We start from the raw sequence: 72,089 nt of genomic DNA on the forward strand, positions 1-72,089 counted from the left end.
CTTGGACCTGTAATACAGATCCTGGGTTAGATTTACGAGGGTTATTACATTATTCCTAATGGCAGCATGAACCTCACTATCCCACCACCAAGTCTCTCTATAAGAATATAATTTTCCTTTTGATTCACCTATGAAATCTTTAGCCACCTTCTTGATACACGTAGCCATTGATTCCACATCATATTAGTATCCCCCTCAAAATCCCACTTTCCTTGTTTGACTACTTCATTAGCGAGGGATTTCAAGCACTCTCTTTTCAAGTTCCATCATCTTATCTGGGGATAGTTAACCTTGCACCTTTTATGAGTTTTTCGGGTTAGACACATATCCAAGACAACAAGTCTATGTTGTGCCTTTAAGCTTTCCCCTGGTATCACCTTGCAATCCTTGCACAACAATTTATCAGTCCTTCTAGTTAGGAAGAAATCTATTTGGTTTCTATGATGTCCACTTTTGAAGGTAATTAAATGCCACTTTTGAAGGTAATTAAATGCTCATCTCTCTTTTTGAGGTAAGTATTTACAATAGAAAGATAAAAAACAACAACAAAATCTAAATTTGAAATCCCTTCCTCATTCCTCTCTCCAAAACCATATCCTTCATGTATACTTTCATAGCCTCTTTGATCTTTTCCAATATGTCCATTTAGATCACTTCCTATGATAATATTTCCTTCTTGAAGAATTTCTTGCATTAATCCATCCATATTTTTCCAAAATTATAAATTTAGATTTTTATCCAATCCTACTTGAAGTGGATATGCACAAATTATATCTCCGGTCTCTTTCTCCATTACAAGCGTGATAGCAATAATCCAATCACCCACTCTTTTAACATCCACCACATAATTCTTAAAATCTTTATCCGCTATTATACTTACCCCATTTTTATTAGTTTTATCCTCAGTATACCAGAGTTTAAAGTCATTCAACTCTTTAGCTTTTTTACCCTTTGATATGGAGAAAATATAATCAAACCAGGTTCAACCTTGGTTCGACCCTCGACCCCGGTCGGAACGGAAGGAATCGACTCGCTTTCGAGCGGGCCAGGCTCAAAAGGTAGCTTGCTGAGGAAGTAAACTAACTCAGTCACATGCATGCCCTAATCCGTTATGATCGGAATGGACTCATCGTCAAAGAGACGAGTAGCAGCCTTTACGGCTGATGCTTATCGCTATTATATTGAAAACTACCATATAACAATCGTATTATCAAAGGAGTTATCTAATAGCCCAACCTAGTATGGATCTATCACTTAACGGATCTATTCATTAAGATCTGACGGCTATCCAAAGAAGGCTCAAATACATCCAACGAATGAGATTCGAAGGTACACACTATATAAGACATCACCTGCCCACAAGGTAGAGGAATCATACAATCTGAATCGTATTCTCATCATTCATTCCTTAGCTCTGTGCTCAAGCAGAGCCGTTTGTGATTAAGTTCATCAACTGACTTAGCCTTCGGAGGTGGACTCCCGATCCCAGCGGTCGGGCCACATCTGATGTTCGTTTTTGCAGGTCATATGCAGTAGATCTAAGGGCTGAGCAGATTTTGGATGCATCATTTGGCGCCGTCTGTGGGAATCGCTTCAGAAAGCCATGGTTACTAGATCATTGACAGTGGCAGCAGTAGCGGTTGCTGCGGCCCAGCGAGATGCTGGCGTTCAAATTCCTGGAGTAAATAATCCAGATATCCTTGAGGGAAGTCGACCCCTTGAAGTGCGGAAAGATGGTGGTCAGGGAGGTAACAATCCTCCAGATCCACTGCAGTATCAACTGGATCAACTGAAACTCCAGTTATTGGAGGTGAATCAGATGCTCCGTGCGTTGACCAGGTAGGTGGTGGTGCCGCAAGCATCTAATCAACATGATGCGGGAAGGCGTGCATTACAGAGGGAGCAAAGACTGATCGATGACCCGAATGTTGGTTAAAATTTCCTGGAAAGCGATTGGAGACGAGAAAGAGAACCTAGGAGAACTGGAGAACTCCCTAGGAGAGATGAGCGGTTTGAAGGACCGCAAGGAAGCACAACCGATTCAAATACGAGGTTGGTTGCAGGAGTACGGACTCACTCACCAACTATCAGGCGTGTAGTTCGGGAGAATGATCGTGTCGTCGGAGATCCATCAGCACATATTGGTCAAGAATTGGCCAATATTAATCAAAAACTCGGACAATTGGCGAGAGGGAGAATAACTGATGATATTTATTCGGTTATTCGAAAAACTCCGTTTGCTGAGGCCATAGCCGGATATCAGTTTCCTCACAATTTCCGTTTGCCAACCTTTTCCACGTTCGATGGCTCGGGAGACCCCATCACTCATATTATTTATTACCAGCAGACTATGGCTGTTGCGGGTAATTCCGATGAAATCCTTTGCAGGGTTTTCGGTTCGTCTTTGACTGGAGCAACACAGAAATGGTTTTCGAATCTCCCGTCGGGAAGGATCATGGATTTTGAAGAATTGGCACGAAAATTCATAGGACGATTCCAGAGTGGAATCCAGATCAAAAAGACCGAGGAGACCTTGTTTACTATAAAACAAGGGAAAAGTGAATCGATTCAGGAATACATGAAAAGATTTAACAGGGTCACAATGGAGATAGAGAATCTAGATGAACAGGTAGCTAAAACTGATTTGTTCACTAGACTCACTAACCGACGACTCTTGGAGTTACTACTTCAGGATATGCCTACCACTTATGCTGAACTGGTGCAAAGGTGTCAGAAGCAGGCAGAGGTGACAGAAATCCTGGATGCATGCCAAATAAAGCCTCTACGAAAGAACAGAAGGCCCCTAAGAACAAGCAAAGGTTGAAGCAGAATGTTCGAGATCGAGTTGGAAAGCCTCGCCAAGTATGGCGGCAGAGATCTCTCGGAAAAAGTGAGTATACTCCATTAAATACTCCTTGGGCTAACATTTTAAATATTATCAAGAGACAGAATATCTTGAAATGGCCTCCAAAACTTCCCACGAAGCTTGGGGAGCAGGATAGAGAAAGGTATTGCCGTTTCCACAAGGATTACGGTCATTATACCAATGATTGCAGACATTTAAAGGCGGATATTGAAAGATTGATATCTCAAGGACACTTGTCCAATTTAGTCAGAGGAAGACGAGCGAAACCGCGAGACACAGGTAACAAGAGGGAACGTTCAATTAGTTCAGAACAACCAACGGAGGCTCCTAAATCTAAGAAAGGTAAGGAAGTGATCGATGCCACTCGGTCACCCATACTAACGATATTTGGAGGTCCCGAACCTGAGTCGCTCCGAAAGCTGAAAGCCAAATCCAAGTATGTTGGAACCGGAGAAACACAGAAGCAGAAAAGGCCGAATGGTGAGGGTTCGATCACCTTCGGCGAGGAAGATGAAAGAGGCGTCTGTTTACCTCATGATGATGCCATAGTCATCAAGGTAGAGATCGCACGCCGAGAAGTGCATAGGGTGTTAGTTGACACTGGGTTTGCTGCAGACCTTTTATCTTTTGCAGCTTATCAAAAGCTTAAAGTGGATGAAGACTTGATGGAGCCATCATCCACACACTTATATGGCTTTGCGGGATCGTCCGCAATAGCAGAAGGATCAGTACAGCTTGATCTGTCAATTGGAAGCTTCCCGAAAGAGGCTACTATTTGGGTAAATTTCTTGGTGGTTCGAGAACTTCCAGCTTATAACATCATTCTCGGAAGGGCATCCTTATCAAAGTTAGGTGCTATAGTTTCACCAAATCACCTAAAAATAAAATTCCCGACAGAAATGGGAATTGGTCAGGTTTCTTCTGACCAAAGAATCTCTCGACAGTGCTATGTAGCATATTTGAAGGATAAGGAGGGCCCGAGGAAGGTAACTGCGTTACCAATAGAAGTACGAGATGATCAGGACGAGGCAGAGATGCAAAGGCCCAAGCCAGTCGAGAAGTTGGAACAAATTCAGCTGTATCCTGATAACGAAAAAAGAATTACTTATATCGGGTCTGAGCAGTTGGAAGAATTCAAGGAGCTGAAGTCTTTTCTTTAGCAAAACAGCAATGTGTTCGCATGGTCTGTAGAGGATATGCCAGGAATTGATCGGCAAGTTGCAGAACATAAACTTTGGATAGATATGAAGGTAAAACCGGTAATTCAAAAGAGGAGAAATTTCTCCATTGAAAAGCATGAAGCCGTTCGGGGTGAGGTTGAAAAATTGAAGAACTCTAGTTTCATTGAACCTATAGAATGCCCAGTCTGGTTGGCCAACGTGGTGATGGTCAAGAATGCAAATGGAAAGTGGAGAATGTGTACAGATTACACAGATCTCAATAAGGCTTGCCCAAAAGATTGTTATCCGTTGCCCAGGATAGATCTGTTGATAGATGCCACAGCAAGATATGAAACATTGAGTTTCATGGATGCGTACTCGGGATACAACCAGATCCTCATGAATAAAGAGAATGAAAAGTTTACTGCTTTCATGACCAATCATGAAAGCTTCTACTACAAAGTCATGTCGTTCGCCTTGAAAAATGTAGGGGCTACTTATCAGAGGGCTATCAACAAAATTTTTAAAGACTTGATCGGGAAAAACATGGAAGCATATGTTGATGATATGCTGGTAAAGAGCACTGCGAGGACAAAACACATTGAGGATTTAGCGGAGGTATTTGCAGTACTGTGGAAATACCAAATGAAGCTGAATCCAGAAAAGTGCGCCTTCGGAGTCTCGTCAGGCAAGTTCCTGGGCTTTATGGTATCACAAAGAGGTATTGAGGCTAATCCGGCATACAAGCTTTGATTGATATGGAAGCGCCCAAGACTGTTCGAGATGTGCATGCTTAACGGGAAGAGTAGCCGCATTGAACCGGTTCATCTCATAATCGGGAGAAAAGTGTCTACCTTTTTTCAAAGCACTCAAATATTTGAGGGGCAGTAAGGAGGCGAAATGGACTGAAGAGTGTCAAAAGGCATTCGAAGATCTGAAAGAAACATTGGGAAGACCACCGCTACTGTCCCGACCAGAAAAGGGAGAAATTTTGCAACTATATTTAGCAACATCCCCCTCGGCAGTAAGCGCAATGCTTGTTCGAGAAAAAGATAAAAAGCAGTGGCCAATTTATTATGTCAGCCACGTATTACTTGACGCGAAAACACGGTATTCCTTGATCGAAAAGCAGGCCTTGCCTCTTATGATAGCAGCCAGAAAGCTACGGCCATACTTTCAGGCTCATCCAATCGAGGTATTTACAACTTTTCCTCTTAGTAAAATTCTTCGTAAACCTGATTTGTCTAGAAGAATGGTAGCTTGGTCGGTTGAGCTCAGCGAATTCCAAGTAAGCTTTAAGCCTCGAACGGCAATTAAAGCCCAAGCATTGGCCGATTTCGTAGTAGAAACAACTGCACTAATAGAAGAGATTGTCAAGCCTAGTATTTCAACCATGTGGGAGGTGTACGTGGATGGCTCAAGCAATAAACAAGGCGCAGGGGTAGGAATTCTTTTGAAAAGCCCGGTAGGTTTTATTATTCGGTATGCATTAAGATTCGCATTCGACGCAAGAAACAATGAAGCAGAGTATGAGGCTCTAATAGCTGGACTTCGCTTGTCAAAAGCATTGGCGATAGCAAAGGAAACTATTTTTAGTGACTCACAGCTTATTGTCAATCAAGTACAAGGGGAGTATGGTGTCAAAGAGCCCCGATTGCAAAAATATCAAGAGATTGTGCAAGCATTACAGAAAGAATTCAGGAATCTGAAAGTATGTCAGATTCCAAGAAAAGAAAATACAATGGCAGATGAGCTATCAAGACTAGCTAATGCCAAGGAAAAGAATTTAGACCCTTCGGTCTATATAGAGGAAGTAACATTCCCAAGTTACCAGGAGAAGGAGGTATCCTATATTGAGGTTGAACGATGCTGGATGGATCCGATCGTGGAATATCTGAGAGATGATAAGTTGCCAGAAGATCCGAAAGAGGCGAGATTAATCAAGGTACGAGCAGCACGATTCATAATGCAGAATGGAAGGCTATTCAGAAGATCCTATGCTGGACCCCTCTTAAGATGCTTGGGTCCCGAAGGATCGAAATTAGCTCTGGCCGAGGTTCATGAAGGAATTTGTGGGGCTCATATGGGCGGTCGGGCCTTGGCACACAAAATTTTAAGGCTCGGTCTGTATTAGCCTAAGCTTCAACAAGCCGCTATGGAATATGTTTGTCGGTGTAGCAATTGTCAAATCCATGCTACGGTATCTAAAAGACCAGCTGAAACCTTGACTTTGATTCTAGACCCCATCCCTTTTGTGATGTGGGGAATCGATATCATGGGAAAATTCACCAAGGCATCCGGCGGAAGAGAATATCTAATAGTAGCGATTGATTACTTCACCAAATGGGTCAAGGCTAGTGCTCTGGCAACCATCACTGAAAGAAATGTGGAGAAGTTTGTGCTCAAGTCTATCATTTATCGGTTCGGGATGCCAAAAACACTTGTGACCGATCATGGCACTCAATTCGATAATCCACAATTTGAACAATTTTGCAGTACATATCTGATCGAGCATCGTATGTCATCAGTGGCATACCCCCAAAGCAACGGCCAAGTAGAGGTTACAAACCAAACATTACTTGAGGAGATAAAGAAGAGACTCGAAGCTGATAAAGCTTTATGGGTTGAAGAATTGCACAACGTTCTGTGGGCCTATCGAACTACGGTTCGAACACCTACAGGAGAAACTCTTTTTAAACAGGCTTATGGATCTGAAGCATTGGCACCTGTTGAGGTAATGGCTGGAACACTACGGGAAAGAGAGTTCAAAGAAAAAGCAAACGAACAAGGACTGCTAGATAGCCTTGACTTATTAGATGAAGTTCGTGCAAAAGCAATAGCACGAACTCAACATTATCAGCAAAGGATAGCATCACATTATAATTCCCGAGTGAAGAGTCGTCGATACATAGCGGGAGACTTGGTTTTAAGGAATACCTTAGCTTCAGACCCACTCCATCAGAGGAAATTGGACCCTTCATGGGAAGGCCCATATATGATTATTAAATCAGTCGGTTCGGGAGCTTATAAGCTGAAGAACATGACAACAAACAAAGAACTGGATCGTTCGTGGAATGCTAGACACTTGAAGAAATATTATCCTTGAGGAGATTATCATTTTCATTCATGATGTAACAGTATTCAACTCAATCAATACAATTCTCAGTTTTCAACATACTATCTTTTGATTGGGGGCAACACACAACAGTCAAGATTAGAACCAACGACAAAATCAAAAGGCATCGCTTTAAAACCCGTGTGGGACCTTCTACAAGGCGTCGGTTTAAAACCCGAGTGAGTTCTTCTCAAACTTATTGAATTTCTCCGGAAATCCTTAAGTAAAGGCATCGGTTTAAAACCTGTGTGGGACCTTCTACAAGGCATTGATTTAAAACCCGAATGAGTCCTTCTCAAACTTATTGAATTTCTCCAGAAATCCTTAAGTAAAGGCATCAATTTAAAACCCATGTGGGACCTTCTACAAGGCATCGGTTTAAAACCTGAGTGAGTCCTTCTCAAACTTATTGAATTTCTCCGGAAATCCTTAAGTAAAGGCATTGGTTTAAAACCTGTGTGGGACCTTCTACAAGGCATCGGTTTAAAACCCGAGTGAGTCCTTCTCAAACTTATTGAATTATACGGAAATCTCTAAGTAAAGGCATTGTTCTACAACAACTAAGACCTATTGCAGCAGAGACTCAAGTGACTGACAAAGTTCAAAGATGAAGTTAATTCTTTATTCTTTTAAATGACCAAAAGGGGCCAACCTTTACATCAAATATACATATAAGATAACAAGTGTTGGGATACAATCTTCATTCAGTCAAGAAGGAAAATCATCATCAGTGATCGTGAAGAACTCCAAAACAGGATCGAAACAGCTTTGTCAAAAGCAACACAGAGTCAAGAAGAACAGAGTCGGGAAGACGTATGATTGGCCGTGGAGACATAGGTCCTCTCATCATTTGGTTCTTTTCCTTGGAGATTGCGAAACATTCTGTAAACTCTAACCTACAAAATCCTCCGCAATTCCATACTCTTTATCCAGTTTTTTCTGAAGAGGCCTGGCCTTTGATCAGACCTGCATTCAAGTCAAGCTCTTCATAGCTGAATCCTTTAAGAGGAGACAAAGGAGGAGAGTCATCAAGATGATGCATTATGTCTGGATCTGGAGGAGGAAAGTCCACCACGTCCTTGGCCCAGGCAGGAAGAGGAAGTCCCAGCTTTGCAAACACTTCGGGATGACAATTGGCGCGATGGGAAGTCATGTTGAAATAAGGATTTCTCCTTAGTATCGATTCCCATACCTCGTTCTCACTGTCCCGATATGCCTACAAGTTATAAGCGTTCAGCATGTCAACAAAAGGCTTACTCTGCAAATATTTGAAGATGCAAGCCCTGCAAACATTAGTCGGAAGGGACTTGGGCAAAAGGGTAACAGCTTGCCTTTGAGGCGTTGATACAGCTCCAGACCCTTTCGCCCCTGCTGAAAGCTTTTCAACTTCCCCCTCCAGCTTTCGGATTTTCTCCCTGGCACCATCCAAATCTGAACAAAGACGCTCGTTTTCGGAATTCTTCACTCAGGTAACCTCCCAAGCATTATTTCCAAGATGAGCAATTTCAGCATCCTTGGCTCTGGATTCTTCCCGAAGCCTGGAAAGCTCATCACTCAGTCTACTAAGTCTAAAGCTGCTTCCACCTGATTGTGGAAATTCCCAGCAAGGCTCCTGTAACAACTCAAGAGTTAGTTAAAGAGCAAAAAATCTTCAAAACAAAAGGTAATGAAGAGAAACTTACATCACCAGGGACTTTATAAATTCCCTATCTGGGACTGTAGAGAAGGCTCTGCTCTCGGCAGGCATCTGGACGAGGTGCACCTTTCTAGTGCCTTATCAAAATCACCTGTCACCAAGTCAGACCTCTTCAGTGACCAGGAAGGTTGGAACACATCATCATTTAACCGAGGGCGCTTCCTAGAAACAGTACCCTTGGCCTCCTCGAAAACCTCCACAGTTGGAGGATTGGAGGAGGATGCCAAACAAGCACTAGAGTTAGGTTCGGGAACCCAAACGGCGACTGCAGGGACCACATCTTCCTTAGAAGCCCGAAGGTCTTCATTATGGAAGAAGACTCTAGCGTAGCGCCAGCAGGGGTTTCAGCAGTGCGAGCAGTGACGGAGGGAGCCACATTCTCCTTGGAAGACCGAACGGTCTCCCTCAGCGAAGGAGACACGGGAGAAACATAAGCGAAAACTGTGGGAATCTGAACTTTAGAAGATTCACCAACAGCAATCTACCCGCGTTTAGAATATTCACCAACAGCAATCACCTCCGAGGGAACAACCTTCGTCAGCACTAGAGCAGTCTTCTTGGAAGATTTCGCCCTAATATTATCCAAGTTAATTCTTGGAGGCACTACAAAGGAAAAGAAAGCATCGTCAGTACGAGAAATCAACCAAAAATACAGCAGAAAAGGGAAAACCCTAGATTTTTGAAGAACAGATGAAGCAGGGAATATCTAGCAAGGAACTTCCATAATGAGTAAACCCCAAGTATAGCTACTGTGGAGATTACTCAGGGAGAAGAAGAAGAAGAAGTTCACGATAAAACCGAATGACAAAGGAGAAAACTCACTTGTTCAGGTTATGATCAAGATATTGTCAGAAGACAAGAGTACAGAGGCAGCAAAGGCAAAACACTACTTTGCAAATTTAGCAGACAAGAACGACTTGCAGATAGCGAGGACAAAGATGAAGCACCCTTGAGGAACTTAAATAGCCTTAGGGAGTGACGCGATGGTTGAAAACCCAAGTTAATCAAGGGTTAGGATGGAAGGGACGTTTCGAATTCCGAAAAATGCAGGATCAGCGGTCAGGAGATAACGACGCTTCAAATTCGAAACTTAAAGGTTGTCCTAAGTTTCCACATGGAGTAACTTGCACCTAATACGAGGATACTGCCAAATACCAACCGTCACACCAGTATTAAATAAGAGAGTATTCCCAATTCCTTGGGAAGAACAATTTGTACGCAAATATGAGGAAACATTAGGGCTTCGTCATAAAGAAGGAGCAGTCGGGGGAGAAATGTGCCAAGAGTCATAAAGGGTTTGGTAAAAACCAAATCAACGCTCCCAAACGTATCCCTCTGATGTCGTGAGCGTCATCTTCAATTAAGGTACAAGTTTATCTACATGATAACTTATCTCATTCTTAAACGTCTTTTACGTAAGGGAACAGAGAAAATTCTCTGAGTACGCTATGAGAAAGTATTATGGCAATCATTGGAAGAGTTCGAGAAGGAGGCAAATGTCTATTTCATTATCAATAGGCCGTGGGGGGCCAACCCTTACAAAAAAAAAAAAAAAAGAAGATAGCTTCTTATTGTTCTTTAACAGTTTCGGCCAAAGGATCCTTGTCTGAGGCAGGCTTTGGAGGATCTTCGGGAAGAGGCGGCGAATCATCAAGATACTTCTCGATATCTGGATCCGCTGGAATAGGATCCACTTCCTCCCAAACCCACTCTAGAAAAGGCAGCTCAAGCTTCTTAAAGATTTCCTTGTGACATATGCTCCGAAAGGGAGTTGTATCAAAGGAAGGGTCAGCTTCCAGAATAGCTTTCCAGACATCATTCTACCCCGCTCGGTAAGCTTGAAGGTTGAATGGAGTCATTAGATCGCTGAAGGCAACACTATTCATATATTTTCGAATGCAGTCTCTCCGAAGATCTTGTGAAAGATGTTTGGGTTTGCTGGGAACTGCCATCTCCTTCAGACGCCTGTTCTCCATGGCTTGAAGCTCGAGTCCTCAAGATTTCTCGATAGCAAGCATTTTCTGCTTCTTAGCCTCGCGTTCAGCAACAGCAGCATGACTGATTGACAAGTCAAGCTCTTTTTTCAAAGAGTTGATGACCTTGTCGTTCTCTTCCTTTGACTCTTTGGCTGCTTTCTTCAGCCGGTCAACCTCATAATTGGCCTTCGCCAAATTCTCTTCACAAGTCTGCAGTAAGGAGCCGCTACGACCAACTCAGCTCAAGGCCTCCATGTGTTGGTAGAAGCTCAACACGGCATTCCCGGGGAAAGCAGCCAATTATCAAAAATCCAAGAAAAGATTACAAAACAAGTAGCAAAAGATCTAGAGAAACGATACCTTGTGGAAAGACGAACTAGAGAATCGTTTTGAAGGGTTTCAAAGGCCTGGCGATCGGCATGCATAAGGCCGAGAGAGCCCACTCGGCAGCCTTCTCATGGTCTTGCGTCACTCGGTCTGTCACCACCAATGACCACTGAGGAATGAAGACCTCCTCAGAATCCTTATTCTTTTGGATTTCTTTGGGGCGGAAGCATCGACCGAGTCATGCTTCCTTTTGGTTCGAGCAGGGGAAGGGACTTCGACCTCTTCCACCATCGGTCTCTTTCCTCTCCCTGAAGCCTCAACCACTGGCTTCAAGTTTCTTATACCCTTATAAGAAGGGTCTGGAGGAGGCATAGAGGCTACCTGTTCTGCAGTCAATGCTCGAGGAGACCGATGCTCTGCAGTCACAACGGCCTTGGCAGCCTTTACCCGAAGGTTGTTTGGATTAATTCTTGGAGGCACTGCAAAGAAGGACAAAGGTCAGAAAATTGAATAAGTTTGCAGTACATTCAAGAAAACGAAACGTGATGGTTAGAAAGTTCACGTTGAGCCAGACCCTAGTATTGAAGAATAGAGGTGTATTCCATCTCATAACCATGTATCTCTTGATACCATGGAATTGACTTGATCTTCCTGACAACAGCTCTGTCTTCCTTGGACAGTTGAGGGACCTGGTTGCCCTAAGAATATGAAGTGTATAGTTTCCAGGTGGTCAGGAAGTTAAGGTCTGATTGAGGCACTTGGCAGAAGAAATACCGCTTGCGCCACCCCTTGTGGTTGGAAGGGCAGGTTCCCCTGGCAAGAATGTTGCCGGACCAGTCAAGCTCAACTTTGTTGCGCTTGGAAAGAACAACCCAACCAGGAGGGTGGGAAAGAGACAGGACATGAAAATGTACAAAAGAGGAAGAGAAGGTGTGATGCCAAGTTCGAAACATAAACCCAGAAAGCCGACAATGAGACGCCAGCTATTGGGAAGGAGAATGCCAGGACAAATCTCCCAGTGATTTAGAATGGCAGAAAACAAGGTATTGAGGAAAGGAAAGCGAACTCCGCTTTCCAAAGTATCTATATACAGGGAAAATTCGCCAGGAAGGATCGAATTAACCCTCTCATTAGGAGTGGGGGCTCTAAGATGGTACAAAGAAGGAAAGTTGAAACGTTCGATGGCCGAAGGAAGGTTCTCCTTGGTAAACGAAGAGGGAAAAGAACCAGGTCCATCAATGGACTTGGTAGGTTGTTTGGACTGCCCAGAGGATTCGGCAGTCGCCTTTGGAGTTCTGGATGGTCCAGACTCAGGAAGCGCAGAAGGAGCCTCAGCACTTTCTTCTGCTCTTTTCTATTGGCTAACTTCTTTGAAGTCACGCCAAAGAGCAGTTAAGGTTTTCTTGTCACTATCCGACTGCTCAGGAGGGACAGAGGGAAAGGCCTCATCACCAGAGTCGCCCTTACCGGCGCTAAGTTCAGGAGGAATTTCTAAAGAAACCCTACCACCTTCCATTATTATAAAGGTTTGGTTGTGGTTTTTAGCAAAAGAGAAAATGGAGATGAAAGTAAAGGTTACAAAGGAGTCAATAGACTTACTGAATCACCGAAGCAGAACGCTTCAAAGTGAGAAGATTGATAGAGCGCGAAGAAGATGACGAAGTTTCAAAATTCCAGATAAAGAGAATGAAACCTACGAAGACAACGAACCACTTTTAAGCAATCGCACGAGTGATCGAGGACATGTACGATCGAAATAGATTCAACATCAACGATCGAGATTTAAAGATGGTTCGAAAGTTTGAACTCACGAATCAAAAACAGGCGTTCAGAAACCGTCGTTTCGATTTTGTGAGCGATGATGGTTTCGGCTGCAGGGGACACGTGGCGTCACCCCCACAAAAAGTGAAAATATTCACGATGCTCGAGGAAAAAGCAATACAGCCGCATTAAATGTGATACGACATTTAATGAGCTGAGGATTATGCAAGACCCTTGTTCGACAGATTACCCAGTTCAAAACCAAGCCCTCGGAATTGCCTGAACGCTTGGTGTGGGGAGCTTGTGATATAGAGAAAATATAATCGAACCGGGTTCAACCTTGGTTCGACCCTCGACCCCGGTCGGGATGGAAGGAATCGACTCGCTTCCAAGCGGGCCGGGCTCAAAAGGTAGCTTGCTGAGGAAGTAAACTAACTCAGTCACAAGCACGCCCTAATCCGTTATGATCGGAATGGACTCATCGTCAAAGAGACGAGTAGCAGCCTTTGCGGCTGATGCTTATCGCTATTATATGGATAACTACCATATAACGATCTTATTATCAAAGGAGTTATCTAATAGCCCAACCTAGTACAGATCTATCACTTAACGGATCTATTCATTAAGATCTGACAGCTATCCGAAGAAGGCTCAAATACATCCAACGAAGGAGATTCGAAGGTACACACTATATAAGACATCACCTACCCACAAGGTAGAGGACACATACAATTTGAATCGTATTCTCATCATTCATTCCTTAGCTCTGTGCTCAAGCAGAGCCGTTTGTGATTAAGTTCATCAACTGACTTAGCCTTCGGAGGTGGACTCCCGATCCCAGCGGTCGGGCCACATCTGACATTCGTTTTTGCAGGTCATATGCAGTAGATCTAAGGGCTGAGCAGATTTTGGACGCATCACCCTTCCATCTAGTTTCTTGAATGCAAGCTATATTAATCCCTATATTAATCATTTTTTTCCTTATAACATCTATCAATTCTAAGCTCTTACTTGTTAAAGATCTTATGTTCCAAGATGCCAGTCTAATCCTAAGTTTTTGGACGAGTTTCTTTACCCGTACTCATCCACGACGCGGGAACCCTTGCCTACTTATCACTACATCTGAGCTCTGATGGTATACATCACTTACAGAGGGATGCCTTAGCTAACCCTTGCCCACTTATCATTACACTCGAGCCATAGTATAGCGCGTCGCTTCTTGGTTGGGGAACATCCTAGCATAATGTTTATCATATAAGGTCGAATCCATGAAAAATGATTTGACTAGATTTTTCCGGTGCTAGCTGTAGACTTGACGTACCCAACCCTTTTCCTTTACTCGGGCTTGAAACCGGAAACAAAAACACTAGCGGAGTTTGAATAAGGATTTCTTTACACCCCCCAAAAAAAAAAAGAAATAGGGATTTCTTTTACGTACGTGGAGAAGAGAGATGGACTCAAAAGAATGCTAGCATTTTCAATAAATAAAAAAACCTAAGCAGATCATGGCGTAAACATCCGAAATCCAATGCATAATTGTCCTTGGATAAGGGCAGACTGAGGTAGAGAACCGAGTCGAAAGTTCATTCGGTCCATATGGAATTTGAGAATGAAATTGTAATATAGTTTGGTCTTTAAGTTGGTGGTGGTCCAACCAAACGGCCCAACCAGGATTTTCTTTTTGCTAATTATTCGGAAAGGGTACGCTGTAAGCTAATGATCCATAGGATTAATGAGGCCACGGTGAACAGAACACGACATGTGGGCCCCATCATCCTCACATTTGAGGAGCCTCTGACCATGATGATGTTTCTCTCTCTCATCACTCACTGATGTTAACACTCTCTCACTATTCTCTCCTTTCTTTTCTAAAATTTTCCGCCATTTCAGACAAAGAAACAGTAGAACGGTGAGATTTCTCGTGATACCTCGTTCACTTTCAACCTTTCTCTCGTGCCCTAATCGTCTGATCTTAATTTCCGTTGTCTTCTCCATTTCTCTCTCTACCCACTAAATCAATTTCGGCTGCAGTTCCTCGCTTTAGAGCCTCAAGAATTTGTTTTTGAGGTTTCTCTTTTCTCAATTCGAAATCGGTGTGGCGGTTGCACTGTCAGTCTTCTTAGGTAAGCTTCTTGCTTTCTCTTCTTTTATTTATGCAGTTCACTGTTTCTGAGGTTTTGGTTATCGATCAATTTGTTACTTACTCATACATAGTCGGCTTCTTGAACTGCTTGAAATCTTTTCTTTTATTTATTAGTATGTTTCTCTGACTTATTTCTTTTTCTTTTTTTATTATTTTTATTTTTTTAAAGTATACTGTTTTGCTCCCTTTCCCTAGTGCCTTTTCAGTTCTTGTTTGAACTAAATTGTTTTGATCCTGGTTCATGCAGTTTATGGTATGGTTATAAGGGCTATGGCCATGCCTATATAATTTTTTTTATGCTTTTTGGAACTTGTAACTTTGGGCACTCTCAACGGATCAATGAAGGAGATGGAGCTTGATAATCTCTCGTTTGAGATTATATATTTTATTGAGCTAAGGAAAATATTTTTGGAGTCGAAACTACAAATGAGTAGATATATTGTTTTTTATTTCTATCAAATTTCAATTTGCTTCACACTCTGCCTTGTTATTTTTATACAAATTCAATTTTTGAGTCGGTTCACTGCAAGTGGCTTATTAAATGGGGTAGGATGGGGAACTCAAATGTCAAGTGCTTTGGGCCGAAGTCTAGCTACGTAATTTAATTTGTTCCTGAATATTGTTGATCATTCCAGGATTTTGATCGTTGATCTTCCACTGAGTATAGCATGTTGAATTAAATTTTTCTTCGTTCCTGGGACTCAATATGATAGAAGAAAATAAGAAAGCAATTGTGTTGTACTTCCTGATATTTCGGCTTCTTTTTCTCCTGACAGCTTCTTCAGAATTGGGTTAGTGTAAAGTTGTGATGCTGTATTCCACCTTTCTTTCATCACTTTATCAGACTGGATTTGGTAGGGTACGGCTGCCAGAATGATGGCCACAGTAACTGGCACCTGTGAGATTGTTGAATCGAAGGAAGAGGACCTAGATTCAGATCAACGATCTAAAGGAACTGACATACAGAGTGGCGACCTGAGAGTCAATGACAAAGCTGGAAAACGTCATATGCCGAAGTATCTGCATAATTCTTCCCTGGAGGATGACCTCAATCAGCTATTTCAGGGGATTGATCTCAGAGCCTCTGGGAGAGCATTGCGTTTATCACATCAAAAAGATAGGGAACTATCACAGAAGAATGCTTTGAAAAAGCCAATTAAAATTGGAGCACCTCAAGCATCAGGAATTGGAATTTCAGAGACTGTGACCTTGAAGCAGGCACTGAGGGGATTGTGCATTTCTCAGAAACTAGAGACGGCTGCAATGAAGCGGTTATCAAGACCATCATCTGGACTTTCAGAAGCTGGAACCATAAAACGGTTGTACAGAGCAGTGGTAGTTGATGCCAGTGAAGGTGATCTTTCATCAAACGGAGTTAAAGGGAGTATGGTAGAAATCTCTCTTGTACCAGAAGATGACTCATTTAATTGCTCTAAGAAAATGCCAGAAATCCTGCAAGTTCACAAGGCAAAAGAATTGAACCAAATTGCTCAGTCTTCCCTTCGATATTCAATTACACCAACAACCAAAGTTCAAGTGCCACCAAAAGATGAGATTATTCCAGAATCAACAGAAACTGGGTCTGAAAAATCGAATAGGTGTCCTGGTTCTGTAGTAAAGCCGAAGCCTGCACCTTCATCATCTGGCTCTAGTACCGGCTGTAAAGTAATAGAAGCAGATGAATCAGTTCCTGCCTCAACAAAAGTTGGAAGCATAACATCAATGCCAGGTCTGGGGCGGAGAGATAAGTTTCAACCAGTACTTTCTTCGGCTACCTCTAGCTCTAGTTCTGGCAGTAAAGTAACCAAATCTGCTAGCACTAATCAGCGCCTAGCCAGACCAGTCTTCAGGAACAAAAACCTTATAAGGAAGAAAGTGAAGCTGGATTCATCTTCTGCCACCAGCACTTCCGGTACGTGCTGTAAAATCGATAATGACCTGGGTGCAAGTACAAGTAAATCAGTTAGCCAAATAGACAACTACACTGGAAGTAATTTGAGGAAGGAACCTGCTTCTCCAGCATCCACCAGTACAAATCTAAGTGTTGAAGTCAGTTCGAACAATGCGGATACCATTGAGAGTAGTCTGAGTTGCACGTTGAATAAATGCAGCAGTAATAGATGTGTTGGTGGAAAAGCTAATGCAACATTGAGACCAAGAGAAAAGGGGGAATGCTCACAAAGCTCTAAAAGTAGCATTGGTGAGTACAGCAGTAGCACTAGTGTTAGCGAGGAGAGCAATTTAAGTGGGTCTAGTTGTTGTGGCAGTAGACCACACATGTCAAAAGACTTGAGATGGGAAGCCATCCACCATGTTCAGATTCAGCATGGAAGCTTAGGGTTCAGACACTTCAAACTGCTTAAGCGTCTTGGTTGTGGGGACATTGGAACAGTTTATCTTGCTGAACTAAGCGGCACTAACTGTGTATTTGCTTTGAAAGTTATGGATAATGAACTTTTGGTGAGCAGAAAGAAGATGCCAAGGGCCCAAACTGAGAGAGAAATATTGCAAGTGCTAGATCATCCTTTTCTGCCTACACTCTATGCTCATTTTACAACTGAGAAACTTTCTTGCTTGGTTATGGAATATTGTCCTGGTGGAGATCTGCACGTCCTCCGGCAGAAGCAACCAGGCAGGAGTTTCCCTGAAGAAGCAGCAAGGTAGCAAATGTTAACTGAAGCTCAACATAAGTTTACTTCTGCATGATTACTGCTTTGGACACATTAAGAACTAATGTGCAAAGTTATGATGCATTTTAGCATGCATTCTCCTTGTCTTATACACTTTTATGTGGTTTGTTGATTATGAATGATATGGTGTTCCTAGATTTTCCTTCTCACGTGGATTAGTTACATGTGCTTCATTGAAAGAAATTATAACCATGAATCAAGAGCTCAAACTGGAGGGCAATCTCACCCTTCAGAAATAGCAACTTGGGCCTAGATCTCACTGAATGTGGTTTTTTTTTCCTTTTCTTTTCTTCTTTTTTTTTTTTTAGGTATCATTCAGGGCTGAAACTTACTGGCCAGCCAATATTAGGCCTTTTGAACACATTGGTGAGGTGACTCCAGAGTTCATGAAAAAAAGCAGAAAATTAGTCTTATTTTAGACCCCAAGTTGGAAATAGTCATGCAAAAGTGGAACCATTACTCATACAAAGGCCTAAACTTGTTCATTTATGTTCAACCAGCTGCTCCAACTAGGAATCCAGTGAGAGATGTAACAGAAATGGAAGATTTGAGCTGGTAGCAGGCTCTGAAGAACGTAGGCAAAACTCTACTGTCTCTGTGATGCAGTCAGGAATGTTTAGGAGGGTCAATTGAGCTTTGAATTACTTAATTTGGCCCATGGGTGGGTTCTATAGACATTGAGGTTCTTGGTTTTGGGTGTATTGATTTAATGGGCCAAAGTGAGGTGGTGCTAGTACACAGGATTAGTAGTTATTTTCAGCAATCTAAGTCTGTGTTTCAGTTAGATTAGAATACTACTTATTAGATTGAATTCTGTTTTGGTTCTGTCGCCTTTTTTAGTCTTTTAGAGTGATAGGAGTCCATTAATGAGTCAAATTAGGACTTATAGAAGCTCCATTTTTATGTAATTGATGCAGGTTGACAACTAGAAACTAGCGGACCTTCAAGGGCTGGTTACAAGTCTTTTTGGGTACGCAATTATTAATGGAAAGTAATAATTAAAGAGGGAATTGCAGCAGCCACTAATCTGATAAACAAGCAAAGTAGACAATATAGCAAAAGTAAAAAGAAAAGAAAAAAACAATAATATTAAAATCAGCCCTAAATAATAAACGTGAAATAAGAATCAAATAGGAAAACATGGGGGGATTGGGATCATGGTATTGCAACCCTAAGTTGAGTGCATGCTTATGACAAGTTCCTAAAGAATGCTTGCTGTCCTAGCCCAATAGCCTACACCCAACAGTAAAATGCAGAAAATAACAATGTAAAGAACCCCAAAGTTAATGTGAATTTACCTACTGCAGAAATAGGAAAACAGGGATATGGATTAATTAACAAAAGAGAACAAAGGAAATAATAATGCCTGCTGCAAAACAGTAGTTAGAATAAAAGAAATAGGGGTAAGGGTTTAAGCTGTGAGAACAATGGAACTAAGAATTAGAAGGTAAACAAGTTTACGGAAAGAAACTGATTGCACCCAGACGAGGTCAAACAGGAAAATTAAAGATAGATAGAAAATTTATGAGAAAAGAAAAGAACTCAGCTGGAGGTTGGGACAGCAGGCTGTCAGAGAGGAGAGAAAGAAGAGGATAAGGAACGGGAAAAGATATTGGCAGGACTGCCATAGGGAAGTACAGGGTAGAAGAAGAAAGAAGAAGAAAGAAGGAGATGGGTGGAAAGAAGTGCTGGATTGAAGAGAGAAGAAGGGTGGGGACCAGAATCAAGCAAGAGAACAGAGGAACAGGGGAACGGCTAGCATAAGGAAGAGAAGACGTCAATGACGCCAGGAGAGAGAAGATATCAGACTGTGTGGAAAACAATTATAATTTTGTTCTATAATAACTTGGTTCTCAATTACAATGCCTTTTATTAAAAAATTTCACCCTAAGCCAACAAATGAAATTCCCAGAGAAAACCTTGGTGACTCACTACCCATATCCAATGCTAGGGGCAATGTCAGGGGCAAAGCTCGAAGCCCCAAAGTATCTTAAGTAAAATTAACCGAAACCCAATTAAATTGAAATAACTGAAAATTTATTCAAATCAGACCAAACTAACCCACAAAAGATTCAGAATTATCAAATTAAATCCAAGAGCAAATTGCGTTGGCACCCCAAACAGAGGCCTTAATGCCTTCATTTTTAGGTTTCAAAAGCATCCATCCCCTTTTCTGTTAAATGGTTAGTATTAGAGACTAAAGTACCATTCCACAAAAGGATCAGAACTAAAACGAAAAGACCATCATACCCATCAGTATCTTCTCTTTCAAGAAGCCTGATTGGAGTTTCCTTGCATTTGGACAAGCGAACCCAAACAGTACTTTTAACCTACAATCAACCTCCTATAGGCTTCCAACCTCAGGAATCTTCATCTTTCTCTCTCTATTTCATCCCCCAAAAAAACTGAAACCAAGGGAGGGAAAAAAGGGGAAAAAAAGAAAAGAAAGGGAGGAATGCGGCGAACATTCCTGATTGTCTCCTCATTTTTCCCTCTCTCTCTACTTCATGCACAACTGATTGAAATTAAGAAGAACAAACAGGGAAGGAAAAAAGAAAAAAACAGAGGATGGCTGCGAAAATAGATTCTCCTTCTCATTGCCCCCCCACTTTACGCACAACAGATTGAATTTAAGAAACAAAAAGAAAAGAAAAGAAAAAAGAAAGGAACAGAGGAGGGCGGCCAATATAACTTGTCATTGGTTTTCCTTTTCTCTCTTTGTGTATACTTGATGCACAAAAGAATAACAAAAAAGATGATATTCTTCCATTGTTCCCCTGGTCACTGGAAAATTTTCAGCTTTTCCTGATAAATGATGGACTTTAAGAATTTCAGGCAGGGTAAGGGTAATATGTTTATCTCATATATAATCTGGGATGATTTTGGTATCAAAATAATTAAAATGGTGATTTAACAGAAAGCACTAACAGACTGGACTGATGTGTCCATTATAAGTCCAACTTTGGGGTGTCTATGCTTATCAAACATAAAAATGCGTGTCAACACATTAAGGCATCTGTTTTGGGGTGTCGGAGCAATTTGTTCTAAATCCAATTAAACCCATAAAAGTGCCTATGGGCAGTGCTTCTCGTCGAACCAAAGGATTTGGCCCAAAACTTGTCACCAACCCATGTAAGTGCTGCCATGGGGCTGATCTCTTCACCAACATAGCTGGTTGACTGGAAAGTGGTGCCTAAGACTGATAATGCATCCCCATCAATTATAGATGATGATTTAATTAATGAATATGACTTTTTTCTATAAGAGTTTTGGTGTTTTTGGCATTGCATACAGTATTGCTATCCCAATTCTGATATCTTCTCTTTTCTCTCCCAAAAGCTCCTTTTAATCTTCTAACCAAGTTCTTCTTCTTCTACTCATAACCTTTTGAGTTGAGACCCTTGAAGACTAAACCTCTTCAATCTAGGGCTACATCACTCATTAAGACATCTCGACTCAATTGAGTTCAAAACTTTCTATATAAGAGGTTGGCTTGAGTTGGATCAAGATCTTAGGTGAAGATGTTGACTCAACCGACTTATTCTCTTTTTTTTTGATTCACTTCGCATCCTATCTTGCTAAACCACAGAAGCAAGATGTCTCACGAGTTCTTACACTATGACTATATTGTTTTGTTGTGACCTGAGTTCTTGTTCTTGACTTCGAAGATGGACCAATACCAACATATTTTGGTGGGCGACCCGAATGGCCCGTTCTTGGAGATCTGTGATGAAAGTGGAAGGCCTATGCCCATCACTGATCTTGGGTTATGTAGGGGGTGCAGAGGCACAGCACCCGTGGTACGGTACGGTACAACCCGACCCGATGGATTGACCTGTTTACCTCATTGGGGTATATATATGTATCTTATGTTTGCCCATGAGATTGTTGAGAGATTTGGGATTTTCGCTTTAGGGATATGCACCTTATATATATGTACCTTATGGATCAACCCATTCTTGTTGATTGGTTGTGAGATCTCGGTTTGTTTTTCTTCCATATAGTGAAAAGTTCTCCCTCTTCGCTTGGGACGTAGACACCACATTGGTGTGTGAACCACATTAATTCTCTGTGTGTTTTTGTTTTGTTTCTATTTTGATTCGCTATTTCTTGGTGTTCGTTTTAACACATACTTGTGATTTAGGTATGTGCTTTCAGTGCTTCACATTGCTCCCAGATATTCTGCTTTTAAGTCAATCATCAACTTAAATTTACCCTTTCAAAATTCTCTGTAGAGTCTGAGGTATTCTTGGTTGGGACCATCCAAGGCATAGTTTGACTGCACGCCTTCTCTTTACACTCATTTATAAGGATGTCAATTGTGACCAAAACTTGAAACTTGAACCGGCAGTGGAGCCAGTCTAATCATCATTAGTCAAAATAGTTCAGTTTTGGGCTCGGATAATGTGGTAAACTTTTAATTGGTTTGGTTCTGATTTCTGAACTAATAAACCATGCATTTCAGACTGATAAGACCGGTAAAACTGATGAATCGATTACCTGATACTGAACTGCATAAACTTTTTAAACTCAGTCATTCCTAGGTCAAGAAACAGTGTTTTTACGTTAAAATGTGATGTTTTGAGACTCCATTTGCTTTTGAGAGTCTTAGAATTGTGAGCTTTCAGAGTAGGAGATTGTGGTTGAAATTGAGAAAGAGAGATGGAAAGGCAAATCTACCAGTCCTTACGTATTCTTTTCATTTGATCATTCATTTTTACGAGTTTGTGGCTGGGGTTGTTCAGAATTTTCATGTTCTTAGCTGTTCAGCGAGGTCTTTTGTCCCCTTCTGCAGAGTTTCTTAGACGTGGCCCCTTGTAGCTTCATTTATTGAGTTGAGATAAGTAAATTGGTTCACTTTTGTTTCTGATGAGGATGAAATAACATCGAACTGGGTTCAACCTTGGTCCGGTCATGGACTCTAGTTGGAGACGGGCTCAACCACAGTTGGGTCAAGAAACTCAGTCGGGACCGCTCCAGAGCTCGGATCGGAAACGTGAGGGCAAAGGAACCTTAGCGGTTATAAGAAACATTATCCCATGAAATTCGGGATTCATGATCGGGCCACAAAAGGAAACTACCAACCACTCCGAAAGAAGGGTAAAAACCCTAGTATTGAACGGCTGCGAAGAAAAGATCTAGAACGAATCCAATGGTCAAGAATAAGAGGTAAACTCTATATAAACTAAAGGTTCATGCACAACTGAGGTATCTGAATCATTTCCCTCCATTATTGTTTTCAATTAAAGCTCCCAGAGCTCTGTGGTGATCCATTATTGATTTAACCTTCGAAGTTGGCTTCTCGACCGCGTGGTCGGCCCACATCTATCCTTGTTTTGCAAACAAGCTTCAAAGAATCCTTAGGCAGAACAATTTTTGGATGCATCATTTGGCGCCGCCTATGGGAAACGCTTCAAAAAGCCATGGTGGATACCAGATCTGCAATTTTGAGGAATCAGAATCAAAATCCCCCCTCCTGGAGGGAACCCTCTTGAGGGAAATCATGTTCGTGATGGAGAAATCTGCGAAGAATAAGAAGTTGCTAGAGAAGTTCACCTGAATGACCCGAATGATGAAGTTCGTATGTTTCCAGTCATTCAGGAGCAGATGAACCATATACAAATCCAATTTTTGAAAATATAGCAAATGCTTCGAATGGTGGCCAGATGCCTAGGAGCTCCAAGACACCCTAATCTCCATGATCAGGAAGAAGCCCAAGGATGAGCGCGAAGGGCTGAGGTAAGAAACTCTCCAGTCAGGGGGTGTTCTCCTCAGAGAAATAGACAGTAGGCCGAAGGCCAGAACTTCAGGCAGGAAAGAAATCAAGGTCCACTAGGAGTTCGAGAAGAGAAATCGGGAGTGAGAAGTGGGAATTGCCCAAAAGAGATGAACAGAACGTTCAAGACTGTGGGTAAGGGACTCGAATTGGAACTCTTACTAGACTCAAACGTGGAGTACACACACATACAACAACATCTCAACGTTCGGGTTGTGACAACGTTCGAATGACTGGTACTTGGGCAGTACAAATCGATCGAGAACTGGCAGACATTAACCAAAAGTTAAGACAACTCATGAGGGGTAGAAGGACCGATGGCATTTATTCAATCATCAGAAAAACCCCGTTCATGGATTCCATTGCCAAGTATGAATTCTCCCTTAACTTCAGGCTCCTAACATTCTCTCCATTTGATTGGTCGGGAGACCAAATATCCCACATGAGTTACTACCAACAAACAATGGCTGTTGCTGGTAACTCTAACGAAATTATGTAGTGTGTTTGGGTCATCACTCACGAGAGCAGCTTATAAGTGGTTCTCAAACTTGCCCTTGGGAAGGATAGCCGATTTTGATGAATTGGCTTGTAAGTTTATTGGTCGGTTCCAAAGTGGGATACAGACTAAGAAGACCGAAGAAACTTTGTTCATTGTAAAACATGTAAAACAGGGGAGGAACGAGTCCATTCGGGATTTCTTGCAAAGATTTAATAAAGCTACTATGGAATTTGAGAATCTGGACGAACAGGTGGCCAAAACAGCCCTTTTCACAAGCCTCTCTAATAGACGACTTATGGAGTTACTGTTGCAGGAGATGCCAACCACTTATCCCGAACTTGTCCAAAGATGCCAGAAGCAAGCAGAAGTACCCGAAATCCTTGACATTCGGCAAGGAGAGGGAAAGGCAGCCACTAAAGAACAGAAGGCTTCAGAAAAAGGTTCGAAGGTGCCGAACAATGATCGAGGAAGAAAAGCATGTTCGGGATGGAGACAACGCTCACCCGATCATGCAGAGTATACACCATTAAATACTCTATGGTCGGAGATCTTAATGCAAATTAAAGATCAGGACATCCTAAGTTGGCTACCCAAAATGATTGCCAAACCTGGAGAAAGAAATATGGAAAAGTACTGCCGTTTCCATAAGGACTATTGACATTACACAAACGAGTGTAGACACTTGAAGGCAGATATTGAAAGACTGATACCCTAGGGACATTTATCCAGCTTTGTGAAAGGCCGAGGCGATGATCAAGATAGAAGAGTCGGTGAAAAGAAAGGGGAGTGCTCGGGAAGCGAGACCTGTCGAGTTGAGGCTCCCCAGTCCAAAAAAGGGAAAGAGATCGTAGGGGCCAGCTGATCCCCGATCCTCACTATATTCGGGGGCCTAGAGTCTGAATCCCTCAGAAAATTGAAAGCAAAGTCTAAGTTCATGGGTTCGGGAGAAGCACTAAAAAGAAAGAGACCGAATGTAGAGGATGAGTATTGTTTTCAATGAAGAGGACAAGAGAGGCGTTTGCACACCTCATGACGATGCGATCCTGATCAAGGTTGAGATCAGCCGTCGAGAGGTACATAGGTTATTAGCGGACACATGATCATCATCAGATCTTCTGTCGTATGTTGCATATCAGAAGTTAAAGATGGAGGAGGATTCGCTAAAGCCATCTTCCACCTACTTGTATGGCTTTGCTGGATCTTCAGCGATAGCAGAGGGGTTAGTACAACTAGACCTGACAGTTGGAAATTTCCCAAAAGAGACTACTATTCTGGTAAACTTCTTAGTTGTTGGGGAACTCCCAACATATAATGTCATTTTCGGGAGGCCATCTCGTACGAAGTTGGGAGCGGTTGTATCAACCGAACATATGGAGATCAAATTCCCAACCGAAAAAGGAGTAGGAGAGGTAACTAATGATCAAAAAACTTCTAGGCAATGTTATGTTTCATATTTGAAAGTAAAGTTGAGCCCAAAAAAGCTTTAGCTCTATTGATTGAAGTTCGGGATGATCGGGACGAAGATGTAATACGAAGACTCGAACCCGTTGAAAAGTTAGAACGAATCCAATTGGATTCCAATGATGAAGGAAGAACGACCTTCATCAGATCAAAGCAAACAAAGGACTTCAAAGAAGAATTGAAGGGCTTTCTTCAGGAGAACAATGATGTGTTCGCATGGTCGGCGGTTGATATGCCTGGCATAGACTGAATGGTGGCAAAACACAGGTTGTGGATAGACCCGAAGGCCAAACCAATAATTCAGAGAAGAAGGAATTTCTCAATTGAAAAGCACGAGGCTATTAGGTGTGAAGTGGAGAAATTAAAGGGTTCGGGATTCATCAAACCAATCGAATGTTCGACTTGGTTAGCCAATGTTGTGATGGTCAAGAAGTCGAACGGGAAATGGTGGATGTGTACCAATCATGGTGGGAGATTTCTTGAGATCTCGAGATATTTTGTTTTTTGAGATAGGAGAGACTAGATGGAGGTCGAGAGCAGAGAATTGGGATATCTCGCTCGAGATCTCGTCATATCTCGCTATATCTTGTCATATCTTGCCATATCTCTCCCTGGATCTCGCCGGAACTCTTAATTTTTGCCTTTTTTTGTGTGGATTTGACTGAATTTTCATTTGCAACTACTCTTAGCACATCTACAACATCGAAGGAAGATCAATCATTCTCGACTTGTCTTATAAACTTATAATTTAATGACTTATATAAAACTTCTAATGGTTGTATAATTTTATTATTCTATTCTTGAAAATTGAGATTGTGATACTCATATTGATGGAATTTTGATAATATTAAGGTTGCTTGATGCATTTGATACACTTACTTTTTATTTGTATGCCTTAAAGGTTCTATATTACATGTTGTATAACCTTACATTTCCTAATCCTACAACATTTCAGTTTCACACTATGGGTAGACTTAGAAATCATACATAGGGTTGTTTTCTGACAAATCCAAGGCCACCAATGTGTTCAAAATGCCTTAAATAGTTTAAATACCGTGTTTCAACCCAACTGGGACCCAAAATCCTCCGTGATGGGCTACCGAGTTGATGCCAAAAAATTGTATATCTTGATCGAGATCTCGCCGAGATGGTCGAGATCTCGGTTTTTTAGGAGGCGAGATCTCGCTCAAGAGCAAGATCTTCTACCATGGTACCAATTACATAGACCTCAACAAAGCATGCCCGAAGGACTGCTATCCTTCACCTCGAATAGATCTTCTAATCGATGCAACGGCTGGATATGAAACTTTGAGTTTTATAGACGCATATTCGGGATACTATCAGATCCTAATGAATGTTGAGGATGAAAAGTTTACTGCATTCATGAACAATCGTGAAAGTTTCTATTACAGGGTCATGCCGTTCGGGTTAAAGAATGCGGGAGCCACTTATCAAAGGCCAGTGAACAAAATTTTCAAAGATTTGGTCGGGAAGAACATGGAAGCTTTTGTTGACGACATGCTTGTGAAGAGCCTTCAGCGTTTGAGACACATAACAGACTTGACATAAGTTTTTCGTTTTTTTTGTTTCAAGGATGTACTAGATGAGGCTCAATCCCGAGAAGTGCGCCTTCGGGGTATCTTCTGGTAAGTTCTTGGGATTGATGGTTTTCCAGCGTGAAACCCAAGCACCAATAAAAATACAAGCCTTGATTGACATGGAACCTCCAAAGACTGTTCATTGCACAAACGGGTAGAGTAGCAGCTTTGAACCGATTTATAGCACAATCGGGAGAAAAATGTTTGCCCTTCTTCAAAGCTTTAAAAGATCTGAAAGGAAGCAAGGAGGCACGATGGACCGAAGAGTGTCAGAAAGCGTTCGAAAACTTGAAGATGATGCTTGACAAACTACCTTTGTTATCTTGACCAGAGAAAGGTGAGACTTTGCAAATTTACTTGGTAACTTCGTCCTTGGCTATAAGTGCTGTTCTTGTTAAGGGAAAAGGCAAAAAGCAGTGGCCAATCTATTATGTAAGTCATGTGCTGAAATGAGGTTCTTAGAGATTGAGAAGCAAACGTTGGCCCTGATGATGGCAGCAAGGAAATTGAGACCCTATTTTCAGGCATACTTGATCGAGGTATTAACCACTTTTCCTTTTTGAAAAAAGTACTGTATAAGCCAAGATTTGTCGTGAAAAATGGTGGCATGGTCGATAGAACTTGGAGAATTTCATGTGGATTTCAGACCTCGAACAACTATAAAGGCTCAGGCCTTGGCTGACTTTATGGTGGAGACTACAACTCCCGCAGAAGAAATAACTGAACATATTATCTCGACCATGTGGAATATCTATGTTGTTGGTTCGAGCAACAAGCAAGGGGCATAAGGAGGAGTCTTATTAAAGAGTCCCGAGGGCTTTATCATTGCATATGCATTGAGATCTATGTTCGAAGCAAGCAACAATGAGGCCGAATATGAAGCTTTCTTAGCTGGCCTTCGGTTAGCAAAAGCTTTGGCTATATCTTAGATAACTGTTTATAGTGATTCTCAGCTCATCATAAATCAAGTACAGGGAGAGTTGGGGATGAAGGAGCTTAGACTACAAAAATATCAAGAAATGATACAAACTTTGAGAAAAGAGTTACTTTAGAGAAGTCCAAGTCTGTCAGATCCGGAGGAAGGAAAATGCTATGGCAGACGAGCTCTCAAGGCTAGCAAATGCGAAGGAGAAGACTCTTGAGCCTTTGGTATACATTGAGGAATTAAGTTTCCCAAGCACCAAAGGAAAGGAAGTATCTTGTATTGAGGACGGACAATGCTGGATGGACCCAATCGTTGAATACATTCGGGACAACAAATTGCTAGGAGATTCAAAGGAAGCTAGAGTTATTCGTGTTCGAGCAGCAAGGTTCACAATACAAAATGGCAGGTTATACCGAAGATCCTATGCCGGACCACTGCTCAGGTGTTTGGGACCTGAGGGATTGAAGAGTGCATTGGTAGAAGTACACGAAGGAATCTGTGGAGCTCACATGGGTGGTCGGGCACTAGCACATAAAATTCTAAGGCTCGGGATATACTAGCCGAAGGTGCAAGAAGATGCTTTAGAGTATGTATGTTACTGTAAGAATTGTCAAATCCATTTGATAGTGTCGAAGAAACCAGCAACAACCCTGACGTCAATCCTTGACCCAATCCCATTTGCAATGTGGGGGATTGATATCATGGGGAATTCACCAAGGCAAACGGCGGTGGGAATATTTGATCGTAGCAATTGATTACTTCACTAATGGGTTGAAGCAATCCCACTGGCAACAATAATTGAAAAGGTGGAGAAGTTCGGGTTGGAGTCAATCATCCATAGATTCGGCATCCCGAAGATTCTGGTCACTGATCATGGAACACAATTTGACAACCCTCAATTCACACAGTTCTGCGGGACCTATATGATCGAGCACCAGATGTCTTCGGTGGCATACCCTCAAAGCAACGGCCAAGTAGAGGTAACAAACTGAACCCTGCTTGATGGAATGAAGAAGAGATTAGAATCTAATAAAGCTTTATGGGTTGAGGAACTCCAGAACGTTCTTTGGGCTTACCGAACTACAATTCGAACACCCACGGGAGAAACTTCGTTCAAATTGGCTTACGAATTAGAGGCTTTGGCTCCAGTAGAGATAATGGCGGGGACCCTCAGAGAACGAGAGTTCGAAGAAAAAAAAATGATCAAGGATTATTAGACAACCTAGATTTATTAGACGAAGTCCAAACGAGAGCCATCACCCGAACTCAACATTACCAAAGGAGCATAGCATCCCACTACAATACCCAAGTAAAGCACCGGCAATTTCGTTCGGGAGACTTAGTCCTCAGAAACACTTTAGCATATGATTCGTGTCATCAAAGAAAATTGGACCCTTCGTGAGAAGGACTGTACATGATCGTGAAACCAGTAGGTTCGGGGGCTTATAAATTAAATAACCTAACAACTGATCGTAAGATTGACCGATCATGGAATGCGAGGCATCTTAAAAAGTTTTATCCTTTGCTGTTATTTTATTTTTGAGATGTAGTCCGACTCAAATTTTCAAATTTTTAGTGCAATTTATGTTTCAGACACCAAACCCTCTTTTGAATGGGGGCATAGAAGGCTATAATAGTAGTTATTTTAGTGCAGTTAATTCAAAAGGCTTCGGTGTTAACCAATTGAGTCCTTCGAAGTAGAGGCTTCGGTTTAACTCGAATGAGACCTCCTAACACTTAGAAGAATTCTAAGGAATTCTTTAAGTAGAGGCTTCGGTTTAACCCGAATAAGACCTCTTAACACTTAGAAGAATTCAGGAATTCTCTAAGTAGAGGCTTCTATTTAACCCGAATGAGACCTCCTAACACTTGAAAGAATTCTCAGAATTCTCTAAGTAGAGGCTTCGGTTTAACCCGAATGACACCTCTCAAGACCTGAGAATTCTCTAAGTAGAGGCTTCAGTTTAACCTGGATGAGACCTCCTAACACTTAGAAGAATTCTCAGGAATTCTTTAAGTAGAGGCTTCGGCTTAACCCGAATAAGACCTCCTAACACTTAGAAGAATTCTCAGGAATTATCTAAGTAGAGGCTTCGATTTTACCCGAATAAGACCTCCCACACATGGAAGAATCCCAAAAATTTTCTATGTACAGGTTTCATGCACGCCCGAACGATGTTTACAAAATCTTTGAAGTATTCAAAGTAGAGACTGTAGGAGATTTATTAAAGTACGAACAAGAACAATGGATCTCAAGAAGTTTTCATTAAAATATCAATGGTCAGAGGGGGCCAACCCTTACAAAAAGAAAAAGAAAAAGAGAAAAAGCAGGAAAAATCATTGAACTTGTGGAGGATTTTCTGCTAGAGGAGCTTGCTGGAACGAAGGGAGATCATGATCAGGTAATTGGTTCTGGTTCGGAAGTTGTAGTTCAGGATCAGCGTTGTCTTGAACTACTTCACCTTCTGGAGACAGGGAGGAGAATCACTTAGGTAGAACTCCAAGTTTGGGTCTGCAGCTGGAGGGTTTTCTTTTCCCTTGGCCCAATCAGGAATGGGCAACTTGAGAGCCTCAAACACCTCCAAGTGATACCTTTTGATAACGGCTGGTGTCAAATGAAGGATCAACTTTCAGAATTGACTTCCACACATCATTCTGCCCGTCCCTGTATGCATGAGTATTGAAGGGAACCAGAAGATCATTGAAGGGCTTGCTGTTCAGATATTTCTGAATGCAAGCCTTTCTTGCCTCCATAGAGATGTGTTCGGGACCGGATGGTGCTGCCCGAGCTTGAAGCTCATACTTCTCTTTCACGAGGCTCTCAACCTTAGCCTCAGATTCTCTCACCATACCTTGGAGTTTCTTGACCTCTTGATCAAGATCTCCAATTCTCCTGACCGCAACTTCCAAGTCCTTGGTAGTCTTCTCCAACTTCAGATTCTCCTCTTTCAGTTGAGAGATTTCGGTCCCTTTCTCCTTCACCTCACCTTCCTGACGCTTAGCTCGGACGCTGAGACACCCAATACGAAGAATAGCTTCTGTTTGCCTGTGGAAGCTATAGGCAATCACCCTGCAAAGAGAAGGAGGAATTAGTGTTCGGTAATGAAAAGCTTTGGACACTTGTCAAAATTTTTGCTACAACAATGTAAGATAAACCACTTACTTGACAGAGGAGTTGACGAACTCCTCATCGGTGGCAGCATCAAGGATCTTGCTCTCAGCAGGCATTTGGCGAAGGTCCCCCATTCTATCGCTCGATTAGTGTCCAAAGAAACGTGGTCGTTCTCCGTTAAGTGCCATCGGGGAATGTATACATTCCTCGTTTGTCTGGCTCTCTTTGAAGCCGCATCGTCCTGGAGGTCGTGCCTCCTCTTTGTCAGGATCACCTCGTCTTGAGTGGATTCTCCGACATCCATTGGGGCCTTTCCTCGTTTGGTGGCCCCATGTAACATCTTCAAAATCCCCTTCGGGGCGTGCATGGAGGTCTTCGGGGGTGCAGCGGTGGTACCTTCAAGCTCTTTTCTCTTGGCCCTTGGAGTTCTGTCCTCAGCGGCTTCCAAACCCTTGGAAGCCATAGCTTTAATAGCCTTAGGATTGTATCTGGGAGGCACTGAAAGAAAAAGAAAAAGAAGTCAGTACACAATACAAACTAAAGTACGAAAAGGAAAAAAGAAAAGACTACATTGAGTTCGGGAGTTCACGGGGGCTAAACCCCACATTAAGAGAACAACATCGTACTCCATTGCCCAACCATGGATCTCCTGACTCGCCTTCATAGATTTTATCTTCTTAACGACGCTTTCTTCGTCGGGAGACAATGGTAGAGCACCATTCACCTTGGTGTAGGAATCATGCCGATTCCAAGCGATCGGGAAGTTGAGTTCGGATGGTGGTGCTCGGCAGAAGAAATACCGATGACACCACCCTTTATGATTAGATGGGCAGGTACCCTCAGCTAGGATACCGCTCGACCATTTCAGCTCAGTTTTAGAGCGTTTGGAAAGATAAACCCAACCGAGAGGGTTGGATTTATTGAGGTATAAAAATGAGAAAAGATTGGAAGAGAATGATGGATTTCAAGGTCAAGGCAAAGCCCGAGGAAGTCGACAATATGACGCCAGTTGTTTGGGAGAAGCATTCCTGGGCAAATCTCCCAGTGATTCAAAATTTCTAAAAATAAGGGGTAGAAGAAAGGAAATTTGATGCCACTTTTTAGGGTGTTAAGATACAAAGAGAACTCTTCAGGAGGGTTAGAGTTAGCCCTCTCATTTGGTTTGGGAACTCGAAGAAGATAAGAAAAAGGCACAGAATAGTAATCGGAAGCAGAGGTCGATTCGTCATTGTTAAGGTGAGAAACAAAAAAACCAGGACCTTGTATAGGTCTCTTGGATGATCGGGAGCTTCCTACAAGGGATTGTTTTGGGGCTTTCTGTTTTTGAAGAACGAAAGGAGAAGCAATCTTTCATTTCTCCATCTCATTCCTAGGCTGATTCCTAGGGTTTAATTGAATGGAGGCTAACTAGCGGTCGGTTATCCTCTCACCCTAGTCGCCGGATAGTTCAACTGAAGTAGAGGGGGTTGGCATGTTGCCAGAATCTTCTCCTCTAGCAACATGGTGAGCAGAATCATCCTCAAATGTTCTGCCACTACCCATTGCAAAAGAAGAGGTTGTCTATAGGTGTTTATGAAGACAAAAGGCAAAAATCCTGAAGGCTAAGACCCCAAACCCGAAAAAGAATAGAGAAGAACAACGAGGAAATGGTTGAAGAACTTACTTGCTTATGTTGGAAAGAGATGAAGCTTGAAGACTAGAAGGTTTGAAAAATGGCAGAACTTGCAAGAAAACTTCAACAGCAGGAGGATGCGCAAGAAAATCTTCAAGTACAGACAAGTTCGCAAATGAAGAAGTAAAAATTGAAGTATAGACTCGAAGGGATTTAAATAGATTAGAGGAAATGGCGTGTACGGTCAGGATTTATTTGGATCAGTGGTCATGTTCGAGTGACGTTTCAGGGTTTAATCCAACGAACAGATCAATATTCATCGACGGCTAACAATTACTGACAGTTCAAGCATGAAGGTAATAATGAATATGGCTGATAGAGGCTACGTGGCATGACTGGCACAGGCTACAAGGAGTGTGGGTGGCTCGAGAGATGTACCATTGCGCATACCAGCTTAATAAATGCGACGTTTGGAGATCGAAGAGGACGTCTGGCCTTTTGTCCACTGGGTTTTAATGATCGAGATCAGTTAGAATCAAACCAAGCCCTTGGTCGTTCAATCCCGATCACTTGGCCTGGGGGGCTCATGATGAGGATGAAATAATGTCGAACCGGGTTCAAACTTGGTCGGGTCATAGACTTCGGTTGGAGACGGGCTCAACCATGGTCGGGTCAAGAAACCCGGTTGGGACCGGTCCAAAGCTCGAATTAGTAATGTGAGGGCAAAGGAACCTTAGCAGTTATAAGAAACGTGATCCCATGAAATTTGGGATTCATGATTGGGCCAAGAAAGGAAACTACCAACCACTCTGAAAGAAGGGTAAAAACCCTAGTATGGAACGGCTGCGAAGAAAAGATCTAGAACGAATCCAATGGTCAAGAATAAGAGGTAAACCCTATATAAACTAAAGGTTCATGAACAACTGAGGTATTTGAATCGTTTCCCTCCATTATCGTTTTCAAATAAAGCTCTGCAACTAGCCAGAGCTCTGTGTTGATCCATTATTGATTTAACCTTAGGAGGTGGCTTCCCAACCGCGTGGTCGGCCCACATCTAACCATGTTTTGCAGGCAAGCTTCAAGGAATCCTTAGGTGGAACAATTTTTGGACGCATCAGTTTCCTAATTGGTCTAGGCATAATTGGTTCAAGCTAAATCAATTGGTCCCAAGTTTTTAAACCAAAAAATGGGGTTTCAGTAACTGGTTTGTTATGGGTTCCTAACAATACTGAAACTGATTTGGTTGAACTATTCCAAAACCTGTGTATTACTATAGTTTATATTGTGTTTAATCTGCATGGTTATCAATTTATGTGCTGCTGCGTACCCTGTTTTAGTGGCTTTTCTTAGGTTACTGCCTCTACTAGAATATGCTTAACCAGTCTCATAGGATTCCTAATCCCTAGGGTTCTCGCTGCATAGAGCTGCTGCCACAGACACTAGGTTTCACATCCACTCTTTCTTCTTCTTCACAAAAAATAAGCGTCTGAAGGAAGGATTAACAAATGAAGCCATAACCAAAACAACATTACAAGCAGCAATTGGTGAACCCTGTAGCCATTCCTTCAAAGACCTGAGCTTGAGCCACCAAGCGAGACAGTGATGGATGGAGACATAATTGAAGTCGCAGAAGATGACTTCAAAGTAGGTACACTACAAAACCGTCTGTATAATTCGGAGTTTTTAGTCAGTCCTTGTACAGGCTGAATTATTGGACCTAGTAGTTGTATAGTTTAGTAGTATAGGGCTGGGAATACAAGTCCAATTAGGAAACCCAGCCCCTAGGTTGTATAAATAAACCCCTCCACTCATGGGGAGAGGCAGTCCTGAATATTTAATGATAAGGCTTCCCATTCAAGCACTTTGTGTGTGTTTTAGTATTTGTTCTGTCAATTAGTTTGAGGATCCAAGTAGTAGAAGTTTTGGCTGTCAATAAGTTTGAATATCCAAACCCTAGGAAGATTCTAAGTGAAGTCCAGTTCAGATCCTTGACAGTGTCTGTAGGAGACAGCCTTGAACCTCTGTGTCTTCAACAGCATTCCAGCTCCATAAAGGCTCCATTCAGGGTCCCAAGCAGGTATATTACTAGTAGCCCTCCTTAAACCCACTGGGCCCACCCTTACAGCTTTAATTTTCGGTTCTGACCCTAGAGATATGGGTTGAACTCCCTCTTTCCCATCTAAACCCAATTCTGATTACGACTCCTGAACCAGTACCCTATTTAACACTATATTTTAAGTTTTAACCAACAATGCACTATCATTTCTCTCACCTTTGATCAACCAAGGCCTAGATCTGTCCATTCTTGCTTTTATCACCCTATTTTCCCTTCAAAATCAAGAAACCTAAAATATATCCCAATTCTCCCATCCAAAATCAATGACACCTAAAGAGATTATTCTACTGAGTGAAGTCTAAATTGCTTTCAACTTTTATCTAATTCCTTTGAGATTTTATTCCATGTCTCAAATCTATCCCATCTCAACCGACCCAGCACACCAAAAGTTAAGCACTACTATCCCATTAAACAAACCAAACCCAACCCAGGAATTAGAAGACATTTATTAGGAACCAATTGAAGAACCCGTATGCTCTAATGAAAACCTAGGTTTGGACCTGGAATACAGATCTAGCCATAGAGATCTTGGGAACTACAGCCTTTTTCGAGTAAGGCTGAATCAGAGGGTCTCACTTTCAAAATCATGGAACTTTGTAGGAGAGGGGTGGTAGCTTACTTTTTATTATCCACAATTTCACTTTGCCCTTGTTGTCTCTTTCTTTTCTTTCTAACCCCTGGTTCTACTTCAGATGGGTCTCTCACATTTCACCGTCTCACAATTATTTTCCATAAGACAGATACTCATATATAGTTGCTGGAATTGTCTTCAAATTCAAGGATCTGAAAAAAGAAAAAAAGAAAAAAATTCAAGTTGCTGCTCTTCTAACATTAACAAGTTGAATCAATCCCCAGCTAGCCTCCCCACACTCACCTGATATAACCCTATCATCAAACCTTACGTCTTACCAATCATAGCTCTAGTTTTCAACTTTCCTCTTTATGTTTCCTTAGACATAATTTCAATTTCGTCTTTTCTCCCACTGGGGTTTTGTCTGAGATGAAAAGGCTGCCTTTTCTTTTAAGGTTTTTCATTTCTGTCCCGAGAGGGCCGAAGGTCCCACCGAATAACATCCACAACTTTCTTGTCAGTCGATTTCCTGCCATTGTAGAACTTGTACACCCATAGCTCTAGTTTTGACCCTAAGCCCTAAGTTGACCTACCCAAGCACAAACCAAATTATAGAGAATGGCTTCCAGTTGATCTCTTACCAGTGTAGAACCACATCATTTGGGCTCTTAACCTTGGATCTGCATCATTATGTTATCTGGCATTTGGATAGGAGATGGTTTGTCCAACCACTTTGGAAGCTGGTTTTTGAATCATAGTCTTCCTATGGTTTTTACAAGAACTTCCTTGATCTTGTAGAACCATTAGTGAACTGCATTTTGAAAAATAAAGTTAAATCATGGTTTCACCTCAAACCACTAGTACCTTTTCACATTGAAATAATTGTTTAGAGGTCACGAGAGTTATCTTCCCAACAGAAAAGGAAAATGGTAAATCACTACTTTTGGTCTTCTTATTGCAAGAGATTAATAATCAAATTGGTTTCAGTATGGGTCTATTACAACCTGAACCGAGTAGGAACTGCAAACTGAATCAATGGTAACATTGTCTCTTGGAAATTACAAGAGTTGTTAAGGAACTGCAAATTGGATCAATGGTAAAAATGGTTTTTCAACCACATTGTTTTGAACCGCTTAATTGACGCCCAATCTGCTAAGGAACTCTATGGCCCAAAGTGAGGAGCGGGACCCTTGTGCCGGTCGGCAACAGAATGTGAAGCATAAGCCACTTTCAACATCAAGAATCAATTAATCAGTAAATGCCTAGGCGAATGCTTTGACAACCATGGTTTGATGAGATGAACTAATGTTTGTGTTTTTTTTTTGAATAATTTTGAATAATTATGATTCTTGAATGTTTTTTTTTTTGGATGAATGTGATTATTGAATATTTGTTTAGCTTATTATAGAAAATATTTGTATTGAAAAGTAGTTAATATTGAAAAAATTTGACCCAATCGCTTTGGTCGCCTTATTGCTGCCTACGCGCCACTTTGTCACCCATTTGCCTAGGCTGAGCCCTAATCGCTTTGGTTGTCTTGCCGCTTTGACAACTATGATAAGATGCGAGTTGGAGAACTAACATTGGAAAATATAAGAAATTTGATTGTTTGATGGGCCACAGTGCTTTCCACAGGATCTGATATCATGGTTTAAAACCAGACATGAGTTCAGTCTGATGAATATATCATGATGAGATTTAGAGCAATTGAGTGAGTGGCATAGAACAAAACTAGTGCAAACAAGATGATTGATACTAGACGCACTCAAGTCATGGTAAGTCATGACTCATGAAGTCAAACTTTATAAAGAGTAGTGTAAATTCAAGAAATCCCTAGACATAACGATTTAATCAAATTAGCTCTCAAACACTACCACTGAAAAAAGAAATCTAAGAGTTAAGAGAGTATGAGTTACCTGGGTATCTCTAATTCAGGGATGAAGAAGTATCTTATTCAAGTGGATTGTTACGTCTGCCTGGATGTTGACAATCAAATCCTCATGCTTTTTTTGAATAATTTTTCATAATTATGATTCTTGAATGTTTTTTTTTGGATGAATGTGACTACTGAATATTTGTTTAGCTTATTATAGAAAGTATTTGTATTGAAAAGTAGTTTAAAAGTAGTTATATTGAAAATTCTTGACCCAACCGCTTTGGTCGCCTTATTGCCGCCTAGGCGCCACTTTGTCACCTAATTGCCTAGGCTTGAGCCCTAATCGCTTTGGTCGTCTTGCCGCTTTGACAACTATGATAAGATGTGAGTTGGAGAACTAACAGTGGAAAATATAAGAAATTTGATTGTTTGATGGGCCACAGTGCTTTCCACAGGATCTGATATCATGGTTAAAACCAGACATGAGTTCAGTCTGATGATTATATCATGATGAGATTTAGAGCAATTGAGTGAGTGGCATAGAACAAAACTAGTGCAAACAAGATGATTGATACTAGATGCACTCAAGTCATGGTAAGTCATGACTCATGAAGTCAAACTTTAGAAAGAGTAGTGTAAATTCAAGAAATCCCTAGACATAACGATTTAATCAAATTAGCTCTCAAACACTACCACTGATAAAAGAAATCTAAAAGTTAAGAGAGTATGAGTTACCTGGGTATCTCTAATTCAGGGATGAAGAAGTATCTTATTCAAGTGGATTGTCACGTCTGCCTGGATGTTGACAATCAAATCCTCATGCTGGCTTCTTCAAACGTTACTTCTATTATGATTGACCATCCATCATTAACTCTGCCCTTGCTTTACACTTTTTATGTTGGTTTTCTTTACCATTTCTTATTCCACCATGTCTGCAGGTTTTATGTCGCAGAGGTCCTTCTAGCCTTGGAGTATCTGCATATGCTTGGGGTTGTCTACCGAGACCTCAAACCAGAAAACATTCTGGTACGAGAGGACGGCCACATTATGCTCTCAGATTTTGATCTATCGCTCAGGTGCACTGTGAGCCCTACAATTCTTAGATCTTCTTCCTACAAGATGGAGCCGGAGAAGGTACAGGGACCCTGTGCAGATTCCAGTTGCATTGACCCTTTCTGCCTACACCCGTCTTGGGTCCAAGTATCCTGCTTTTCTCCGAAGCTTATTTCTGCCACAGCCAAAAACAGGAAGTTAAAATCAGACGTGCTAACCCAGGTCAGTCCATTGCCACAGCTTGTGGCAGAACCAACCAATGCACGATCCAATTCTTTTGTTGGGACCCATGAATACTTGGCTCCTGAGATCATCAAGGCAGAGGGTCATGGGAGTGCTGTTGATTGGTGGACATTTGGAATCTTTATGTATGAACTTCTGTTTGGCAAAACACCTTTCAAGGGTAGGGGAGATGAGGACACCTTAGCTAATGTGGTATCACAGGGCCTCAATTTTCCTGAAGGTCCTGTCGTCAGTTTCCAAGCAAAAGATCTGATCAGAGGACTGTTGGTAAAGGAGCCAGAGAACCGGTTGGGTTCATTAAAGGGGGCCACTGAAATCAAGATGCACCCATTCTTTGAGGGCTTGAACTGGGCACTTATACGATGTGAAGTCCCTCCGGAGATTCCCAGGTTCCCAGATCTTGTGGCTCCAGAAACGGAGTCATATAACAACAGTAAGTGTGTAGAAATTGGGGTTACGGAAGCGCATTTGGAATTTAATTTGTTCTAGGCTTATAGCAAGGTTTGTCTACAGTCAAGTTGTTTGATGTAATTACAAAGCAGAATCTCCATTAGGTGGCTTCCCACAAAAATGATAATGTTGAGCTAATATTGTAAATATAGACGGTAAAAGTTGGCGAAAAGTTGTGTATGGGTATATAATATGAAATGAAAAAGAAAGGGTGATCCTTTTTCTGAAAATAATGATTAATGGCTGGTGTTCTATGGAGATTCTTTTAGGATGGATTGATTAGCATTTTGAATTAGTTTGCGGTGACAGCGAATAAGTACGTAGCAATGTTTCAGGTTGCTTTGTCAAAGAAAATTGTCTAAGAAGAAAGCAGTGTGTGAAAGTTGGTACTTCCAGGGTAGCTATGGTTTTGCCGTCCTCAAGACGTAATTTGTCCCCACCAAAGATACTAGATGGATTATGGCGAATCATCTCTTGGGGTACAAAGAATTTCAGTTTTGGTTGTTCTTTAAATTTTTGCAGAAAAAAACTTAAATTTTGGTAAATTAAAATCATAAAAGGATGAGTTGTAGATGGTTACACTTTAGTGATCTTAACTACAATGGATCTAGACATATGAGGTGTCTATTTGCGTTCACTTTCACTTGATTTGCCTTGCATAGTCTTTAGATTATTTCCACGCTTTCAAATGGACGAACCAAAGTGATGGAGGTTCAGAATGAGCTTCTCTCTTTGGAGAATTCATAGAGCAAATGAGAGTTACGGATAAGATGCACACATGTAGACATGCACGTGTAGTATCAGCTTGATACTCAGGTTTCCATTTAATTATGTGGTTGGGACATACCCCGGTCAAATGTAGCCAATATGAAATGCTCCATTCACGCTAAGACAGAAGGAAATACCAACATAAACAAAATGTCCACCCTAGAAACTGCTAGGCGGGCAAGTGCTCGGGACCCTGTCGGTTTTAAGAAAGGTAACCTACACACTATTTAACAAGGTCTCAATCCTTAGGTAAGGAGACGAACATTTTTTGGTTAATCCTTGAGCAGCACTCGCTCGAGATTCTAATCTGATCCTTGACTAACTTAGCCATCGGAGGTGGTTGCTTGGCATCCAAGCTGGCCCGCGTCTAACTTCTTTTGCAAGTCTTATCTTTGTCATAGATGGGACCTCAATCGGGAGTCAATTCACTTATGTGGGGACCAGGGTTAGATCTAAGAAACAAGCGCTGTCTTTGAGAACGATAACAAGTCATGACAAGACAAATGAACAATACTGGACGAACTACCCGGCAAAATACTATAACTGGGGACCAAAACCCAGACGATCAAAACCTTTGGAAAGAGGGAGGCAAACATTCAAACTAGGAGGGTGATCGGGATGAAACTCGAGTTGCCCAAAACCCTCTCGGGGAAGGTACATCGGCAGGACCCTAGGGACCTATTACCGCTGTAGATCTGAACGAGATTTAGAAAGGAATGCTCGAGCTGCAGGGAGTGTTACGGGGACTGGTTCACCAGGTAGGAATTCAACAGGGACCTCCATGCAACACTCAAGTGGGAAGATTACAGCAAGCTACCTGGAGGGCAAGGGGTACCTGGCCACCAAGCGTAAACCAGGCCAACGACCGACGGGAGGTGCGGCTCGGGACCAAAACAGAGAAAAGGCCCGGGGACAGTACTAGGGTCAGTGCCTTCAATCGACTCTCGAGACCTAGACAAACCCGAGATCTCCCCCAAAGAAGTCGACCTGGCGAGAATGACCAAGAAGGAGAAAGTCATCCTCAAGGACGTTTGAACATATCCCGATCAAGAATATCAACCTCCCGGTTATGATCGGTCCGAGCAAGCACCATGTCTTTAGGGAGGAATCAATCAAGACAAAATCAACTACAAAGGAGGGTAGCAAAGGTCGAGGAGAAGCTGGATGATCGGGATCATGATGAAGACTTCGATGTGGCGGACCAGGAACCCTTCTCGAACGAAATAATTAACATGCCCTTCTCGGTCAACTTCATCGTGCTGACCTTCACCCTATTCAAAGGGAAGACGAACCCAAAGGAACATATTAGTTACTTCAAATCTGTAATGACTGTCTTGGGTCAGGAGGATGAGCTGCTCTGCCACACTTTCCCAGCATCTCTAAAGTGTCCACAATAAATGGTTCAACAGCCTGAAGCAGAGCTACATCAACAACTTTAGAGAACTGGCTAGGAAGTTCATAGCCAGGTTCAGGAGTGCGATCAGGAGCAAGAAGACCTTTGATAGCCTATTCGCCATCATGTAAGGAAGGAATGAGTCCATTTGAGACTACTTGAAGCATTTCGATGAAGTGGCTATCGAAATTGAAGAGCTACACGATCAGGTGGCATACAACGCTTTGTGGAATGGCATCACCCACAAAAGGCTCTTGGAGGTCCTACTATCAGACAAACCAAAGACTTACTGAGCCCTTCTACGTAAGTGCCAGAAACAAGCCAGTGTGTACGAAGTGATAGACGCCCGAGTAAAGGATGATAAGGAAAGCAAGTCGGACGGGGAGAGAGACGGGCAATCCCATGCCTTGGAAAAAGGAACCAAAGGAGGGTGGAGAAGAGACTTGAGATTTGTCCGGGAAGGCAACACCCCTCTCAATGCCAAACCTTAAAAAATCCTCATGCAAATCCGGGATAAGAAATCCCTAAAGTGGCCCGGGAAGATGCACTCTCAGCCGAAAAATCGAGACATGAATAAGTACTATAATTTCCACAAAGACTACGGTCACAACACGGATGACTGTCGCAGCCTGAAGTCTAAAATTGAAAATTTAATACAAGGCAAACTGGGTTAGTTAGTGAGAGGATCGAGACGTGACTGGGACAAATCGCTTGACAATCGAAAGAAGCCCCGATCAACTAGCCTGGGAGAAGCTGTGAAGAAGATGGAAAAAGGTAAAGAACGAGAGAAACTCCCATATACGTCATATTAGGAGGACCGGCCATTGAGTCGATTAGGAAAGCAAAGCAAAAGGCCCAATTCATAGGAGTTGTACACATGCCAAGGAAAAGGAGAAACCAATCCTGTCCCGAGCCAATCACCTTCACCGATGAAGACTTAGATGGGACAACCACTCCTCATGATGACGCAATCGTCATAAAAGTGAAACTAGCCAATTGGGAGGTTCATCGGGTCCTAGTCGACCCCGGTTCCTCAGTTGATCTACTATCGTATAAAGCCTTCAAAAGATTGAAGCTGGAAGACGAAATGATGACCCTGTGCGCAACCCATTATACGGTTTCGCAGGGTCTTCAGCCATAGCAAAAGGAACAATCCAGCTCGATCTCAAGGTCGAGACCTCGCCCAGGGACATGCTTGTTTAGGCAAACTTCAAGGTGGTTCGGGACTTATCAGCATACAACGTGATACTCGAGCGACCAACCCTCAACATGTTGGAAGCAGTGGTCTCGCTTAGACACATGAAGCTCAAATTCTTGATCAAGGCAGGAGTAGGGGAGAATAAATCCGACTAGTCCATGTCTCGAAAATGTTATGTAAATTACTTGAACAAAAACGAAGGTTCGAGAGATCGGGAAGCGCACTCATCGTCGAAATCCGAGACGATCGGGACGATGAAAACATGCAAAGGGCTGAACTGGTGGAGAAGCTCGAGAGAATCCAACAACACCTGGACCACCTGGAGCACGGGACGATGATTGGGTCGGAACAACCCGAACCCTTCAAGAAAGAGTTGACCGAATTCTTATAGGACAAATTAGACGTCTTCACTTGGTTGGAAGAGACATGCCCAAGATTGATAGGAGGGTAGCTGAACACAATCTATGGGTTTAGAAAGATGCAATCCCAGTCATCCAAAAAAGATAGAACTTTTCATTGGAAAAACACGAAGCAATCAGAGTAGAAGTGGATAAACTAGAGCGATCGGGTTTCATTGAGCCGATTGAGTGCCTGACTTGGCTAGCGAATGTGGTAATGGTCAAGAAGGCAAATGGGAAGTGGAGGATGTGCATCGATTACACAAACCTCAACAAAGCCCGAAAGACTGCTACTCATGTAATATCCAGCCCTATTCTAACCCTGACCCTAACCCGGATCCATTGTTGTATTTAGGTTCGAAGACCTGAAGCGGTGGTAGAAGAGACTTATGGACCCTTTGATTGATAATTATGAGTCGGAGACTGAGCCCATGGACATTGATAGTGAATCCCCTTGCTTGAGTACATTGTCGGTGTTTAATGAAAGTCTGCGCATCGGAGAAGAATGATTTAGTTGAAGTACCTAATGACCTCCTGTGCACAATCTGAAGGTATTCCCCAAAACTAGACTTCTTGATTGAATTGTAGAAGAAAACCCCACTCAATTTGACCTTGTATAGCCCTTCAAAACCTTGTGTGAAGTTGTTGAACTAAACCTGACTTTTCCGTTGATTTATATGTTGGTTGATCCTCTTTGGTCGATGCCATCGACCAAGGACCATCGACCAAGGACCATCGACCAAAGTTTCCCAGTCAATCAAGTTAATGATTCTTTGGAATATTCCCTACTCTATTTATATTAGCTTCGTGTTTTGAGCCCTATTACAATCATTTTCACTCCTGAGAACGTGGGGGGAGCTTCCCAAAACAACTCCTAGGCATTTGTGAAGGATACTCCACCAAAACTCATTGTTAATCATTGTTTCTTGTCTCCATCTACAACTACAAGGTATGATTCATCATTCCACTCTCTATTCTATCTTTTTCTATTCTTTTCTATCCCTCTTTTGCTGTTGAGACCTTGGAGATGGTGCTACAACCTTGCAACCATCACTCCAAGTGTCCACTCTTACTTAACCTATGATCCTCTTAGCTATCTATTGATGCTATGCCCCCATCTCAAGCCTAGCATATACATTCTTTGATTTTCCTCTTAACATTATGACATTTTGTACAAAACTGAGTTGTATAGTATGCTATGTACATGTTTATCACTAGCATATAATTCTAATCGAATTTCTATAAGTTCCCTTAGCTAATGCATGCCTTTTCAATGTCAATGCAATCAATTCCAATTCATGCTATGATGCTTGTCTCTTGAACTTGGTAGCTCAATTTGGGGCTTTCTATTTAGACCATTGGATTATGTTAATTCCTTGATTTGTAGTGTCCTCATACTGTTCTTAAGCATTCCTCCAAGTTCCGGATTGATCCGAACCCTGGAAAACCAATTTCAGATTAAAACCCCCAAAATCCACTATTCTGTCCCGAAGAAGTTTTGGTCGATGCCATCGACCAAAGACCATCGACCAAAGTTGTTGCTGACAGCAACCTTAGCCAGTTTTGACCTATTTAACATCCGATCTTCCCGATTTCTTCTCTAACTTATTATTGATGTTTGTTTAGGGTTTTAACATTTCTTTTGGACCATTTCTTGGTAATTCTCAATTCATCATCAACTCAACCTAAGGTAAGGATGGTTATCTCCATAAACATATAGGCCATAAACTTGTGATTCGTGCTCATACTTAAGGAATATAATGTCTTGATTGCTTTTAATTATTATAAGACTATTATACATGAGTTAGGACAGTAGTATTGCGATTCATATACTCTTGTCATATTAATTTATTATTCTTGATTACTTGTGTCTATGATGAATCATTTCAATATTATGATTTAACTTTTATCATGAAGACGTATTGAATGCATGAGAAATGATGAACTTGAATATGTGATTGCCTACGTATAACTTGGAATTGGGGAGTGTCCTATTGACACTTCTGTCCTTGGGCATCGGAGGGAATAGTATGGGATGTTCTCCCAAGGTGCCTATCGACACTTTCCCGGGTTATTGGATGACATACATAGGATTGTCTAGTTGTGTGGCTAGGATTGTCCTTGTCGTGTCAGACCCGATTCGGAAGGGCATTGAGACCGAACGACCAGTGGTAGTGTATGGTTTGATGGACGCTCAAGACCGGTAACCAACCCGGTAGGGGACATAAACCATGCTACGGATACCCGGCCATTTATTGGTAGGGTTGCAAATAGCTAGACTTGGGCTCACGTGCGCTCAAGACCGGTAACCAATCCGTGAGAGGACGTGAGAGCTTCCCATTTACTATTTGTGGATGACCAATAGGGTTGATGAGTTCGTAATCTGGGATTACGCTGACTCTAGTGTGAAGGATACCAGAAAGGATCACCAGGGGTGAGGAATAGAAGTATCTGGATCTGAATTGATAAGACTGAGTAGATGATTTGCATTGGGCTAGGCTTTACTGTGACATGCGCCAGTACTTATACCAAACGGTGATGTGAGAGAGCGGTGACCGATTCCCCTACCATGGTTTGAGAGGACTTTACCCAATTACCACGGTATTCCCAAGATACGGAATGGGTTGAGGGAGAGTGACTGACAACCCAAAGAAGTATGGTGCTATGACTTAAAGCATGTCTACCATAGAGACTAGCATTCACAGAGTTAGAATCATATTTGCATCATATGTTTCATATCACGTTGCATTATGTTATGTTTTATATATGTATGATTTTAAATTATGGAATAACTACCTTGCTGAGTTCTTCGAACTCATTCCTTTTGTACAAATGTTGTTAGATTATCCTGCAGGTACCGAAGACTCTGATGGCACCTTCTTCGAGACGGACTTTGATCCCGCATACTACCCTCGGGTGGTAGCTTCAGTGAAGATCAGAGTTTTGGTGCCAAAGAGGATTACTCTTCGTACTAGGGTTAGCCCCACGATAGTGCGGGAGCGGCAGAGCTAGGCTTTCTTCATCCACACCTATGAGGAGACGATCATTAGGATAGAAGAAACCCTAGTCTAGTGCCCCATTTCCCTGGTTTATTATGGAACAACTGGATATGTAATTAACTTTCTTTGGATTACTTGTTAAAACATGGGATTGTAATTAACTAGATTACTGCTACTTTTTCGCTGCTCTGAGGGAGTAATTTTCACTTATTCTCTCATCTTTATGATCACACTTATACATTGACATTATCTATTTTCCGCACTCTGATTAATTGAATCTTATCCTATTCATGATATCTATTATTTGTTATTTTTACCTTGATTATTATTGTTCATGATTGTGTTATCGCGTATGTGGGAGGCATGGTCCCTCGATTCTTGATCCTTGGACTGTGGATCACATTCTCGGGTATGCCAGATAGGGTACCGGCTGGGTGAATGTGACAACTCATTACCCTGGATACTGCTTATCGATGCAACTAACGGTCACGAAGTTCTCAGCTTCATGGACGCGTACTCTGGATACAACCAAATACTGATGGACAGGAATGATGAGAAGCACACTTCGTTCATGACAGATCGGGAGAGCTACTTCTAGCAAGTAATGCCATTCAGGTTGAAAAATGTCAGGGCAACCTACCAGAGAGCTGTAAACAAAATCTTCACAGACTAGATCGGGAGAAACATGGAAGTATATGTCAATGACATGCTCGTGAAAAGCCTGGCTCGGGAAAAACACAGCGCAACCTTGGAAGAAGCATTTGGTGTGTTGTGAACATACTGAATGAGGCTGAACCACGACAAATGTGCATTCAGGGTATCTTCCAGGAAGTTCCTCAGCTTCATGGTATCTCAATGGGGGATCAAAGCAAACCCCAAAAAGATCAAGGCTTTAATAGATATGTAGCCCCGAGAATGATAAAAGATGTCCAATGCCTAACCGAGAGAGTGGCCGGAATGAACCGATTCATCTCTCGAGCTGGGGAAAAAATGCAACTCATTCTTCAAAACTCTGAAGGCCACATCAAGGCGGGGAGAAAACATATGGACCGAAGAATGCCAGAAGGCCTTCGATGAACTCAAGAAGTCTCTCTAGACGGACCCCGTGCTGTCCCGACCTTCCCCCGACAAGAGTCTTACCATATACTTGGCCATCTCCCTGATTGCGGTAAGTGTTGTCCTGGTCAAGGGAGACACAACATAAAACCTGGTTTATTATGTAAGCCACGTACTCATCGATGTGGAGACAAGATACCCAGACATTGACAAGCAAGCTTTAGCCTTGCTAGTAACCTCCCAGAAGCTGAGGCCATATTTTCAGGTGCACCATATCATTGTGCTGACTAACTTCCTGCTCAAGAAGATTTTGATAGACTAGATGTGGCCGAGAGACTAGTTGGGTGGGCAATCGAGCTGAGTGAATGTGAAATCAAATTCAAGCCAAGGATGGCCATAAAGGCCCATGTACTGGTTGATTTCATTGTGGAAAACAGTCTTCCCCAAACAATGGGGGATGACGATCCCGAGGAACTATGGTCATTGCACTTAGACGGTTCGAGCAACAACTCAAGATCTGGGGCGGGTTTAACCCTGAAAAGCCCGAATTGTTTCAAAGTTAGTTATGCTCTAAGATTTGGCTTCAAAGTCTCCAACAATGAGGCCAAGTATGAAGTGGTTCTGACAGGTCTTCGAGTTGCCCAGTTTTGAAAGGTTGGGACTTGGAGGTAAGAAGTGACTCCCAGTTGGTTGTGAATTAAATCAAAGGAGAATATGAGGCAAAGGAAAGCCAGATGGCTAAGTACCTCACAAAGGTGGACCAATGTAGGGTAGAGTTCGATCAGGTCACTTTCAAACAAATCCCTTGGAAGGAAAATGAAGAGGCTGATGACCTGTCCCAACTATCCATGACCAAATACAAAACTCTTGACTCAACAGTTTACATGGAAGAACTTACCTGCCCGAGCATACAGGAGATCGAAGTCATGGAGGTCGGGCAAAAACCCAGTTGGATGGACCCAATCATGTCCTACCTAAGAAACAATTAACTCCCGACCAAGCGGCAAGGTTCACCATCTTGGACGACCAATTGTTCAGACACATTCATTCTCTGAACCCCTCTTAAAATGCACTGGCCCATCCCGAGCCAAGTACGCCCTTGCAGAAGTCCACGAAGGAGTATGTAGTGCCCACATGGGAGGGAAAGCCCTAGCACAAAAGATCCTAAGGTCGGGACTCTATTGGCCGACCATGCAGCAGGAGGCCTTAGAGTACATCTGAAAATGCGAAAAATGTCAGAAACATGCGACCTTCCTGAGAGCTCCCGCCATACCCTTATCAACAATCTTGTGCCCTACCCTTTTGCTATGTGGGGGATAGACTTAGTTGGGAAATTGCCTAAAGCCACAAGGGGTCAGGTTATCTTGTCATAGCTATAGACTACTTTACAAATGGGTAGAAGTAGAACCCATGGTTTCCATCATAGAGAAGCAGATGGAGAAATTTTTTGAAGATAAGATCACTGCCTTATTAAGGCAGGTATTGGCATCGATGCAGATATCGATGTTGGGCTTGGGAGTGCTTGCAATGTTAATCTGGACTTTGATATCAAAGTTGGACGCTAAAATGACTGATCACTACTTTGATGATATATTGTTAAAACTAGTACAGAGGTAGTATCCTTTGGATGTAGTAACAATAATGATGCTCATCAAAAGCTGTAGTATCAGCTAACTCTAGAGGGTTATTGTAAAATCCAGCTTTTACCTAACCTTGACCCGACCCGGTCATTGTTATGTTTGTAGGTCCAAAGACCCGAAGTGGTGGTAGGAGGGACTTATGGGCCCTACTGGTTGATGACGTAAGGTCGGGATTCCAGTTTATGGACATTGATGATGCTGCTCCTTCCTTGAGCACATTACCAGTGTTAAGTTAGAATCTGCGCACTGATGAAGAGCGAGACAGTTGAAATAGCAAACGGACTCCTGTGCATAATCCGAAGGTACTCCCCGAAACTAGACTTCTTGAGTGAACTGTAGGAGAAAACCCCATGCAATTTGACCTTGTATAGCCCTCCAAGTCCGCACCTAAAGTTGCTGAACTATTCTGTAAAATTCTGCAGAGTTTGTTTTGGTCGATACTATTGGTCGATACCATCGACCAAAGGTATCGACCAACAAGTCTGCTGAGCCCAGATTTAAAGATTCTTGGAATATTCTTTTCTATTTATTTATTCCTCGAGACTGGAGCCCTATTCTCGCGTCTTTAACATCTGGGAACGTGAGAGAGCCTCCCAAGAACTCCTCCTTGGTAGTGATGAAGCATCTTCTTCATCAATCATTGCCAACCACTTATTCCTACTTTCTTGTTCCACTTTAAAGGTATGACTCTCTCTCCTAATCACTTTCTCACTCATCTTTTCTCTATTTTACTGTTGGGACCATGGTCAAGGTGCTGCAACCTTGCATACACCTTGCCATGAACCTTCTAAACCCCATACAATGATGTTTTCACCGATAGGACTATGATTGATTCACCTCATGATCATTGACTACACATTTCCATGATTTATTGCTTACCAACTTGCTTTATTTACCAAAACTGAGATGAAGCTCGTGATTTACTTAATCTATACCTTGCATATGTGCTCCATGTTACTTCTAAACGATTCCCTACCTAATCCCCCATGTTTTCCCCTAATTTGCATTGAGTTATAGCCAATGCTATGATCCACAACTCTTAACCTTAATATGTCAATTTGGGGATTTCCAAATGGACCATTGGATTATGAAAGTTTCTTGATAATTAGTGTCCCCATGTTGTGCTTAGACTATCCTCCAAGTTTCATGTCAATCCGAGACCCGGAAGACCAAATCTGGGCAAGAATCCGAAAAGCCGCCTTGTCGTCTCCGGAATTGATTTGGTCGATACTATTGGTCGATACTATCGACCAAATGTATCGACCAATAGAGTTGCTGTCAACAACTTTTGCCCAGTTCTAATTCGTTTGATCTCCGATTGTTCTGATTTCTTCTCTAACCTTTCATATATGCTTGTTTAGGACTTTAAGACTATTTGGGCCACTGCTTGTGATCTTGGACCATCCTCTTCTCCGATTCAAGGTAAGGATAGTTATCGATGTAATTACCTAGGATATGGAAATCTTGACTTGGTATTCCTAACCTAGTACATATAGTTTCTATTTCATATTCTTATCATGTTAGACTTGCTACATATGTCTTTTAACAGTAGCTTTGTGTTTACATTATATTACTTCAATGTTTTATCATGTTTATCAATTTCAATATATGATGACTTATGTCAATGTCATGAATTGAATGTTTATTATGACGTTGTATCTTGTGAACTGATATGATGAACTTGGGCATGTGATTGCTTAAGTATAACTTGGGATTGAGGGGTACCCTATCGGTGCTTCTGTCCTTGGACATCGGAGGGAATAGTATGGGATGTTCTCCGAAGGTGTCCATTGACGCTTTCCCGGGTTATTGAATGACATGCATAGGATTTGTCTAGATGTATGGCTAGGATGTCCCTATCATATCAGACCCGATTCGGAAGGGCATTGAGACCGAACAACCCGTGGTAGTAGTGTGGATTTGTGGGCGCTCAAGACCGGTATCCACTCCGTGAGAGGACATAAATTGCATTACGGTTACCCGAAAGGGGCCATTTATTGGTAGGGTTACAAATGGCTAGACTTGGGCTCATGGGCACTCAAGACCGGTGAAATGATCCGTGAGAGGGACGTGAGAGCTTCCCGTTTACCATTTGTGGATGACCAATAGGGTTGATGAATCCGGTGAGTAATATCCGTGACTCTAGTGTGAAGGATACCGGAAAGGATCCCGAGAGGGGAGGAATGGAAGTATCTCCGGAACTGGCATGATATGATTAAGTAGATGACTTGCATTGGGCTAGGCTATACCCTGACATGCGCCAGTACTTAGACCAAACGGTGATGTGAGAGAGCGGTGACCGAAACCCCCAACCATGGATTTGTCCGAGAGGGATGCAGGATCCAATTTCCCCCCGGTGATGAGTGACTGAGACTACCTAAAGAAGTATGGTGCTATGACTTAAAGCATGTCTACCATAGATGACCAACATACTTAGAATAAAGTCATATTGCATTATATGCCTCATATCATCTGCATCATTTTATGATTATCTTGTGGTTTATGTGTGGTGGGATAACTTCCTTGCTGAGTTCTTTTGAACTCATTCCTTTTCTGTTGCAATATTTTGTTAGGCTATTCTACAGGTGATTACTCTGAAGGCACCCTCCCTGAGGCGGACCCAGATACCTCATACTACCATCCGGAGGCTGGCTACGTTGAAGACTTCGGTGACCATACCGAAGAAGATTACCAGGCGTACCAGGGTTAGCCCCGGAGTTGTATGGGAGCAGTCATGTTGGGTCTCCATGATCCTCAACTTTGAAGAAGATATATTTATTATGGAGGAGACTTATGAGTAGTTACCCCTTCTTTTGCGACAGTATGCTTAGAAGAATTGTAATAACTTTAACTTACCTTTATAACTTGAGACGTGTACTTAACTAAATTTTGACCTCACTTCCGTTTGGTGAAGGAGTGGATTCCGCCCACTGCCTTCTTAAGTTATCTGATTTGATATTTATTTCCGCACTCTGATTATGTTTGACACCTTATTTTTGAATTCCATGATCATTCATTGTTAGTTTATGATTATTATCTGTTCATGATTATATTATCGTTGATGTGGATTATGTGGTCCCTGAACTATGGATCTTCGGGGCTGTGGATCACATCCCGAGTATGCCAGATAGGGTACCGGCTGGGTGGATGTGACAGTTATGGTCCATCTTGCTTGTGGTAGGGGCTGAATTATTTCATCAATTGCATCTATTCTATAACAGTCTATGTATGCATTGGGGTGGTGTATCGCCCAAAAAACATTGAATATGGTATCCTCTCTCCTACCTTAAATGTCAACTTTCCTTGTTGCACATCTATCAAAGCTCTCCTCCTAGCTAGAAATGATTGTCCTAAAATAATGGGGACCTCAATAACCTCTTCCATCTCAAGTACCACAAAATATGTAGGAAAAATAAATTTGTCTACTTTTACTAGCACATCCTCTAAAATTCCCCATGGGTACTAGATTAATTGATATGCCAATAACAGGGATACCCTAGTAGGTTTAATTTCCCCAATCCCCAACTTTTCATACATAGAATACGACATTAACTTCATTGAAGTGCGTAAGTCACATAATGCCTTATTAAATGAAAGATCACCAATTTGGCAAGGTATAAGGAAACTCCTTAGATCTTTCATTTTCTGAGAAAGCTTATATGATAGCTGAGCACTCCTCATTCAACTTGATAGTCTCGTAATCTTCAAGTCTTCTCTTCTTTGTAATGATCTCCTTCAAGAATTTTGCATAGCTTAGCATTTGGAAGATTGCATCTACAAAAGAATGTATATTTTCAGTTTCTTGAAGGCATCTAAAAATTTGAGGAATTGCTGGTCCTCTTTCTTTTTAACTAGCCTATTAGGAAAAGGAATAGAAGGAATATTATGGGGGGGGGGGGGTTGGGGGGGAAGCATCCTAATAAATAGGTTTTGAGTTGTCATGTTTCATTGGTCACATCTTTTTCTACTCCTCCACTATTACATCAGGAGTGTTTATTTCTCTGCCACTTCTCAATGTAATGGCTTATGTATGAATGCCTCTTGATTTTGGTTACGCCATGCTCTTCATTAAGTTAGTAGAAGTCTTTGCCATATGTAGCATCATCTTTTCCAAACAATTTGTAACAACCCCCATAATTCTAACTCGGGATGAAGTACCGAAGGTCTAGCCAGAATAAGTTGTGGAATATCCGGATTGAAGTCCATGATCCATACCCTGAGCCCATGGATCTGGATTCAGCTGATAAAGGACTTGCCTTACTGGGAATTCAAAGAAGAACATGTAGAAACCCTGATGGACTGGGAAAGTCGATCATCAATCGGAGTCAAGGTGTGGTTGAAGATGTTTGGAATCAAGGTAAGAACACCCCCAGATGCTGTATAGGGTTAGGTTTGTGTTGGGGATCACCCCCTTGAGCAGCACCCAAGTACTAAAAAGTACTAGGGGGTGGTTGCTTAAGGCGGTTGATTGACCAATCAAACCCCCCAAGCAACTGCCAGGTTTACTTGTGGGTTTTTAAACCCTATTTTGCCGCAGTTTTCTATATATAGCCAATCTTGACCTTTTTACTCATTATTATATTCGGGATTACGGCTGAGGATGGTTAGGAGGTAGAGAACACGTGCTGGAAGGTGAGAGAAGTTTGGTTTGCGAGGTAGATCCAATCCTTCGTCAGTCTTGCGAATCTTTTGGAGGTAAGTCGATCCACAACCTCTATATTCTTTCATCATCTCTTTGAATGGTGTGGATCCATCTTCTTTGGATTGGTAGTGAGTTAATTGTGATGGCTCTATTCCCCATCGGTGATTTTGGTTAGATCATGTTCGAAAACGGATCCTTGCATCCGAATAAAGGATAGATCTGATTGAAGGACATGTTGTGATTAGCGAATCATTAGAATTCTAGGGTTTTGTTTCGTGCTTGTGTTGTAGGTTCCTTAAGGACGAAATTCAGATTTAGATCATCCCAAAATTGGATTAAAATTGGGAGATCAAAAGTCGGAATTTCAAACTTAGAAGTAGTTTGGAACAAGGGCTGTCACTTGGCCACTAACCACCCCAAGCGACCGATTGGGTCACAGTAGCCTTGTGAAGTTGGTTGTTGCTCTAATTTTACTTCTGTCCTTAATGTAACTTTGTAACCTATCTTTTGGTGATCTCTGAGGTATACTAGGACTATTGTGAGTGAGGTCTAACTACACTTTAGTAAGCTTTAAATATCTATAGGTAAGGACACCCTCTTACACACACACACACACACACACACACTTGAACTACTGTGATTTTATTATAACTTCTAATGCATATGTAATCTTGTAACTTGATGTAATTAGTATGTTCATATGAGTTATGATTGATTATGAATTGTGAATTATGATTTATGTATTTCAATTGTTATGAAATGTTGAATGCTTAATTACATGATGATGATTAATGAAATGATGTAATTATGGTTGAGGATATCTGTTTGGGTATCAGGGGTTGTGGTATGGGACACTGCCTACTGATGCCCCCAACACTATCATGGTTGTTGGATGACATACCTAGGGAGTCTAGATTGCATGGCTAGGTGTCTATACATGCTATTACCCTTTCGGTAAGGAAATTGAAGCCGAATGACCCATGATAATAGTGACGTGACTCTGCTTCATCCTATAGTGGTAACCAATCCATGCGGAGTTTTAGTGGTCAACTGTTGATCATGCATTGGTAGGGTTGCATATGTTAGGATTTGGGCTCATAGACACCCAAGAAGCGGCCGGGAGTCGTGAGGGGTGGATGACCATAGGGTTAGGGGATGGAGTCCAACAGTAGTAGCCAGTCCATGAGGGTTCTCATTTCTAAGTAGAGAAGGATATTGAACTGACTTAGTTAGCGCCAGAGGGGAAGTATCTGGACTACATGTAGTATGTTACTATATGACCTTGCATTGGATTAGAAACCCCGACATGCGCCAGTAGTCATGCCAATGGTCGTGGTGAGAGAGTGTGGACCCAAACCCCAGCTATGGTTGATTGACGAGGACTGAACCCCTTGTTCGGGATCCCAATAAAGGTAACCAATCCGTGAGGGATCAGAGTGACTAGACCTACCTAGAGGAGGGCTGTTGTTATATCTTAAAGCATGTCTTCCATATAGAGACTTGGATAGTTAGATTATAGCTGCATCCATATATTTGCATATCATTTTTTATATATGTGCTTACCTTGGAACACTGTCGATATATATGTGAGATGTGTTTTCTTTACTGAGTTCGTTAGAACTCATTCCTTTTTGTGTGTAATTATATTATACAGATGGGTATACTGGATCAGGAGAAGTTTCGTATGACTAGAGTAACTCCGGTGAAGAAGATGTGGCGTCATCAGTGGGTGATGGAGATGTATGTCATGAAGCCTCCTGCAGATGCATGGAGTGCACTTATAGAACCCATTGATGGCAAAAGGAGACAGGTCGCTCAACATTTTGAGAAGTCTCTAGAGCAAAGCTAGATAGCTCCCTACATTGCTAAAACTGAAGAAAAGACTTTAGCCCTCGAGAGATCTAAAAGAATTAAACTGAACTAGTTTTATTTTTGCTTCAGTTGAAGTTGATAAATTTTGGACATGATTACTTTATTTTCTTTTCATTGGTTCATCTTTTGGAGTATTTGGACTCCTGTAATCCTTTTTATTTAACTAGTTGAATTGACTCTTGAACTTGATTATTATTACTTGCATTTATTATTATTGAGGGTAAATCGTGGATCCTGTGATAGATTGTCACATCCACCCAGCTGATACTCTATTTGGCATACCTGAGTGTGTGATCCACAGCCCCGAAGATCCAGTATTCGAGGAAATCATCCTCCCATATTTACAATAATATAATCAAGAACAAGATTAAATCAAAGTTAACTATTAATCAAAAGATCAAGATAAGGTTCAAGAATACAATCAGAGTGTGGAAAATGATACCAATTGTCACATCCACCCAGACGGTACCCTACCTGGCATACCCGGGTATGTGATCCACAGTCCAAGGATCAAGCATCGATGGACCATGCTTCCCACATACACGATAACTGTGAAACCCAGCCCTAGCCTAACCCTGACCTTGACCCGGTAACCCGGTTGTTTTTAGGTCCAAAGACCCGGAGTAAAGAAAGAAGCCAACTATGGGCCATCTCAGTAGAAGACATGGTGTTTGACTCTGAACCCATGGATGTTGTTGATGGAGTTCCATACTTGGATGTCTGTGTAGATTTGGAAAGGAAGCTGCAGTTGTCTGAAGATGAGATTAGTTGAAGGACTTGGAGTATTATTTGACTTGGTTTGAAGGTATTTCTTCACACTTGACATGTTACTTGATGTGTATACAAAAGCCCATAAGGTTTAAAGCCCATTTGATCCTCCAAATCCCTGATTATTCCTTACTGTCTACCTTGGTCGACTGACTGGTCGAGTGGGCCACTCGACCAAGCACTTGACCAAAGGAAGGTGAAATCCGAGAAATTGTAATTTTAGGGTTTTTCACTCTTATTTAAACCCTACTTCGTATTTCTTTGTTACGGCTGCCTTCTAAACACTTTGTGAATGTGAGAACACCTCTCCGAAACTCTCTCTGGTGATTTCGAAGATTCCTCTGCAGATCTGAAGCCTCTCTTCTCTGTTCTTACAATTCAAGGTTAGTATCTCTTCTGAATTATTAATTTTCTTTTCTTGATCTTGTTCTTGATTGAGATCAGGAAGTTGATGTTGCATCCTTGCAACCATCCCTTCGTGATCTCCTTCTTTTCTTTGAGATCTATGATCATCATCATGATCTCAACCCTAGCCGAAGATTTTCTTGAAACCCTAACCCTTGTATCATCCTTCTGGAAACTCTTGGTAACCTCCCATGCGAGGGAAACCTCATGGGTAATATTTCTAGTAACCTAAACTATAATTTCTATGATTTTCTTATTGCTTTTGGCCAATTATTTATTTTTCTTTCATTCTGTGATCTCAACCTTTTTATGGGAACCATAAGGTTGAAACCCTAATTTCTTGGGTTGAATCAAGAACCCAAATTTTAACCATGACTTGATGTTTTTATCTTCCTATATGATTCTAATACATCCTAGGAAGCTCCCCTTCAAATTTTGGATCATTCCGACTTCAAACGAGGAAGTTATGGCCAAAGCAGTCTGTACAATTCCGTACTGACTTGCTTGGTCGATTGGCCCAGTCTACCAAGCACTCGACAAAGGAGTCAGTAGCTTCGTTTTTCGCCCGATTTGATTCGTTTGCTCTCTGATCTTTTAGGCATCTTCCCTAATGTTGTATCTATGATTGTTAGGAGTCTATTTGCTAAGTTTGGAGTTGCTCTCTTTGATCTTTGGATCATCTTCTTCGATAATCAAGGTAAGGACAGTTGATTCCTTAACTACATAGATTGCTTGTTCTCTGGTTTCTACTTTATGAAACTATGGTATTACCTACTGTTATTGTATTTTAATTCTGATCTCCTACTGTGAAAACAGTAGCACTTGTTTATGTTATCCTTTTATTATTCATGTTATATGAGTTAATTATTACTGCTTAATCTGATTTTGCTTTTATATTCTCTTGTATATGATGAACTGTTGGTTGTGTATGTCATGATTGATCTGAGAATGTGTTTGCCTAGGTATGGTTTGGGATTGGGGAGTGTCCTTTTGACGCTTTTGTCCTTGGACATCGGAGGGAATAGTATGGGATGTTCTTCGAAGATGCCCATCGACGCTTTCCCGAATCATTGGTTGTCATACCTAGGGATGTCTAGTAGTGTTTGGCTAGGATTTACCCCTGTTATATCAGACCCGAATCGGAATGGTATTGAGACCGAACGACCCATGGTAGCGAATGTGATTCACGGGCGCTCAAGACCGGTAACCAACCTGTGAGAGGACGGGAATCATATTGTGGGGACCATTTATTGGAGGGTTGCATATGGCTAGACTTGGGCTCATGGGCGCTCAAGACCGGTAACCAACCCGTGAGAGGACATGAGAGCTTCCCGTTTACCATACGTGGATAACCAATAGGGTTGATGAGTCCGTAGTCCGAGTTGGTCGGTGCCATAGGATACGCTGACTCTAGTGTGAAGGATACGGAACCGAGTTGGTCGTTGCCATAGGGAAAGTATTCGGATCTGACATGATATGACTAACTAGATGACTTGCATTGGGCTAGGCTTTTCCCTGACATGCGCCGGTACTTATGCCAAATGGTTGTGAGAGAGTGTGTTGACTAAATCCCCTACCATGGTTTGATGAGGACTTTACCCAATTACCGCGGACCCAAGATGCCGGGATGGCTGAGGGGGAGTGACTGGCCTACCCAAAGAAGTACGGTGCTATGACTTAAAGCATGTCTGCCATAGAGACCAGCATACATAGAGTTTAGATGCATTCATACTTTATCTATTCCATATTGCATTGCATCATGTTATGTTTTGCCACATGTTATCTATGATGTTATGGATTAGCTTGCCTTACTGAGTTTCTTCGAAACTCATTCCTTTTTTGTACATTTTCTTGTTAGATTATCCTGCAGGTACAGAGTATTATGACGAGCAATACAATGAAGCACAAGCCGATGAAGCGTATTACACGCAAGGTGCTGGCGACGATCAAGCTTACTCTGATGATCCCTTGGCGGATCAAGCTGCGTACTACCTTTGAAGGCAGCGTAGAGTTAGAACAAATCCGTTGGATTGATGAAGTCCACACTTATGAAGACGTCATCTATAAACTTGAAGACTCATATTCTTAGTTTATTTATTAGTACATTGGTTTCAGTTGTATTTCATTTTAAACTTTCATTCTACGTTCCGCTATGTTTGTGAAGTGAGTTTCCGCCTCACTTTACTTATCTTGATATCTTCGGATATCTGGTATCTTTTCCGCACTCTGATTATATCATTTATTCTTTCTTGAGTTAAATATTTTGTTTATAATGTTTAAACCTTGATTATTTCTTGTTTATGATTATGTTATTGTATATGTGGGAGGATGATTTCCTCGATACTTGATCTTCGGGGCTGTGGATCACACTCCCGGGTATGCCAGTTAGGGTACCGGCTGGGGGGATGTGACAATAACACAATCATGAACGATAATAATCAAGGTAAAAGCAAATAATAAAAGAAATCACGGATATGATAAGAACATATAATCAGAGTACGGAAATAAATATGATATCAAATGTGTAAACAAAAGAAGGAAGTGAGCGGAATTCACTCCTTCATAACCACAGCGGAAAGTAGCTAAGTCAAAGTTAGGTTACAACCCAAATGTAAAAGAGTAATCAGTGAAAGTTAAATTACAGATCCAAGTGTTTAACAAAATCCAGGGGTGGGTGGCTAGACAAGTGTTTCCTCCATCTTAATAAGTATATCCTCGTAAGTGTAGACGAAGGAAACCCAACATGGCCACTCCCACACCACCGTGGAGCTAACCCTGGTACGTAGCATAATCTTTCTCGGTACCATAACCTTGATCTTCATAGTAGCCACCATCCAAAGGGTAGTATGTGGAATCCTGGTCCGTCTCATAGGTCGTACCATCTGGGTCTTCAATACCTGTGGAATAATCTAACAAACTTTTGCACAAAAGGAATGAGTTCAAAGAACTCAGCAAGGCAGTTATTCCATAATTCATAAAACATATGAGTACAAGTCATAACATGGTGCAATATGATATGAAACACATGATGTAAACATGATTCTAACTCTATGAATGCTAGTCTCTATGGTAGACATGCTTTAAGTTATAGCACCATACTTCTTTAGGTAAGTCTCACTCACTCAGCACTAGGGGGAATTGGGTCTTGCATCCCTCTCAGACAATCCATGGCTGGGGTTTCGGTCACCGCTCTCTCACATCACCATTTGGTCTAAGTATTGGCGCATGTCAAGGTAAAGCCTAACCCAATATCGTATCAAGTCAGATCCAGATACTTCCATTCCTCCCTTCCCGGGATCCTTTCCGGTATCCTTCACACTAGAGTCACGGATATTACCCACCGGACTCACCAACCCTATTGGTCATCCACAAATAGTAGACAGGAAGCTCTCACGTCCTCTCACAGATATGACTCACCGGTCTCGAGTGCCTGTGAGACCAAATCTAGCTATTTGCGACCCTACCAATAAATGGCTCCCACAATGTGATTCATGACCTCTCACGGATCATTTCACCGGTCTTGAGTGCCCACAAATCCCCACTGCTACCACGGGTCGTTCAGTCTCAATACCCTTCCGATTCGGGTCTGACACGACAAGGACATCCTAGCCACACTAAATCCTATATATGTCATCCAATAATCCGGGAAAGTGTCGATGGACACCTTCAGAGAACATCCCATACTATTCCCTTTGTCACATCCACCCAGCCGGTACCCTACCTGGCATACCCGAGTGTGTGATCCACAGCCCCGAAGATCAAGTATTGAGGTAATCAACCTCCCACATAGACAATAACATAATCATGAACATAAATAATCAATGTGCAAAATATAAACAAAAGATCCAAATAAGGAATGAATAAATTATATATCATCAGAGTACGAAAGACAATCAGAATGTTTAAATCAATAAAGTAAAGTGAGGCAGAATCCCACTCTACGACCAGTGGAAAAGTAGTACTAAAAGAAACGGAAAAGGAATGAAAACTAATCCCAATAGCAGGTACAATATGTAACTAAATTGTTCTCAATCTTATAGACAACATCTCTATAAGTATAAATCTCAAAAATGGCGCAAGGGCGCTTCCACTCTATGGTCGGACTAAGCATCGTACGCAGCATAACCACCCGCGGAATCTTTAGGGTAATTGTCGTAACCGCAATCACCTTCCTGGAGATATGCCTCTTCTCCTTGCGCTTCTTCATACGAGCAGTCATGATACTCGAACCCTGTAGGGAAATCTAACAATACATTGTACAAAGGAATGAATTTCAAAGAAACTCAATAAGGCAGTTAATCCATAACAACATAAATGGCAGGATTTCAAAGCAAAGTAAAATGCTATATGATATGAAACACATGATGCAATATGATTCTAACTCTATGTATGCTGGTCTCTATTGGCAGACATGCTTTAAGTCATAGCACCGTACTTCTTTAGGAAGGTCTCATCACACAACGCCTTTTGATAGTGGGTCTGGCATCCCTCGGGACATTCCATGGCTGGGGGTTAAGTCACCACTCTCTCACATCACCATTGGTCTAAGTACCGGCGCATGTCAGGGTCAAAGCCTAGCCAAATGCAAGTCTCTTACTTAGTTACATCAAGTCAGATCAAGATACGGCCATTCCTCGCCCCTGGAGATCCTTTCTGGTACCCTTCACACTAGAGTCCTCATAGTCCCTGACTACGGACTCATCAACCCTATAGGTCATCCACATATGGTAAACGGGAAGCTCTCACGTCCCCTCACGGGTTGGTTACCAGTCTTGAGTGCCCGTGAGCCCAAGTCTATCCATATGCAACCCTACCAATAAATGGTCCCCACAATGTGATTCCTGTCCTCTCACGGATTGGTTACCGGTCTTGAGCGCCCATGAATCCCCATTGCTACCACGGGTCATTCGCTCTCAATACCCCTCCGATTAGGGTCTGACATAACAGGACATCCTAGCCAAACACTACTAGACAACCCTAAGTATGTCATCTAACAGTTTAGGAAGGTGTCCAAAGGGCATCTCCGGAAACATCCCATAATATTCCCGTAGTTGTCCAAGGACAGAAGTGTCAAAAGGACACCTCCCCTTTCCAAACCATACTTAATCATTCACAAACATAATTCCATCATGTCACATATGTGGTAACTTCTTATATGGAAAGAAATCAATAATCACATTCAACTTGCATACATTTGGTAAGTAAATCATACATGAATCAATCTAGTATAAACAAGCAATGCTGCTGTAACCAAGGTAATGCATCAGTAGTATATCAGTGTAAGCATCTATTTAAGGAAATAAACTAACAAGATTCAAATATAGAAACTAGAACATGAAATCTATGTAGTTAAGGAAATAACCATCCTTACCTTATATAACTCGCTAAGGAATCTTAGGGAATCAAGTAAGACCTTGACTAAACTTGGGAAGAAAGTCCTAAACAACTATATATAACATATTAGGAAAGATACCTAGAAGGAAAGATATCAAAACAGACCAAATATGAGGTTGCTGTACTCATTGGTCGATTGGATTGGTCTATTGCCTCAGTCGACCAATAGAGACAGTGGCCTTAAGAAATCAGAGTTTTTAGAATATGAAACCGAATTTGGTGGTTCAAAAGGGTACTAAACAAGGGGGAAACTACAATGGCAGTATACTAGTATATAGAGGACTCCAAAAAACTAATCAAATCAAGTCTTCAAGTTACAAATTAGGAAACAAAAAGTTACCATAATTAGATCAATCATGGTTCTTGAAGAATTCATAGTAAAAATCATGGAGAAGAACAATAAGATGATGGATCACTGTTTGTGATAAAGGAATCATGAAAAGCATGCTTAGATCTTCAAGAAAATTAGATCTAAGACTGAAGAACATCAATCTAAATAAGGAAAGTGAATGAATACATGTTTTCCTTCAAAAGCGAGTGATGATCTTGATGAAGATCATCCACCAAGCTTTAGATCCTTAGGAAAAGAGAGGGAAAGAGTATAGTGATGGTTGCAACAGAGATACAACATCACTACTACTGTCCTCAAGTTAGAAAAGGATATAAAAATAATGAAGAATCAAAGATGAAACATAGAAGAGGATGATCACATACCTTTTTGTGTAAAAGCACGAGTTTTGACGAAGATCCGTCAAGATAATCACCAAGGATGCAAGGGAGATGACTTGCAGAGGGCTCTGGTACATTCCAAAGAGTTTGGAGGCAGAAAATACGAAGTAGACTCGAGATTGGACTTAAATAGAGCGAGCAAAGACCTAATTAGCAAAATCAGATCCCATTGGTCGATTGGATTGGTCGACTGGTCCAGTCGACCAATGAGTCGACCAATCAGAACATCAATTCCAAAACAGAGAAATGAAGGCTCAGATCAAATCCAAACATAAAGGGGTTTTGCACACACATTAAGTGACTTATGTAGTAGGTAGAAATGCCTTCGAACCATGACAGAGAGCACTCCAAGTCTATCAACTAATTCCATCTTCATCAGGGTGCAGTTTCCATAAATGGAACACTGACATCAACACTCATGGATTCCAAGCCAGCCACCAAGTCTTCCACTAGATGGCCCATAGTTGACTTCTTGCTTTACTTCGGGTTGTCGGACCTACAAACAACAGGGTTTCCGGGTCAAGGTTAGGGCTGGGTTTCACAAATAGGACACTCCCCAATCCCAAATTTTACCTAAGCAATCACATGCTCAAGTCCATCATACCATACACAATTGGTACATCATCATAATAGAAGTTAAGTCATAACATCGCAATGATTCATCATATATATAAGTAACAAGAATGACTAATCATTATAACAAGAATATATATAGACACAATACTATTCTTCTAAAGCATGTAGAGCAATCCTATGATGTCCAGAAGTAATAAAGAAACTATGTTCACTAAGTTATGAACATCAAGACATTATCATATGGCCTGTATATTTATGGCGATAACCGTCCTTACCTTAAGCTGTGATGATGATGATCCAAAGGTTACAAAAGAATGATCCGATGATGGTAATAAGACCCTAGACAAACATAAATGAAAGATTATAGAAGAAATCGGGAAAATCGGAGGTCGAACGGGTCAAAACGGCAAAGGACATAGTTCAGCAGCATGCTTGGTCGATGCTCCTTGGTCGATGGGATCAACCAAGGACAGTCACGGGGCTGTATAGTGTATTTTGGTGATTTGGTCCAAAATCGGTCTTCCAGGGCTCAGATCGATCCGAACTTGGAGGGATGATTAATAACAGTATAAGAATACATCTAAGCAAGTAATTAACATCATCTAATGGTTTAATTAGGAAGCCCCAAATTGGAATACTAAGTTCTATAGACTAGAATCATAGTATCAATGAGAATTCAATGTAATTAAAAGGGAAGCTAGGGAATTAGTTGGGGAATAGGTTAGGAACAAGATTACAATCATTTGCAAGCCATTAATTAGACAAATCATACTTCACATTTCAGTTTAGGACAAGAAATCAAGTTGCTAAGCAAGGAATCTTGGTAATGCACATACAAGAATCAAAGTGAGAGTATATCATGAGGAGGAATGGAAAGAGACCATGGTTTAGTGAGGAATGAACACTTGGAGTGATGGTTGCAAGGTTGCAGCATCAACTCCAAGGTTACAACAGTATGAAAAGAAGAGAAAAGAGTAGGATAGAGAGTGAAGATGAGAGTTCATACCTTGTAGATGATAATGGAGGCAAGAATCAAATGATTGGCAATGATTAGAGTAGAATATCCTTCACCAATATCAAGGAGGAGCTTTGGGGAACCTTCTCCACGTTCTCAGTTGTTGCAATGATTAGAATAGGGTTCAAAACACGAGGATAGCATAAATAGGGTGTGGAATATTCCAAAGGAATCATTAACTCGAATCTGGTAGCCTTGGTCGATGGGATCGACCAAGTAGGATCGACCAAGCATAGTTTAGCAGAAAATCAACAATAGTTCAGCAACTTCGGACAGGGATTCGGAGGGCTATACGGGGTCAAATTGAGTGGGGTTTTCTTCTACAAGTCAATCAAGAAGTGCAATTTCGGGAAATACTTTCGGATCGTGCACGAGAGTTTATTAGGTACTTCAACTAGTTCACCCCTCTTCGATGCGCAGATTTTCACTAAACACTAACAATGTACTCAAGTAAGGGGCATCATCGTCAATGTCCATGGGCTCGGACTCCGATACTAAATCATCAACTAGGAGGGTCCACAAGTCTCTTCTACCACCGCTTCGGGTATTCGGACCTACAAACATCAAGGGTTCTGGGTCAAGGAATGGATAGGGCTAGATTTCACACCAATAGAATAAAACAAATGTAGAGTGTAGCGGAAATATACTCTATAGTAGTAGCGGAAAAGTAGATCAAATGAAAAAGAAAGATTACAAACGGTTTCCAAAATGAAAGGGAAAACAAACTACTAAGGTCTTAACGAATCTATAAATAATCAAAAAGAGGAAGAGACGATGTTCCATCACTGGCACACAAGTGCTAGATTCGGACTTGTAAAATCCAGCCTTATCCTAACCCTGACTCGACCAGGATTTTGTACTGTTGTAGGTCCGAAGACCCGGAGTGGAGGTAGAAGAGACTTGTGGATCCTCATAGTTGAAGATTCGGTGTTAGATACAGAGCCTATGGACATTGACAGTGTTGCCCCTTACTTGACCACATTGTCAGTGTTTAGTGAAATTCTGCGCATTGAAGAAGATTGAATTAGTTGAAGCACCTAATGAACTCCCATGCTCAATCCGAAGGTATTTCTTGAAACTAGACTTGTTGATTGACTTGTAGGAGAAAACCCAACTCAATTCGGATCAGTTTGGCCTTCCAAATCAATACTCTAAGGTAGCTGTCAGCCTTGGTCGACTGACCAGTCGACCAACAGTTGTTAATTTCAAAAAATCATAAAAATCTTGACCATTTTGACCCTACCTTTTTGGAACTCGTGAATAAAGGTTTACCCTAATCATTGGCACTCTAGAGAACGAGGAGTGACATTCCCTAGGCCATCTCTTGGTGTTTGTGAAGATTTTTCGCTCCAATCATTGGCTTTCCATCTCAATCATCACTTCAAGGTATGGTTTCTCTTATTCTCCTTCTAATCTACTCAATCCCCTATTAATTTTTACTCTTGGGACCATGGCTGAAGTGTTGCAACCTTGCAAACACTTGACCATGAGCTTCCCCTTTCATCTCCATCAATCTCACTTCATTCTTGCTATGATTATGATTACTTACATTGCAATTCCATAATTTATTTCATTTCAACCTATTCTTTAATTCAAACTAATGTGTAAATATATGCTAGGTTTGAATTACTATTGATTCATGATTCTAAATTAGTTCTTATCATTCCCTTAATTGATTCCCCATCATTTCTTGCAATTGTAATCAATTCCAATTCAATTCTTGATGTTTAGCATATAGAACATAGGGTTTTGATTTGGGTATTCATATTTGGACCATTGGATCATGATAAAACTTAATGTGTAGTGTCCTCATATTGCCATGATCATCCCCTCCAAGTTTCATATCGATCGGAGCACCGTAAGATCAGTTTCGGGCCAAATCTCCAATTCTGCCCGTTACTGTTTGCTCTGGTCGACTGCTTGGTCGACTAAGATATGACAGCAACTCTGGCCGATTTGCTTCGTTTGACCTCCGATTCGATTGTTTTCTTCTCTAATGTTGCTTATGTATTGTCTAGGGTACAAACACTAACTTTTGGGCTATTCTTGGTGATTCATGGTATTATTTTCGACTTGATTAAGGTAAGGACGGTTGTTACCCCAGGAACGCTGATTATGCGAATCTACTTCTACATGCGAAACTTAGTAGATATACTTCATTAGTGTATTCCTTAGACATGTATGACTGTTGTATGCACTTTATATCAGTAATATTATGTTACATGTCATTCGGAATATCATGCTTAATTATTCTTTATGATTACATATATGATTGATCATGTTATATTATGCCTTTTTTATATAATGAATTATTGATCATGTATGATATGGTGAGATTGAGCTTGTGAATGACTAAGTATGACTTGGGATTGGGAAGTGTCCTACCGACACTTCTGTCCTTGGACATCGGAGGGAATAGTATGGGATGTTCTCCGAAGGTGTCCACCGACGCTTTCCCAGATCATTGGATGACATACATAGGATTGTCTAGATGTATGGCTAGGATTATCCTTGTTGTATCAGACCCGAATCGGAAGGGTATTGAGACTGAACAACCCGTGGTAATAGTGTGATTTGATGGGTGCTCAAGACCGGTAACCACCCCGTGAGAGGACATAGATCATGCTATGGATACCCGTTAGGGGCCATTTATTGGTAGGGTTGCAAATAGCTAGACTTGGGCTCACGGGCAGCCCAAGACCGGGAGTCATATCCGTGAGGGGACGTGAGAGCTTCCCGTTTGCTATTTGTGGATGACCAATAGGGTTGGTGAGTCTGTAGTCCTAGTTGGTTGTAGCCATAGGATACGTTGACTCTAGTGTGAAGGATATGGAACCGAGTTGGTCAGTGCCATAGGGGAAGTATCTAGATCTGACTTGATACGATTGAGTAGATGACTTGCATTGGGCTAGGCTTTGCCGTGACATGCGCCAATACTTATACCAATGGTGATGTGAGAGAGTGGTGACCTAACCCATAACCATGGTTTCTGATTAGGACTTTACCCAATTACCCTAGCAGACCTAAGATATCATGTATGATTGAGGGGGAGTGACAGACAACCTAAAGAAGTATGGTGCTCTGGCTTAAAGCATGTCTACCTTAGAAACTAGCATACTTAGAATTAGAATCATATTGCATTATTGTTTCATATCATCTTGCATCATATCGTGACTTGTATCGTATGATTTGTGTATTGTGGAACGACTCGCCTTGCTAAGTTCTTTGAACTCATTCCTTTTTGTGCAATTATTTTTGTTAGACTTATCTATAGGTACCGAAGACATTGATGGCACCTACTACTAGGCGGAGCAGGATCCCTCATACTACGGTGAAGGTTCTGGCTATTACGAAGGTTACGGTGAAGGTGCCGAGGGTGATTACCCTCCGTACTTGGGTTAGCCCGACCTTGTTATGGGAGAGGTTGTGCTTGGTTTCTTTTGGGTACACATACGAGGACACCTTAGACAAGATGGAGGAGACCCTAGCTTAGGCCCTTTTCTGGTCATTCGGAACTTGGACATGTGTTAACTTTTATTGATTTACTCTTTGATACTGGAATTGTAACTTAACTTAATTAACCACTTTCCGCTGTTTTTGAGAGAAAATGACTTCTGATCACTCTTTCTCTCTTTTGAGAATTACCTTTATATGTACTTGATACCTTATAATTTTCTGGCACTCGAGTTGATTATCTTTTCTTATCCATTTTGATCTAGTTATTACTTGCTTAAAACATTGATTATATTGTTCGTGATTATGTTATCGTGTATGTGGGAGGCATGGCCACTCAATCCTTGATCCTCAGGCTGTGGATCACATTCCCAGGTATGCCAGATAGGATACCGGCTGGGTGGATGTGACAGGACTAATCCTGATAAGCTCCAGTCTTGTACTGGTAGTCTTCACTGTCGTAGTCACCGTAGCCAGTAGCTTGGGTACCATAAGAATCATCAGCTTGGTCTTCATAGTATTGACCATCATAATCATCAGTTCCTATAGATAAGTCTAACAAAGATGTTGCAAAAAGTAATGAGTTCAAAAGAACTTAGCAAGGCAGTTGATTCCATAATAACATAATAACACATGATAGCAAATCATACCGAATGCAATATAGTTATGAAATAGGCAATGCAGATATGCTTCTAACTCTATGTATGTTAGTCTCTATTGGCAGACATGCTTTAAGTCATAGCACCATACTCCTCTGGGTAGGGTCCAAAATCACTCTCCCTCAACCATCTCGGTATCTTGGGTTCTCCGGTTGGCAATGGGTCCTGCATCCCTCAGACATTCCATGGCTGGGGTTTAGGTCAACACTCTCTCACGCCCTCGTTTGGCCTGAGTATTGGTGTATGTTAAGGTTAAGCCTAGCCAAATGCTAGTCTTCTACTTAGTTATATCAACTTAGATCTAGATACTTCCATTCCTCCCCTCTCAGGATCCTTTCCAGTATCTTGCTCCCTAGAGTCAACGTATCCTATGGCTACAACCAACTCGGACTACGGACTCATCAATCTTTTTGGTCATCCACAAATAGTCAACAGGTAGTTCTCATGCCCTCTCACGGGTTGAATACCGATCTTGAGCGCCCATGAGCCCACGTTCCACCACTGCAACCCTAAGGTAGGTATGGGCATTGGTGCAGATATCGATGTTGGACTTGGGAGTGCTTGCAATGTTAAATTGGGCTTTGATATCAAAGTTGGAAGCTAAAGTGACCAATCACTACTAGAGGATATAGTGTTACAATCGGTACATAGGTAGTATCATCTGGACGCAATAATGATAATGTTGCCTCATTTATGTTCATGTTCTGCTTCAATATGAAGGTTAATTGAATGATATGTTGTATTCATGTTGGTGACTAAAATCATCCAACTATGGAAGTTGTTTCACCGAAGTTCTGGTATGGTTTTGGGTACCTTTTTCAATTGGGTACTCAGTATCAATGTTATCAACAAGGTAATTTTCATACCTAAGTCACTTTTGATAAGAAAAAAAGTATCATATCAAATTTGCACTACAAAAAAAACCATTTTTTGGTGACCGTTTGTAACCATTGCCAAAAACCCATAAACCGTCGCAAAAAATAAATGCCTATGGTTTATTACCGTTTCCGTTGTTGTCGCCTATAATGGCATCGCGGAAAATCCGTGACGGTTTTATAGGTTCGAGTGGAAAAATATTTTTGGCGATGGTTTTCTCACAAAGTGTCGCCGAAAAGCATAATTTTACAAAAATAAAAAATTTTGGCGATGATTTCACATAAACCGTTGCCAAAAATCAAAATCTTTATTGAATTGATTTTTTTATTGAATATTTATCACATTTTTAGCGACGGTACAAAAATACAATGTTTTTTTAATTGATAAAAATCATCATCCTAATCCATAAAAAAACATACACCTAAAATGACAAATAATATTTAGAATTATCAAAATCCTAATATGTATGCACTATTTTTCATGTACCAAAATAAAAATAAACAAAAATATTGTATAACAATCAATCATTATGTGGTACAATGAAAAGTTGTTACAGTTGACCTATGAAGTACATGAATCACCAGCAATTCTAAATGAACAAAGATATATAATAAGTTAATATAACAAATGGAGGGAAAAAATATTAGTATTTTTACAAAACTTGCTTTGAAAATGATTGATGTTTCTTCTTATATCAACATATTCTTGTTGAGAAAATTGCCTCCCCTGTGCGTAAAAAAGACCAGCTAAAGACACATCGTTAATACTTAAAAGTCCAACAGTTTCTTTTAATACGATAATTTTTATAACCAAAATGCCCTTATAGCCTTTTGATTTTTTTTTTCTAATTTATGAAAGTCAACTATTACAAAGAAAAAATAAATAAATAAAATAATGGTGGTGGTTGAAAACTAGGATATTGGAAAGATGCCAAGTGGATTTAGTAACTCAATTCAAGCTACAGCTTCTTTAAGCAACTTGTCAATCGAAACTTGTCAGTTATTTACTTTTACCAGGTTTCTTAATTATTCAATCTATCATAACAACTTGTTTTCATGTAGGGAGATGGACAGGTTCCTCATTATCTTATGATATTGCAAATCATTCTCTTACGATATTGCAAATTCTTGCAAAGGTCGGTTGGGATTAAAGTACACACCTAGAGAAACAAGATGACTAAACCTGCAAAGTTGTTTGATTCCATCCTATGGTATGACCTAAACCCTAATCATGAATGTCTGAGAAGGATGTCTTGACCCAACTGCCGCGGAGAACCCAATAGATAGAGATTGTTGAGGGAGAGTTACTGAGACTGCCTGTAACAACCCCCGTAATTCTAACCTGGAATCCGTATTGCAAGTCCGATAACTCGAAGGTCAAGTCGGATTAAGTTGTGGAGTGTCCGAATAGAAGTCCATGATCCATACCCTGAACCTATGGATCTGGATTCTCTTGATGAAGAACCTGCCTTGCTGGGAAGTTGGATCTCTGGTAGAAGGCAAGAGGTGTTTGGAGATGTCCGGAATGAAGGTAAGACCTCCCCCATGTGTGGTTTAGGGTTAGGTTGAGGTTGGGAGTCAACCCCATGAGCAAAGCACCCAAGTGACCGCCATAGTCTGCTTGCAGGAAATTGCCCTAATTTGCCCCTTGTCCTCTATAAATAGCAAGCCCTGTGTTTTTAACACATTATTGTATTCGAGATTGCAGTTTTGGACGTTTAGGAGATAGAAGACACGTGCTGGAAGGTGAGGAAAGCTTGGTTTGCAATTTGGATCTTTTCCCCTCGTCTGTTTGCTGATCTGGTTGAGGTAGGTGAAACCCTTTCACTCCTTTCTCTTCTTTCAACTTTGGATTGGTGTTGGATCCATCTCCATCATGTTGGGGTGACCTAATTATGATTGGCTGGTTACCCTAATCCATGTATTTGAGAAGATCTTGTCCAAAAACGAATCCCTGCATTTGAATAAAGGGTGGATCTAATCAAGGGAGAGCATGTGGGTGATAGATCTATGTTAATTTTAGGTTGCTGTTTTGCTCCTTGGTTATAGACTTGTTAAGTTTGGAATTTGGATTGAGATCATCTCAAAATTGGATTGAAATCGGATGATCAAAAGTCAGAATTTTGGAGTTGAAAGTTGTCTGTTTTTGGGGCGGTTGCTCAAGGCAGTCGCTTGAGCCAAGCGACAGGCCCAAGCGACCGGTTGGGTTAGAGTAGCAATGCCACTTTTGGCTTTTACTCGATTTGACTCATGTGTCTTATATAATCTTGTAATCCTATGTTTAGGTGTTTTCTAACTTCGCTGAAAGTCTTATAATTGTGATTGGATTGCACTCTAGGAAGCTTTTACTTAATCACAGGTAAGGACACACTATCTTGTTTTTATGCAATGACATGTATATGATGAATCAGATGTTTCCTTCATTATTCATTAATCATGTACATTGTTGTAGTTGTTTAATTTACTTTAACACTGTTATATATTTGTTGCTTGTGTTATATTTATATACTTTGTTACTTCATGATATTGATTGAACGGTCATGTTATGATCTTATTTGATGTAATGTAGTTGTGATGGAAAGGGTATCCAATTGGGTATCTTTGCTTGAGATATTAGAGGGCTGTGGTATGAGACACATGCTCATTGATGCCTTCAGCACTATCATGACTATTGGATGACATACCTAAGGGGTCTAGAATTGCATGGCTAGGTACCCTACATGCTATTACCCTTTCAGTAGGGGAATTGAAGCCAGATGACCCGTGACGATGGTGACGTGACTTTGTTTCATCCTACAACGGTAACCAGTCTGTGTGGAGACTCAGTGGTCCATTGTTGTTCATGCAATGGTAGGGTTGCATTTGTTAGGGTTGGGCTCATGGATGTCTAAGGAGTGGCCCGGGTGTCGTGAGGAGTCATGAGAGCTTTTTGCCTCAATAATATGTGGATGACCATAGGGTTAGGGAGTGGAGTCCAACAGCGGTAGCCAGTCTGTGAGGGTTCTCATTCCTAAGTTGTGAAGGATACGGAACCGAGTTGGATGGTGCCATAGGTGTCACATCCTCCCAGCCGGTACCCTATCTGGCATACCCGAGAGTGTGATCCACAGCCCAAAAGATCAAGTTTAGGAACTATCATATCCATTTCGCACAATAACATAATCAAAAGCAATAACAAATCATAATGTTCAAGTAATTTATAATAAAAGTCAAGAAAGGATCT

General features: G+C 41.5%; 1 protein-coding gene across 1 annotated transcript; it reads left to right on the forward strand.

The window, feature by feature from the left end:
• The first annotated feature begins 14,704 nt into the window (after nt 1-14,704).
• LOC149024168 (serine/threonine-protein kinase D6PKL2-like) lies at nt 14,705-39,417 on the forward strand. The gene is made up of 3 exons (XM_089144489.1): nt 14,705-15,024; nt 15,821-17,704; nt 38,219-39,417. Exons 2-3 carry the CDS (start codon nt 15,918-15,920, stop codon nt 39,063-39,065), a joined length of 2,634 nt encoding a protein of 877 aa, XP_089000615.1. The 5' UTR covers nt 14,705-15,024; nt 15,821-15,917; the 3' UTR covers nt 39,066-39,417.
• Nucleotides 39,418-72,089: the final 32,672 nt, after the last annotated feature.

This window comes from Hakea prostrata, chromosome 2, assembly GCF_041222555.1.
Source record: "Hakea prostrata isolate BN-2017 chromosome 2, UWA_Hpros_2, whole genome shotgun sequence".
Classification (NCBI taxonomy): Eukaryota; Viridiplantae; Streptophyta; class Magnoliopsida; order Proteales; family Proteaceae; genus Hakea; species Hakea prostrata.

Coding starts and splice junctions, on each gene's coding strand:
- LOC149024168 (XM_089144489.1), top strand. CDS start 15,918: ATGATGGCCACAGTAACTGGCACCTGTGAGATTGTTGAATCGAAGGAA. Junction 17,705..38,218: donor TTCCCTGAAGAAGCAGCAAG/GTAGCAAATGTT, acceptor CCATGTCTGCAG/GTTTTATGTCGCAGAGGTCC.